This window comes from Physcomitrium patens, chromosome 20 (genome assembly GCF_059467195.1).
Source record: "Physcomitrium patens ecotype Gransden chromosome 20, ASM5946719v1, whole genome shotgun sequence".
In the NCBI taxonomy this organism is placed as follows: domain Eukaryota; kingdom Viridiplantae; phylum Streptophyta; class Bryopsida; order Funariales; family Funariaceae; genus Physcomitrium; species Physcomitrium patens.
Window position 1 is genome coordinate 7,319,481 of NC_143429.1, and position 60,948 is coordinate 7,380,428.

The following is a 60,948-nucleotide window of genomic DNA, read 5'->3' on the forward strand; positions in this document are numbered from 1 at the left end:
ATTTTAGAATAAAAAGCTTTCTAGCTTTATTGCTTTGACATACATAAAAGTGTCCACTCTTCGAATTTGATTATGTTTTTATTGTCTCATAGGATAGTTTTCATCTGAGTATTTTATTTGTTTTATTAATAAGTCATTATAATTCTTAGTTCATGTCTACTTTAGGTGGTATTTTGGTCTTTCAAGTATTGCTAAATTAAGCCTACTTAGTCTCTTTCTATTGATTGAGACCATATTTGTAACTAACTGAGGTTTTGGTAGAGATGTCGCATAAGAAGAATTGACGAAAGATGCACAAAAATTCATATGATTGAATAAAGAATAAAAATCTTGTCATCATGAGTGTCATGGACATATTTAGTTATGCTAGTAAATACCTATATGTTTAAGTAGGAATAGATAAAAATAGATAAAAGTAGGTTAATTTCATAAGATCTTTTAAAGAAGCTTCTTAGAAGCTTCATAGATACTATTTGACTTTACATGTATTTGTAGTTGATTGATAGATTAAAAACTTGGTTAATAAGCTAACTACGTATTAGTAGCTTGCAAAACAAGCTAACTATGTAGTGCACATATAGAAAACTTGCCTTGCAAGTTAAGATACATGTCTTGCAAATTCAATATGTTTTGGAGGTTCTACAGGACATCGCCACATAGCTCCTAGTTAAGAGTATATATAGAAACAAGAGATAAGCCTTCTTCACTCTTGTCAATGCCTTTCTAATCCTTAGTCTTATTTCAAGACTTTTTAATCTTCTTTTTTTGGCAAAAGCCATTCTAATTTAATATTACATCACTTTTTGAGTGACTTTCTAGTTCTCTTTAGTAACACAAGAGTATATTAAGGATTTTCTTTCTTTGAGATTCATATCCTTGACAGTTTGTCAAAAGTGCTAACATATTATTTTTGTCTTCTTTTAGAAGTGAGTAAATTATCCTACTTTTATTATTATATTTTGAAGGTTGTGGACTATCCACCTTTAAACAAAAAATCTTGTTTTCTAACATTGATCTTTTTCATAAAGAGAGTGGATTATCCCTCTTTATGAAATTTTTTAATAGAGGTTACTGATTACCTTCTTTTAATTTAATTTTTTGGATTTTTTTGAGTTCTCTATAGAAGGAAAGATTATGGATGTTATTCCTAGCAGAAGTGAAAATAGATTTATAACTATTGCAAATCTTCATGAGCTTACCAACACTCTAAGAATAAAAATCTCATGTATTTTTAATGTAAATTATGGAAGTACTATACCTATGCCTATGGAAGAAGTTCAAAGTCTATGGCAAGAAGTTGTGCAATTGAAGAAAGTAAGTAGATTGACCTCACAACCAAATCCAATGATCTTTTTTACAAGTATGATGGAGACAAGGATTAGTATGTTTGAGAAGTTTGATGGAACAAGATCAAAATTTTAAAGATTTTTGCAACAAGTCAAGGTCTATCTAAGGTTGCATTCTTTCCAATATCCTAATGCATTTATTCAAGTCGGATTCATAGATGCACTTTTATATGGAAGCAATCTTTTTTGATTTGTATCTTTAATAAAAAAAGATTTGTGATTCTTTTATAATTTGAATTCATTCCTAGAAGTGTTTATGGCCATATTCGGAGAAAGTGATCAAGAAAGAGTAGCAAAGACCAAGCTCTTATCTTTACAGTAAGGATTATGGTCAGCCACTATATATACTCTTGAATTCCAAAACCTCTCTTGCAATGTGGACTAGAATGACAAAGCCTTTATCAATCAATTTTGATATGGATTGAAGGATAATATCAAAGACTTATTACTAATAATACCAAAGATAAAATCTTTCGAAGAGTTTATTGCTCAGGCCATTGCATGTGACAATCAATTACTTGAAAGATGAAAAGAACAAAGATATAGTTGGAGAGGAATAAATCAAATAATGATGGCAGCTCCTAAGTTTTTAGAAACTTATTTATCAAAGCCAGAACTAATGCAATTTAATACTATACATTTTAAATCTCTTAGAGAGTAAGAAAAGAGTCAATGGCGTCAAGAAGGCTTATACTTATATTCTTGAGAAGCTAAAAATAGTCCTCAATAATATCCAAAAAAAAAATGCAATTACAAAATGAGAAGCACAATTGCCAAAGAAGACAATGTGTTGAAAAACGAGTTACTCCAGCTATAATAGGAACCATGTGGCTGAAATCATGTGCAAGATCTAGCAAAGGTCCTATTTTCTTGTTTGACGCTTCACCTTGTTTTACAATAGAAGTCTATTTAAGACCAAAAAACCACAAAGTCTTAGGCTTGTTGGATTTAGGTGCCTCAACTTGTTTTATAGATGAAGACTTTGTCAAAAAATAAGATATATTCTTAATTAAGAAAATCAAATCTCTGTATATAGAAGTAATAGATGGACGTTCATTATCTTCTAGAGATGTTATACATGAAACTATTCTTATAGAATTAGTAATTAGTGCTCATAATAGTTTAGAAATATTTAATGTAATTAAGTCTCCTTCTAATACAATTATTTTGGGATTATTATGGTTAGAAAGATATAACCCTCAAATAGATTAGATTTCTTGCAATCTCAATTTTTCCTATAGTTTAGTCCAAGGTTTTATTACGCAAGTAGAAATCTATAAGTCTAGTATATCTAAATCTTTATTAGTAGGTGCAAAAGCCTTTTTGCATGGTGCAAATGAAGGGCCATCTTTTGCTATATATGCCATGCCCATTATTGATGGTGAAAAATTATCAAGAAATATTCCTAGCAAATATCAAGATTTCTAGAATGTTTTTGAAAAGAAGAATGCAGATATTCTTCTAGAGCATCATCCTTATGATTGTACCATCAATCTTCAAGAAGAAACTCAACCACTATTTGGACCAATCTAAAACCTATAACAAAATGAGTTGACTGCACTCAAAAAGTACATTAATGATAATTTGGCTAAGAACTTTATATGCCATTTTAAATCTCCAACTTAGGCTCCTATCTAATTTGTGAAGAAAAAAGACGGATTTTTGTAGATATGTGTGGATTATTGAAAACTTAATCAGTTTACCATCAAGAATAGGTATTTGTCATAGACATATATTTACTGTAGTTATTATCTAGGTGATATGAATAGGCAAAAGTAGATAAAAATAGATTAATTTCATAACATCTTATAGAGAAGCTTCCTAAAAGCTTTATAGATGCTACTTTGATTTTATATGTATTTATACTAGATTAGTAGGTTAGAAACTTGGTCAACAAGTTAACCAAATGTCACATATGTTGGTAGCTTACAGAACAAGCTAGCTATGTCGCACCTACATACAAAACTTGCCTTGTAAGTTAAGATACGTATTGTGTAAAGTCTATACATTTTTGAAGGTCCTATAGAACATCGCCACGTAGCTCTTAGTTAGATAGTATATATAGAGGCAAGAATGAAGCCTTCTTCACTCTTATCAACTCCTTTCTTGCTTCCAATCTAGTTTCAAGGGTCTCTAGTTTTCTTGTCTTTTGAGCAATAGCCATTCTAATTTCTTTCTTAATATACATATTTAGTTATTTCTATTTTGTCATCCTTCTTTGAGAAAAGTCTCACTTATTTATTTATTTTTATCAAGTTCTTGTCCTTGACAGATTGATAAGAGTGCACTTACAATATCAGAGCTTTGTCTAATCTTGATTAAGAGTGGATTATGCCTTTCTCTTGATAAGACATGAGCATATTAGAAGTTGCAGATTACCCTCTTCTAAACTAATATTGTCTTTAGTATTTTTTTGTTTTCAAGTCCTCTCTTCTATTTGTCTTGAGCAATATTAGATATCTTCTCTTTTTTAAGTGTTATCATGGCAGAACTTACTGAAATGAAGAGTGCAATGGTACAAATGTAAGAGCAATTGAAAGAGTTAGTACTTACAGTGCATCAACTCAATTTACCACTACAAAGAGCAACAAGATTGGCAAGAAGTGAAAATATAGAAATCATTGGAGCTGCTTCAACATCTACACCAAATCATGTCCCTTCTCCTATGGTAGAATATCCTTCCAATATTAGAGAACCAAGAATTTCCCTACCTGAAAAGTTTGATGGTACTAGATCAAAGTTTAGAGGATTTATCAATCAAGTACAACTTGTAATTGAACTCCAATTCCAAACCTATCAAATTCCAAGATCACAAGTTAGATTTATTAATACGCTTCTTTCAAGTTCAACATTATCATCGTTTTCATCTTTTTTTGAACAATGAGATCCAATATTTGATAATCTAAGGACTTTTTTGGTAGAATTTTGATCTATGTATGGAAAATATGATGCAATTCGTGTTGCAACCAACAAGATCTATATTTTGCAACAGGGCAATCGATCAGTAATGTTGTATGCTTCATAGTTTTGACAACTTGCAACTGATATCAAATGGAATGATCTTATATTTATTAGCCAATTTTTCTACGGATTACAACATGAGGTAAAAAAATTAATGCTCAACTTACTTGATCTTCAAATATTGACTCAAGCAATTGACTTTGCTATAAAGTGCGACAATCATCTTTTTGAATTTTGATCAAAGAATCATATAAGTGGACTTCAACGTTACTATAATTCAATGGCAATATCAATACCTCTTCAATACATACATTCGGAGGTAGAGGATATGTAAATTGATGTGATATGTTTCAAACCTCTTGCTGAGCAAGAAAAGATTCGTTGTCATCAGGAAAGATTGTGCTTATATTATGGAGAACCTAAGCACACTACTCAACATTATCCAAAGAAACAACACAACTATAAAATGAGGAGTGTGGCGATCAAAGAAGATAGCATGTTGGAAAACAAATTTGTCTAGCTACAATAAGGACTATGCGGCTGGAACCATGTACAACACCTAATGAAGGTCCTATTCTCTCCTCAAAACCCTCTCTTTGTTTTATAATAAATGTTATTCTAGGACCTAAACATCACAAAGCCTCTGCCTTGTTATATTCAAGAGCCTCAACATGTTTCTTAGATGAAGAATTTGCTAAAACACATAGCATACTTTTAGTAAAGAAAACTAAACCTGTTCATGTAGAAGTCATAGATGGTCGTCCGTTGTCTTTAGGAGATGTTATTCATGAAACCCTTCTTATAGAAATAGAAACTAATGATCATAATAGCTTTATAATATTTAATATCATTAGATCTCCCTCTAATCCAATCATTTTAGGTTTATCATGGCTAAAAAAATATAATCCTAAAATAGATTGAACTTCTCGTAGTCTTAACTTTTCTGAAAGTATAACTAAGAGCATAGTTAATCAAGTAGAAAGTCATAAGTTTAGTACAATTAAACTTGTATTTGTAGGTGTAAGAGATTTCTTACATGCTGCAAAAGAAAGATCACCTTGTGTCATTTATGCCACACTTATTTATTAGCATAAAACATGAACTTCATGTTTGTCGTGTGTTACAAAAACTAAGAAATGTGGGATTCTATGCTAAGATAGAAAAGTGTGTATTTCATACTATTCAAGTCAACTTCTTAAGATACATCATTTCAAATGATGGACTTATGATGGATTTTAAGAAAGTTTAAGCTATTACGGATTGGAAGATTTCAAAAACGATAAGAGATGTTTAATGCTTTTTGAGATTTGTGAACTACTATTGGATCTTCATCAAAGACTTCTCTCAAGTTGCAGCTCTACTTACACGTTTGAGTTGTAAAGACAAATTTCAATGGAATCAAGAAGCAAAAGTAGCATATAAAGCTTTAAAGACAGCCTTTATTTCTGCACCAATCTTGTATCAGATTAATTTTTCTAAGCCATTTTTCATAGAAATAGACACATCAGACTTTGCTTTGGATGCCATATTGTCACAAATGGGAAGAAATGATAAACTTCACCTAGTAGTTTTTCATTTCTGAAAATTTTTAGCAATCGAGATCAACTACAAGATCGACAACAAAGAACTTCTTACAATCATAAATTTGTTTCAAAAATGGCGCCATTATCTAGAAGGTGCTTCTAGTCTAATCATCATGTATACAGATGACAAGAACCTTAAATATTTTATGTTAGCATGTCTTTTGAATCGTCGCCAAGCTCGTTGGAGTATATCTTTGTCAAGATTCAAATTTAAAATCACTTATTGATTGAGAAAATAACAAGGTTTGTTAGATGCACTCTCTAGATAATCTTATTTTGTACTAAAGAAAAGAGTTGCTACTTTTGATCGACAACAAATAATTCTCTTGAAGCTAGAGCATCTTCATCTTCGAACAAGGAAATCAACACTAATTATTGATTCAACTTTCATTAAGCAAGTTCAGTCAAGTATGTCTTCTAATCTTTTTATTCGTGATATTAAAGAAAATCCTTCAAAGTCTCATGATACTTTGAAGTTTAAATTCAAGAAAAATTTACTATATTTCGAGAGACGCCTATATGTTCCAGAAGGTGAAGCTCAATTACATGTTCTTCAAGCTCATCATGACTTTCCAGCAGCAAGACATTTTGGGTACAATAAAACTTTGGAATTAATATCTAAGAACTTTTGGTGGCCTCAAATATGGAAGGCAATCAAAGATTTTGTACAATCTTGTGATGTTTGTACAAAATCAAAAACTCCTCATCATCAACCTTATGGACTTTTTCAGCTACTACCCATTCTAGAACAACCATGGTCTTCTGTTTCTATGGATTTCATCAGGGATCTTCCAATCTCAAGTTCTTATGACTCTATATTCATGATAGTAGATTGTTTTACCAAAATGGCACATTTTGTACCATATACAAAATCTATCACAAGTGAAGAAACAACTAAGCTCTTTCTTCATAATATCTATCACTATCATGGATTACCTAAGGATATCAGATAGGAGAACTCAGTTTGTATCAAGCTTTTGGCACACTCTTTTCAAGATTCTAAAAGTGGATATAAAACTATCTTTGGCATTCCATCCTCAAACTGATCGACAAACAGAGGATATTAATCAAGTTTTGGAGTAGTATTTAAGATGTACCATTGACTACCAACAAGATGATTGGACAAATCTTTTGCCATTGGCAGAGTTTGCTTACAATAACATGGTACATTCTTCTACAAAATAAATACCTTTCTTTGCCAATTATGGTTATCATCCATGACTTGATACTTTTGACTTTTCAAAAACTCATAATCTTGTGGCGAAAGATTTGGCAAATCATTTGTCAAAGCTACATGCAACAATGAAGGTGCAGTTAAAAGAAGCTCAAGAACAACAAAAGGTCAATGCAGATGTCTATCAAAAGGAAAAACTACCATTCCACATGGCTGACAAGATATGATTACTTCATCACAATATCAAGACCACTCGTCCTTGTAATAAGTTGGACTATTGAAGGCTTGGATCATTTTCTATTTCTACACAAATCAATCTTGTTGCATATCATTTACACCTACCAAAGTCAATGAAAATCCATCCAGTATTCCACGTATTTTTTTTTGAACCATACAAGACAATGGACATATCAAGATGAAGACAAGCCCCACCTCCTCCTAAAGAAGTGGACAATAATGAAGAGTTCGAAGTGGAAGAAGTCTTAGATTCAAGGTGGCACCAAAATAAATTAGAATATCTTGTCTATTGGCGTGGATATGATATTAGTGAATGCACATGGAGGCCAGTAAAGAATCTTGTAAATGCAACAAACATGGTGGAGGCTTTTCATCGACGACATCTATCAAAATCAAGATGAAAAACTTTCTTATAAAAGAAACAAGATCTAAGGAAGATAACATTCTACTTTCAATCCTTGTTTGTAGCTTCTTTATAGTTGTGACAGTGAGGAGATGGAGAACCAACAACCAGTGGATTTGACTCAAGAGCCTTCATTTGCTGACCTGTCAGACGAGACATTACGATTGTCACAACCTTCAAGACAATGCAATCGAGATGAAGATTTTCAAGAATGACATATTCTTCCTCGAATAGATGGCAAAATATAACACTGTCATAATATGTGAAGTCTTGCTTGAGAATGCTCCGGGTACTTGGCTGTGGAAGGAAGAATGAAAATTACAATAACAAAATCTTAATTCTAATAGAATACTAACAATGCTCTAATTAGATCATAATAATGCTAAACAAGTTTAATCAAATTCAAAAAAACCTCAAAGAAATTTCAAACAAACAATAAGAATTCTTAAAAAAATATTAAAAGAATCACAAATATCACTCAAATACATCTCAATTCAATCTTAATTTAATTCTAGTTAAAATCCTATTGAACTTCATTCAAACTTTAGGCCAAAACTAATTGAATCTTAAATCTTAATAAAATCCTAAATCCTGAATCAAATCCTAAACAAACCTTAAACCAAATCCCAACCAAATCCTAAAGCAAATCCTAACCAAAATCTAAACCAAACCCTAAATCCTAAATCAAATCCTAATCAAATCCTAATCCAAATCCTAAATCCTAAATCAAACCCTAATCCAAACTTTAAATCCTAAATCAAACCCTAAATAAATCCTAATCCAAATCTTAAACCCTAAATCAAACCCTAATCAAATCCTAAATCCTAAACCAAATCCTAACTAAATCCTAAATCCTAAATCAAATCCTAACCAAATCCTAATCCAAACCCTAAATCCTAAGCCAAATCTTAACCAAACCCTAACCAAACCCTAAATCGTAAATAAACCCCAACCAAATCCTAGTAATTCCTATAACAGATTTAAACCTCAAAAACTAATGAATAAACCGTTGATCTTAATTCAATTTTTTCACACTTCTAAAAAAATAAGTTAAAAACAAGCAAAAAAAAATTGAAAAGGATCGGAGTTACCAAATTGATGATAACTTCAAAAATGTGCTCGGATATTGGCCGGTCTTCTTTTCCAATCTTAATGTCAATCTTCCAAAGCCAATATCTCTCTTTTGCACCGTTCGATTGATCTTAAAATTCTCATGCACATAGGAAAATAAGTCTAATATCTTCTCACACATGTTTCACTCCAATCTAAGTAGTAGATTGCAAGAAATCTTAAAAACCCTCACTAGACCTAAAATTCTACTTTCTAAGACCTTGACTCACTTAAACCTCAATATCCTTTAATTCAACCGTTAGATCGAGCTCAAATTTACAACACATATTGAACACAACTATAACCATAAACCTACAAAATTTCACCCATAGATTTGCTACAAAACTCTCAAAATCACTCAAAAATGTAAACTCTATTTTATTTCATAAAACCCAAGTCATCCGAAACAAACCTTAACTTTGCAAAGCTCTTACAAAGTCATAACAACTCCAAATCACCCAAAATTAATACCTGTAGAAATTTTATTCAATTTGCTATCAAACCCCAATCTTCGATCTGCCAAAGAGTCTTGGAATCGTCGTGGAGACTCAGTTTTGTACCTCAGGGTCTGATTTCGACCCTGGTTCATAACTGGCCCTCTCCGGGTATTAACATTTAGTTTTTTTTAAGTAATTTTTGCTAGAATTTACTCTTAACTTCTTCCTAAAGATGTCTATATCATTTATTTTTCCAATATACTTTATGTTGCCTTATTTTTGGCCCTACAAGTAAGTAGAAGCTATTTTTTCTAAAATGGCAGCATTAATACTAAAAGTTTTACTACCCTCCTATCTTTTATCCATATTTTTCTACCTTTTCTTTTAACTTGGATCTTCTATAATAAGATCCATATTATCATCTTTCACCATATAGTCATGTTACAACACGACAACCCGTTTGATATCACGATCTTAGAAAGGACTCCAGATGTTTGGTGATTTTACTAGAGGTAGGAACAATTCTTGATGATGTTCCAGATGTTTTATTTGAAGGAAGTTATGAAGGCCACAACAACAATCAAATAACTGGATGGTCTTTTTGCCCTGGTATGGGACACTATCAAAGGTTGAGAGGCCCTATCAATTATCTTCAAAGAGAACAAAGATCAGAGTATGTGGCAAATATAATTGGTCGCATCATAGATTTCTTCAACATATGATGACCGCTCTTCATGGAATTCATCCCTAGAAGGGTGTAATATCATGGACATATGCATGTAAGCTAGTAATTACATGTATAAATAGGTAGAAGTAAATAAAAGTACGTAAAAGTAAGTTAATTCTATAATATTTGCTATGAAAGCTTCTTAGAAGCTATATAGATACTACTTTGATTTTATAGATGTCTCTAATTAACTTTTTGGATTAGAAACGTGGTCAAAAAGTTGGCCATATACCACATATGTTGTTAGCTTAAAAAAAAATAAAAACTAACTACGTGGCCCTCATGTAAAAAAACTTGCCTTGTAAGTCAAGGCATGTGTCCTATAAAGTCAACACATATTTGAGGTCTTATAGAACATCGCAACATAACCTTAGTTAGATAGTATATATAGAGACAAGAGTAAAGCCCTCTTCACTCTTATCAACTCTTTTTTTGCTTCTAGCCTAATTTCAAGGGTCTCTAGTTTTTTTGTCTTTCGGCAATAGCCATTCCAATTTCTTTCTTAATATAGATATTGAGATATTTCTATTTTTTCATCTTTCTTTGAGAAAAGTCTTACTTGTTTATTTATTTTTATCAATTTCTTATTCTTGATACTAGCCATTTGATAAAAATATGCTTTTATACCTACTTAATACTATACTACACTATCATGTATATCAAATTTATAGAACTCTTCTTTCTCATAAGAAACAACCAACAACTAATTCTTGATCCAAAAAGTAGATTTCTTTGAGTAAATTTTATATTTTATACATCAATTTTTGTATTATACTAAATATGCTTGATTTACTATTATCTAATAGCTGAGACATAAGACATCAAAAACACTTCAACTTTCGACTATGTAATGACCTATTATCTTTTAAAGAAGAACAAATATATTTTTGCATGATGGCTTGGCAATGTATCAAGGAAGGATGCTTAAAGCAAGACTTGGCATTGTTTACTAAGTCATATCAATTCAAAAGTATTAAGCTTTTTCAAAACTATTAGAATTCTTATTCCATTAAATCAAGATTAAAGGACTTCTAATAAGATAAATTCCTCATTTGCCATATCTTCAATTCTTAAATCTAAAAAAAAAATTGTATCAAAAATTCTTATAAGAACATTGATGAAACCTTATTCTATAACAATCAAACTATCTAGCATCAATGTCATTTAAATTAGACCATCCAATACCAATGTCATCTAAATTACTGGCACAACTAGTTGCCACTACCAACAATTCATTCTTTGACCTTTGCAAATAGATAGTATCTATAAATCCATAATAATTGGTAGAGTTTTTATTCAAGAATTGAGTATTTTATACATTATGACCTGTCCTTATAGAAATCAATAGTTTGATTCCTTCCAAAGCTCCCTCAATAGCTCCATTCATACCATAGACTGCATCTTCTATAGTAATACATCTACAATATATTTTTAAAGCTCAAAAAAACTTAGCAAATTACATGTCTTTCATTTAGCTATTTTTTTTTAGTGATGATTATCTTCTATTCATTTGGAACTTCATCATGGTTGCTAATATATACAAAGCTTCAAATTCATATTGAATATCTTACTATTATACATCATTAATTGATAATATATATAACTTATTTTAGTCATGCCTTAATCACATTATGCTACCAACTTATATGTAAGTACAATAGTTAGGCAAGATCTAGTTTATTTTCATAGACTAATAAAATCTTACTTGGGATTATTTCAATAATATCAAATATTACCATAGAAAAAACTTAGATTTATCTTTCTTTTTATTTATGCAATACGCCAAGTTGGCTACTAGTAATGAAAGAAAGTTCATTCAAAGAGTGGCATCTTAATACTTCATTTGAACTTTCTCTTTAAATCTAATGCACAAGGTTGACATTAATGTATTTTTATCTAATGAGACCATGTTATATTACTTAAACATATATCTATAGTATTCAAGCTTCGTACCTCTATGATAACAAAAAAACAAGCATGTCATTATTTTTTTAGCCACTATAGTAACACTTCTTGGTCAAATAATCAATATGTATATAATTATGAAGCCAAAGATTACATTACTATTTTGAAAAATCTCTCCAAGTAGCTAGCATTGCTACATAATGATACTTGTTATAACAAACTTGATACTTTCAAAGACACCTTTAATACAAGATTCAAACAAAAGACATTTTTATGCAACATTTGTAACATATTAGAATACCATGCAATGATATGTTTACTTAGATCATTTATATTCAAGCAATTAAGAGATATGAAAAAAGATCTAGAAGCACAAAAGGTCCATTTAAATAAGATGCCACATTTTTTAATAGCAACGATATAAAGGCCTTTATAAGACCACTCATTTTCATGTCGATTGCTTTTTTTTAATTCAATTGCTCTTTAGCTTCTAAATCTAATATTTTAATACAATCCTAAATTGTATTGGAACTAATCTAAAGAAACAATTTATCTTTGACAATTAATATGGAATATAATGTAATTGCACTTGAATTCACAATCATAAAACTTCTTAATCTACAAATCACACCTCTCAATATTCATATAACTATTGTAAATAGTAGCACTTATTGTCTTTTTGAAATAGTCTTAATCATTATACACATTTTAGGCATCAAGACTATTATTAATATCATCCTTAGCTTCAAAGATAAGGTACTTTGTGGCCATTATTGGATAATTTAAACCTCCTATCTACCAAATGTGGTTGATCAATATATGACACTCAACCTATTCAACATAACACTCTAAGTAATATCACTATTAGTAGTGATTATGGTACTAAGAATTAGCAATACAATTCTTGAATCTCCCATTCTTGTAGCCAACTACAAATACTACAACTCCTTGGTTTTCAACAACTTTTGAGTATTCAATGATTGTCTCTATATTTAGATGTTTTTTAATTACAAGCAAAGAATACAACTTCTAATATCAGCATCACAACAATCTATATTTATTTGGATTGTACAAACTTTCACCATTCTCTTCTTTTCATAGTATGTTCACTGTACAAAATTCGCTCTACTTTGTCCAACCAAATATTACATGGACATTCAATCATAGTAATGGCTTATAGAGTATTATTGTACTATCATTTGTACATAGAATTTAAGACTGCTATTACCAAGGAAAGATCACCACATTGATTGTCAATCTCTTGGTCTTTTTTATACATATTCAAGTTAATCAAATCTTGATCCCACTTGTAATAATTCCTACTAAAGATATTATTTGGTTCTCCTTAACTAGTGACACTAATATCAGCTTCAATGACACATTACAATCCAACTTGATTAGAATATCAATGATAAGAATATACAATCCTATATGCATTTTGCTACCAAATCAATAATAATTCATCACTACTATGTGAAATATCCATCTTAACATTATTTAACAATCAATCAATGACATCACATAACTAGACTAATATATAAGAACCTGAGTGTTTTGAGTATATGATTAATAAGCCTTGAAAAAACTATTCTATTGGAATATAATATGGTCACTAGTGTTATACCTGTTAGCAAGTTGGATACAAAGAAATCAACAAAAGGCATGATATAATCAATGAAGAAATAAAAAAGTAAATTGATGCAACTATGGCCAATCCATCTCTTTTTTTGTAGGCATCAGTAGTAGTTTTATTCAAGAAAAAGGATAATAGCATGTAATTTTATATTGATTATCAATAATTGAATGACATTACTAAAAAAAGATACATATCTACTATTGCAAATTGATGACACTTTAGATCAACTTCAAGGTGTTACTATATCTTCTTTCATTGACCTTACTAAAAGCTTCTAGCAAGTATTGTTATCTCAAACTGTTAAAGAGAAGACAACCTTTATCTGTTAATATAGATTATTTTAGTTCAATATAATGCTGATTGAACTTTGTAATATATCACATACATTCTAATATTTGATAGACATAATACTAAAAAAATTGCAATAGAAATGCAACTTAGTATATATAGACGACATCAACATATGTTCACAAGATTTGAATTCTCACCTCATAGATCTCATACATATCTTTGCTTATATGAGAATTATTAGGCTAAAATTCAAAGCAAAAAAGAATATGTAATTAAACTCCCAAAGCTCACTTATTTCAATTATGTTGTTTTTGTTGTTGACCTATGACCAAATTCCACCAAAATCTAGGCTATTTTACAATTTCCAACTTCCATCAATTTGGAGTGCACACAATCTTTTATTGGATTAGTTCATCATTATCAACGATTGGTGAAGAATTTTGCAATCACTATTGTACCTCTCTATATCCTCATGAAGAGAAATGTAGCTTTTATCTAGAAATTAGTAGAATAATCTGTCTTTGAGAAATTCAAAGTTGACCTATGTTTTGTTCTCTTGTTGATATACCTTCACTTCCACTTACTATTTATACAATAAACTAATACTCGTTGCAATGCTACTAGAGCCATTTTGAGCCAAAAATTCAAAGAAGTCAAGCATATGGTGGTCTTTGCATCTAGACACCTTTCAAAAGTTGAAAAAAATTAAAGGATCAATGATATTGATATTTGAAGTCAAGTATTTTTGTTTATATGTGTATGGCTCAAAATTTGTGATTGAAATAAATCATACAAATCTCTAAGCACTTGTGAAATTATAAGATCTTATAAGGCAATTGGTATAATAGGCACTACTTCTCTAAACTTACAACTGCACAATCATCTATAAATCCAATAAGTTATATGCCAATATAGATGCCCTAACTTGCACTAAATTCCAATCACTTCAATCCTACTCCACTTTTTAGGATGTAGATTCCATATAGCACCTATGCTATTTTTTGAACATCCAAAAGTCTAATGGATCCTAGAGCCTCACCATATTATTGTGACATCACTTCTTCACAACAAAATAAGATGGACATCTAACTATGTTTTGATAAAAGTATGACAATATAGCATGTCCTAGTTTTATCATTATTTTTGCCACGTTAGATGATTATATACATGATCATGACATATCTTGGTTTTTCTATGAAGATACTTGAAGCATATGTATGTCACTTCTTTCATATCAATAATATGCTCCTTTGCAAGGAATTACTTCACATGTAAGAATTTTTTAATAAATATGTTTAAACCATGACAAGCTCTATTATTGTGATGGCTTTATTTGAGCATTTAGAAGAAGAACTCATAGAGACAAGCACTCTTGACCTAGCCCACAAATAAGACAAACTACTTGGCATATAATGTGAGTATATATAATAGAAGTTATATTATTTGATGCTTTAATAGAAGCCTACCAAATTGGTTCAATTGCTATTGATTTAGATAAAACTTTAGTCAGAAGAGTGAGATACCATCTCTTTTAATACCTCACACAAGATGGTACTATCTTTTACAAAAAGTTTACTCCAAAAGATATTTGCATACTATAGGTGCTCAAGGTTTCTAAACTTCGTTAAATTCTAGAGTTATTCTATGTAGGACACATCTTGACAATGCAACACACACTCAAACAACTATAAGAGATATACTATTAGATCCAAATGGTTGACAAAGTGACAAGCTTTATTTATAAATGCTCCATATATCAAGAAAAATATATTCATGGCAAAAATACCACACTCCGCATATTGACTTTCATTTCTATCTTTAAATCTTTTGTACAAATTGAGATGAATCTAATAAATCTATTAATGATAAAAATGGGTAGTCACAAATATGTGATTGTTTCTACTTATTAACTCCTAAAGTAGATAGAATTACAAGCATTAAAAAATAAAGAGAGCAAGTAGATTATATTAAAAAAAAAAAAAAAAAAAAAAATGACTCTATCATGATATAGCATAGAGTCCTATTGAAATCTTTACTAATAATAGAAGTGAGTTCTATAATACACTAATGGATATATTGGTAATCCATCTTTGTACCAAATATATCACCACTTCACCTTACTACTTGCAATGCCATTGACTCATTGAACAATTCAATTGAATGTTATGTTCATTAAGAAAAATAGTGAGTAAGATAAATACTAGTACACAATGTTGTCAACAATCATTTTTGTATATCACACTAGTGTTCATTCAAGTACAAGTTTTTTACTCTTTGAAATGTTATATAGCTATAAATTATGACTTCTCATCATTCCAATAGATACAACCTCAACCATCATCAAGCTCACCGAATTGCATGGCTGTCTAGATGGATTATTACAACATCATGCCTATTTTAGCATACAAGTATATGACAACATCAACAAAGCACAATGCCTCCAAAAAAAGAGCATGATAAAAAAAATTATGTATACATGTGAATTTGTCACCAAAGCCAGAACACCTATGTGCACACCAATTCTATAGACCAAACCTGGTTTACCACCATGACTCAACTGCTCTGCAAAGAGCTGTTCGCCATCCTTCAAGCTGAATCTAGCAATTTTCAGTTTCGGGGTTCCAGGCAACGATGAGTCGAAGTTGCCTCATTTCAAACAAGGCCTTGCAATGCAATCTTGAAACTCCATGTTGTGAACGTAAAGCAGAGGTAAAATTGTACACGGGAAGGGATCACCTCGACATAAAAGAATCTGGACCCAGTTGGCAGTGTTTCAAGGACTTCCTAGAAAGGATCGAGTATGGCAAACCTTCCAAGATGGTTCTTTTTTCTGCGTTCAAAAGATTATATTGGATTAGAGTAGGAAATTCAAACATTTAGGTGGACAACAAGATCTTTGCTTCTTATCAAAAACTTATACTTGCATGACTATACAGTACTCTTGCTGCACTTACAAATTAGTGTGGAATAATTAATTATTGGAAGGTGAAAAATAAGCAGTTCACACATACACATTTGAAGACACTGGTGTGCTCCGTATTTGTGCAGAAATTCCATATTGGCTTTTTCTTTGTACAGTCGATTGTTTCTAGTTAGATTGTTTTGTCGAATAGAAAGATGGCAACAATAACTTCCTAACATGTAACTAAGCCATCATATAGAAAGCATGCCTGATTTCAAAGATAGTACGAATGAACCAGCACGTGAAGCATAAAATTTACAGTCTTACATTGACTGTGAACAAGTAGCATGTGATGATGTGACAATCACGTTCTGTACGTAAAACAAATATAAAACGAATGTCGGCTGGACGTCAACACTGGAAGGATATTTTCACTTAAAACAAAGACTGCAAAGTAGCACATGGCGAAAGAAGTATGGGGACATCTTGCCTGCTACTGCTCTGGAGAAGTTTCATCTGATTTCCAGAAATGCTGTAATTGGTAGATTAGGATTGGTAATCACCAGAACTTCCTGTTGAATTGTTGTGTGGAGCAGCATAACTGTTTCCAATAAAAGTAGGTCTGCCCCATTTCTCGCCAACAGTGAGACTGAAATAGGCAATTCATTCCTTCCCACTGGAATTACCACCTGCGCATACAGACCAAAATTTACAGTATGAGAAAAAGCAGGTGCAGCATGAATATTGACAAGATCAACAGTTAGCGGTGTAGACAACTCGAGAAACTTTTCCTAATTTAAAACAACATACCTCGGTCTCCCTTACAGCTTTGAATACAATTCTTGATGCCATTACCTGACAGCACCTCGACAAAGAAGAAAGGCTCATAAGAGCTTGTGTTTTATACTCAAAAGTTTCTAATTCATTAGATACTGCAGCCGATTTTGGTGGTAAAGAAGGTAATGCAGGAACCACCAGAATTGCATCGTTCTGCAATGTGTCGAAAGAGAGATCAATCTTAGTGGATAGTCAGCCGAGGTTCACATTAAGTGATTTTCTTTCTTTCTACAACCTAGTAACCAAATCGCAGATTCATTTGTAGACATTACAACAAGAAAATTAATAGTTTCTGAAGCATTTCTAGAGCGAACTGATATCAAGCAAAAGGGAGAAAATAATAAAATAAAATAAAATAAAATAAAATTTTAAAAAAAGGTGAGGGGGGGGGGATGACCATCATGCCTTGAGAAGGTTGTTCATTAAGGAACTTATCTCCTCCCGCACCTGTATTGCAATGACCCTAAGCGCTTCAGAATCGGGCAACAACACGGCTTTGTGAACTCGTGATTCAACTGTTCTCGTTAGATATGGCTTCGCCTTAGCAATCCATTCTCCATGATTGCCTTTGAACTCGTGCCTGTACATCGATCAGAAATATTACGTACCTGATTTACAGTCGTGATCATGAGGACACGTTGAAATAAACATAAATTTGAAGAACTGATTCATTATCAGCTTCCTTCTTTTGATCCGACAAATCGATTTAACAATATTTACTCTCCACTTTAGAGACTTTTATATTATGTTCCCCGGTCTTAGCAGCTAAAGTGGTAGCCATCCATATGCTCACATAAGGCATTCAATATAATAGTTTCTACCATTTAGGTGGTTGGACGTTGCAGAAACAAACTCTAATCTAGATAAGCAAGTTACCATATTAATATGTTCAACCCACCTCTGGAACAAAAGCATACTCTCTCGAAGCACATCAAGAGCTGTGTACTGGGAAGAATCGAGACCCATGCGCTCTAGTTCTTTCTTAAAAGTTTGAATTGCAGGAGCGTGGTCCTCTAGGTACTCGATGAAGTTGAGGTTACATAATGTATGACCTGTAGTCATGACACAAGTCGATAAGTATGACCGGCTCGACTCTCAATCGTCACAGAATATTCAGTGGACCACTCTGTGGATGATGATGATGGACAAATTTTACAATCCTATCTCAAGCCATAAGTGCAATCATGTCAACTGTTCACTGTTCTCAATGTTAAAAACCGCAGCTCAAGCAATGTCTGGTGAATTACGTCCAACAGTTCGTTGGACTGATCTGGCCAACACATCTGCAGTTCGTAAATGAGATACGGCTGACAGTTTGAACACATCATGCGCCATGTAAAATCGCTTAGGGCCCTTGCCATCCATCACTACATGAGGACATAATTGTCGGCCAACTAGGCGTAGCAAACCGGCATTTCTCGCGAACCAACCTGCAACATTTAACAACTTTCTTAGAACAAGAGTTGCTCAAAAGCACTACGGAGTTCACACGACTATAGGTAGAGACTCACTGCTATTGTAACCCATGCCAAATGTGCCAGAGTCAGCTTATCTAGCACATAGTTTTCCTCCAGTTTGGAAAGGATGACTTCAATCGTATCTTCAGTAATGTTAAGTGACTCTCGCAAAGTAGTCCAAAACAAGCTTATGTTTTCTCCTTGTGCCTTAATTAAAGCAAACTGGAGTGTAAGACAGCAAAATGTCTATAACAGTTCAATCACGATAAGGTGCTTCGAAGTAAAGAAAATTTCTCGCAGTAGCTCACCTACGGCATCGAAACTGGAGGCCACTGGAATTGTACCCTCCAACGAAATGGCTCCGTGTGAAGAACGGAATCCCAAAACTCCACAACATGCAGCGGGTACTCTTACATCACCCACTGTGTCGATTCCTGAGGCACCAATTTTTAACTGAAAAGTGTTAAGCACATCTGCTACAACCTACCAGATGATACTTCAGATGATTAGCATAATGGTAATAAACAGTTTGTAGAAATGATACGAACATTTGACCATGCTCTTCCAGGGCAAAACTCACTAAACCCGGGCTAATAATTAGCCAACAGGAAGTAGTGAGTGTATTAGCCACTAAGATAACAGGAATTCTTACCAATAGCAAAATCAACAACCTTGCTACCCACTGAAACAGCTGCACCACTGGAAGAGCCTCCACAAATTCGAGAAGTGGAAAAAGGATTTTCCGGTGTTCCTAACCATCTGTTTGCCCCTAAAAGGCTGGGCACCCATTCCTATATAAGTGAATAAAATTTTACGAATGCAGGTCATAAAGTCTAAACGTCAAATGAAAAGCCCGAAAACATTTAGTTGAAAACAGATGACCTATAATTTGCAAAGTAATCAGTGACGAGAACAATCGTACATGCGAAATGTGAAGCGTCCACTGGCGTACACGACTAAAAAATACAGAAACGAACATGAGAATTCTTATATGAAAGCGCATGTCATGGAAGACAATCCTACCTCTGGTATTCCTACAGTATTTCTGAAAGCAACAAAAGTCATCCATGATATGTTGTGCTGCATTCAAAGTTGCTTTTTGAGACCAAAGTTCATAATAAGTGATGCTTCGTGAAGCTTAGCTCCAGTGCCTTCTCCCACCGCTTTGAGAAATTAAAATACCAGCAGTCATGGAAATTATAGTAGAAGAGAATCCATGCATAACGACTTTTGTTGTCTCAACTCGAGTGAGAACATGTTGCGTCAGCAAGGGTTAAATTGGACTTTGATTTAGTTCAACCAGCTTTAGAACTAATCAAGCAATACATGCCACATCTCACCAAAGTATGATGATTAGCATCGATACCAGAAACCCATTTCGTCCATGATTGTCTTGCCAATGCAGGTTGCGCCAGCCTTCCTCAATTTTACCAAGACAGGTGCCGTTTTGATAGCTGGTTCATGCGAATTTTCCCAATCTGGACTACCAAAACCTGTAATCTTCTTTTCCACATCGAATCTGAATGCCCTCAAGCAAATTTAAAAGTACACTTGATTAATTGTTTCATTCGATCAACGTTACCAGCGTAAAGCATTCTATCTTGCATGCCCCTCCCACCCTTAATCGAGAATTTTCAAGGTGCATTGCAGGAAACTACAAAGGGCAGCTCATAATGTGCATTTCTTAACATGAAGCAATGGGAAAAATCTCTCCGAGGTCATACAGGGGTTGGGAGTAATAAAATCGGGGAATGACTTACGAATCCTGAGCACAAAACTTTCGTTTATAAAGAGCATCTTCAAAGTGATAGACATCAGGTTTCAATTGGACGTAGTGACATATTGAAGGATGACGATTTTTTCGCAGTCTATTTCCACCTTTTGCAAAAAGGTTGGTTATCCTGGAGCCGATATTGAGAACCTTTCTATGACCCTTGACATTTCCAATATTCCCATTGGTGACGATTATGCCGGCCACGCCCAACCCCATGAGAAACCATGCTTTCTTTGGAATCCGTCTCAACAATGCAGCCAAGCTTGACTTAAAACCTCCTTCATTATCGACATGAATGAAGTCGCTGACAGTTTCCATCGCATTTTGAACCTCGCCGTCGATAGCATTTTCCACAGCATCTATGCTACTACTCGCATCATGTTTAGCCATGCTCATTCACAATCTCGCAATATTTGCCAAACCGCTATCATCTTTCTGTATCCAGTTTACACACCACATGAGCACTGCAAAGAATATCAACGCCACCTTCGCTCCTGTTCGCTTTACCATCTTGACCTCCACGCCATTCTGCTCCATCAATTCTTTCTCATCTTCTTCTTCTTCTTCTTCTTCCAATTCTTAATGACCACCTCTCTCACCTTCCATGTACTCCATCGACGTACATATGAAACTCTTGACGTTTCTACATACCAGTATTCGCATTGCACAACATTTCCAAGCCTCCAAATCCATCAACACAGGGAACCTCTCCATTCTTACATCAATCACCAAACACTCGCACCATTATGCTGTAAAATTGCAAAACATTATATCCCATGCCTAAAAACCCTCTGCGTTATCGCCCATGCCAGTTAATCAACCTCCTGCGCGGCTCTAACGATAAGTTGCCTTCCACACAGACGGAATTGGTACAAGTCCTACGGTCGAATTCTAAGATCTGGACCAAAATGAATGCCATCCGACGAAAAGGGGCAAGGAAATGAAGAGAAAGCGAGAAGCGCCGAATGTTGCTTGCTTTCTCTTCCATGAGGCATGCATGGCCTTTGTGGAAAGCAAGCATCCACACATCCCGCTCCCGCGCGTCGTCGACTGCCCACGGCCATTCGCGGCCGTTTGCGTCTGTCTGTCGGCTACGAGAGTGCTATCAATGGCTCTCTCTCTCTCGATTGGTGATGGAGAAGGCAAATGGAGTTACGGTGCCTGCCCCATATTGTTGTGCATGAGTGGGTGATGAGTGCGGTTTGATATGAAGTGGGCTTTGGGTGTCTATCGAAACACTCTTTTAAAACGTACATACATCAGCGATACATGAAGGTGGAACATCTCCTCTCTACCAGAGTGTGCGATTATTCCCAGAATTTGATGGTGGTGAGGGTGACTGCGCATCTTCATTGAGAAAACGATAACGCCACGGGAGCGGAAGGTTCAGGCAGATGTGATGATGGCGAGAGAGCTGGATTCGTGGAAAACTACCCCGCCTTTTCGTCAAGTTACAAACCAACGCAGCTGGAATCTCAGGGACGGTATCCTATTCTTCTCCGTCGTCCATAGTCCTCTTCCGTACTGCCACCGAAGTCATTTGGTCGATTGGACCCAGTTGCAGTTACACTAAAGGGAAAATACAATGAAAAACATTGATCAGCAGGTGCCCCCAGTGAGGATCGAACTCACGACCTTTCCCTTACGAAGGGAACGCTCTACCACTAAGCCATGGAGGCTTTCTACCTCATCTTCCTGGCGAAACCGGACAAATATCAATATTTATTTAATTTTTCTAATTTAACCTCCTCTTCATTCCTTAAGACTGGGTTTGACTGGTCAACCTGAAACATAAGCACCAAATATGAAGGTATACTTTGACGACCACTGGAAAGACCATTTAACATTGGCATGCATAGTAGATAGTAGTCTAAGTGTACACAGCATGACAAAGTAAGTCTGGCAGGTTGAAGTTGCAAGGGGGAGAGGAAATTGACATAAGTTGGGTGGGGTAGGGTGGGATGAAGGAGGTCTATAACTCCCACTCTATTCATGCCTGGTTTTTATTATTATTTGCTTTGCTTTGCTTTGCTTTTGCCACACTGAGGATCCCACACCAGGCATTGGGTTATTGCAGTTTTACTAGTGCTGGCCCAGGGTGAGTGAGTCCCCTCTCACATCACTTCCCTTACCCATGCATGGCCTTCACTCACACTCAAGCTTTCTCTGTTTTTTACTCCACATGATGTTCACAAAGTACATTGCACCTTCCACACCACTACATTTCAGAAATTTACTCCTTTTAGTGGCCATTCACCAACAAAATTCTCTAAAACAACAAGAAGCTTTCATACTTGGAAGAAAAAACGGCCATCATCTATGTTGCATCCATCACAATCACCATTCATCCATCAAAACAATTTTATCCAATACCAAGTTGTTGAATGATTCTATCTACCAAATTTTTCTTATTTACTTATGGTGCTATTATATGGAGACAGATTATTAATATATGCTATGTAAGCTACAATTTCATACTTATACTGTATGAAGCACTGAATCTATGTTCATGACTCACACAACCCACAACAAAAAGCTTAACTTACAAGCTCTAAATCAAACAGAAGTTAGCAATAACCCAATTGTTCAGGCTGTTTCTTTATTACTTTTTACATAATGGGAATATTTATCAGTGAACAAAAACATATCTTAAAGCAACAGCAATGTCAAAGGACTTAAAATAGAGGTCAATATTCAAAACTTGTGGGCAACCAGTACATGTACTTGAAAATTCTAGAAGAGAAACAAGCATTTCTACTATAAATAAATAAATATAATAATAATAATAATAATAATAATATATGAAATAAAACCAAGCAATAAAACAAACCCTCAATGGTCAACACTGCTTGAAAAAAAACTGTTTGCCATTGATTCAATTCAACAAAAGAGCACACAACCCTGGAGCACAAGTTTGACTTCAATTTTAGATCTTTTCACCAAGAATAATGGGATACATCAAATAATGAGTTCCATGGTAGTGTTATAGGTAGGTAATGCATATATATATATATATATATATAGATATATATATATTATTTAGTATATTGAATTGGATAATACTTGCCACTTGGATCATGAATTTGTAGTTCTCACTTACGTACTTGGAAGCAACCATGCTTGTGTGGCTGTAGGCAAAGCTGCATTGAATCACACTGCAAAGTGGAGTGCTATTTTTAAAAGGAGAGTTGGCTCTATTTGGTAAGGAGTAGGTCCACCAATTATGTTCAACCCCCTCTCCAAGACAAATTGTTGAATTTGTGTTTTTTTGTCCTTTTTCCTTTTTTTTCTCCTTGTTAAATGGTATGATTGCATGAGTTTGGACGGGGAAAATAAGTGCTGCTGTAAATTTATGCAACTAGTCATGTTTGTGATGTCATAATTTTTTTTTTTTTTTTTCCAATCTAGTCTAAAATTAATTGTAGAGTGAAATAAATTAAAATAATATGTTTGACTGAAGTTTGTTGGAAGCATACTCTTTGTTATGAAAGACAAGGAGATAGAATTAAATGATGTTATTTTACCTTTGTTCTACTTGTTTCATATTCATGATCTTCAGGTTATTTGGTTATCTATTTGTGTAAATGGGAAATAAACTATTATATATATATATATATATATATATATATATATTTATTTATTTATTTGTGCATGTATGTAGATGAAACCAAAGTTCATAGTTGGATGTAAATAATTGATGGGCATTTGTTGTCTGATGGTCCACAAGGAAACAAAGCTGGCCATACTCTCTGATTTTATTTTATTTTTTTGAAAAGTAGTGAACATATTTCTAACTTTAATATATTAGAGAATGTTTCCTTGTGATCAAATGTGTATCTCACTCCTCCACTTGTTTGTGTCATATACCACAGAAGAAGAAGCTTCTTTTTGAGCTTTAGTGGTGGCCCAAATACATCAACTAAGACACATCTATCAATAATTGGTAAAGTTGAGATTTGAATACACAAGTGAGTAAATGCAAAAATCATGAAGAATGTAATTTGTGTGTCTCTTTCAAAAAAAACAATAAAAGTAAGAATAAACAAGAGATAAATGAATCTAGCTCTTCCTTTTTTGAATGTTTTTTTTTTATTATTTGTTCAATTATGGAAAATATGTATGTGGATGGATTGAAGCTTCCCTTTCGTATCAAATCAACATATTTTTACAGAGTTTATAATGGCATGATTGTATTTGTGATTGTAGCCAATCATTTCAAATTTTGTATAAGGAGTTACAAGTTTGAAGTAACAATTGACTTTCATGCACAACTTATTTAAAAAATGAGGAACATTGAATGAAAAATTTGCTATGTTGGATTGAATTATATTCATATAAAAAAGAACTAAAAGGAACGTCAATGAATTACATTTTAAATGCATTTCGTTTCAATAATTTCCAAATTAAAATATAATTAATATTTTAATTTATCTATATGATCTTTAGTCTCTTATTTAATTGGCAATTGAGATCTTTTTTAGATTGTGAGAATATTTTTACATGCCTTTTTCCTGTTAACTTATAGACTTTCCAGAGGTGGTAAATGGACTTAGAAAATAAGATCACAACATTATGAGCACCTAAACAAAAGCATTCAAATCGTCGTCGGGATCCATTCCCGAGGCCCTTCAAACTTTCGAGGAAGACGAGGCCGTGGGAAGCATCGGCGGGGGGGGGGGACCTTCTTCATGCGCACGAGCATGAAGAATTGTCCTCCTCTTCGGGATGCTCCGTCGGCGAATTGTTTGATTGCCTCGTCTCTCCCTTCGTCTCGACATGAGACTCTCTTCGAATTCGTCACGTGATTCTGCTCGAGACGACGAGCGTGGGATCGACCTGTGGAGCGATTCGCCGTCGCTGCCCACAGACGCACTCGTCTACGCCCTCTGTTGATCCCGCTTGGGGGTCGAAATTTTGTTCATGAATTGGGTGTGAAGAGGTCAACGAGGGTGCGAGCCTTGTCCGATTCTGTCGCGAGTTTGCTGCGGCGATTCTCCTGGGGTCGAGCTTGATGTGGGAGTTGTGAGAGTTTGTTGGGAGGATTGTCCTCTGAGGTGGACAAGGTTCATGACTAGGGGACTACCGGAACGTCCTTCGACGTGACTGTGTCACTCACTATTCGCGCGACTCGTTTTTCGGGGTGACCTTTGAATTTGGGAGTGACGTGCGCGTTTCTTGACGGGTTTGAGGTTCCACGGCTTCAGTTCAACTCAATTCTCTTGTGTGACCTCTTCTATGTATGAGCTCCGCCTCGTTCCCCCCTCCCCTCCCCCTTTGTTTTTATTTAATTATGTTTTTTCTCTTCCATTTGTAGTTCACAGAATTTTTATTTTATTTTTTTCATTCTTCGCTGCTTAAATTTGTCAACTTCTTTTCTTCCCATTCGTTCGTCGTTGCGCTGCGAAGCTTAGACCGAAATTGTTGAATGAGAGCGAGAGCATTTGTTGGTTTCTTCAGTTTCTCTTTTGAAGTCAATACAAGTCTTGGTTTTGTGTTTTGTGTTTTGTGTTTTTTCTTTTTAAATTCCTGAGAAAATCTTAGGTAACTCGTAAGCGCAATGACTTGAGAGAATTGCTGGAGCTTGAAGGTTTGTTTTCTTCTCCCTGAGAATTGTGACCCCTCCTGGAGCTATCATCAGATCACGGAAGGGTCCACAGCTTCGGAAGCTCGCGTTTGTGCGGAAATGGGAGGGTGTTTGGATTTTAGTGTAGTAGAGTTTAAGCTGAGTCGGCTTCGCAGACATTATAAAGCATGTGGTCTAAAATCTGAGATGATAGACATCGACAACGAAACCAGAATGCATTGCTGGACTCCGACGCCGCCAATCGCCGAAGCAGGAGTGTGGTCCGTTCCGACCACAAAGCCTTCTCTCCTTCTCCTTCAAGGATTTGCGCCGGAAGGCATGCTCTGCTGGGAGAATCAGATTGCAGCTTTCGCGAGGGATTACAATGTCTATGTCCCCGATCTGCTGTTTCTCGGGAAGTCGGTTACGGAAAGTAAGCAGAGGTCGGAGACGTTTCAAGCAGAATGCATCGCGAAGATGTTGCAGATGTTAGGAGTGCAGAACGAGGTGCATGTAGTGGGAACCAGCTACGGCGGTATGGTCGCCTTCCGGATGGCGGAGAAGTATCCCGAATTTGTGAACAAATTGGTGCTATCGAGTTCGGGGATTTGTATGGCACCCGATAACGACAAACCATTGCTGAAAAAGCACGGATTTTCTCATATCTCACAGATCTTGATTCCATCGGAGGTGGTGGAGGTAAAGGCGGCGATCGCAGCTGCGACCGTTAAACCTCCGTGGCTGCCTAACTTTGTTTACAGAGACATTCTCAAGGTGAGTTTCATGACTTTGAACGAAGTTTCAGTTTTCCCATGTTTTAAGATTCTGTCATGCTGAGCGCATCTGCTGCATCGGATCTGAACGCTTGTGTGTTGGTCACGACCCTGTAATCGAAGGTTCTGCACGAGGAGCAACGGGTCGAGAGAAAACAACTATTGGATGCACTTGTCATTGGCACGGAGAAAGCGTTTCCTCTTCCTAAGCTGACACAGCCCAAGGTGCTGATTCTATGGGGCGAGCACGACCAAATCTTCAACAAGGAATTGGCTTACAAACTCCAGGAGTAAGTTCTCCCATCCCCGTCATAGATCTACCCACAATCACAGAAGCACAAAATCACCACAATCCGTCTGTGATACCGCGTCTACGCATTAATCGCAAACGTGGACACGGAGGAAAGAGTCCACAGTTTACTTGATTATTCGTTTCAAAGATCAGACGACCATGACAGGAGTCGATCCGGTTTCGCAAGGTTCCTTCTCCTCCACTTGCAATCCCGATCCCTCAACCTGTCAGATCTACAGACAAGACAACGTCATCGCCGCAACAGCCAGATCTCTCTGCCAAAGCATTGTCAGGCTTTACACGTTTTGCTCCAACATTGACCTCCTCGTCGCAACCATTGCACAGTAAAGCTGGCATAGTTCAGCCGCTATTTCCAGGACAGCAGTGACGGTTACGAAGCACACACTTCTTCCACATCGATGCCACTGAGCCTGATATGATTCCAGCGGGGGACGTGTTCTAACAGTGCAGTTGTTGGGGTGTGTGTTGTGTCGTGTTGACGCAGGCATCTGGGGAACAGGTCGGAAGTGGTGATGATGACCAACTGTGGGCATGTCCCGCAGCTTGAGAATTCGCGAGAGTACAACCGCATCGTGCTGGATTTCCTGCGGGACCGCCAAGTCACTGCCGCTCCCAGAGCTGGTCAAGTCGCGCAAGCCAAGTCGTCCTCGTCGTCGTGATCATCGTCGCCGCCTCACTCAGTCCCTCGCTCGGTCTCGCCCTTACGCCGTGCCACTACTCCGTCAACGCTGCTAGCCCACTTCCGTCGTCGTTCACCTTCGTCTCCCACATTCGTCGACGCTGCGTTTTCCGTCCAACTCTCCGTCGCGGCGCAATTTTTTCTTCGTTTGTGGGTATGCATGTATGGTGCACGATAGTAGCAGGGTTTTTAACTAGGTGGGTTAGCTACGGAGTGGTTTAGGGTTGTACCTGATACTTCACTTTTAGGGTTTCGGTAGTTGTGGTTACTTTTGGTTATATGACTTTCAAGGGTGCAATATTATGTAGGATTTTGCTCTTGAGTGACTGCTTTTTGGTTGTAGAGGAAAAATAAATAGGTTGTTTTCTACTTTCATGTGTTTTGTTTTGTTTGCATTTGTATTTTTTGGATGTAATTTTTTGGTAAATTTTTTTTTTTTTAAATTTTAAATAAAATGCTTAAGAATTGATGTCAATTCTTAAACATTTTTTAAATAGATGTTTTGAGAGACTTTCGTAAATTGGTAAAAATTAATACAATTGTATTTTTTTAAAAAATAAAATTAACTAAAGTTCAAAGACAGTAAAAAAATCATTAGTTTAGAGTGGTATAATGCTTTTAGAATATATATGTATGACTAAAATTATATATGATATTTAATGAAATATTATATGATTTTATAAATATATTATTATTTTAAATTAAAAATGAATAAAAATAAAATAACTGTATATTAAATAAAAAGAAATAAATTTTGTTTAAAAATTAAAAATTAAGAATTTTAGATGTTTGATAATTATATATATATATATGTATGTATGTATGTATGTATGTATGTATGTATGTATGTGATATATCTTTTATATTCAAGTAAAAGTGTGTGTATTTCTTTGTAATACAACATTTTTATTTATTTAAATTGTTTTTTTGTCCATTAAATGTGAAAGAATTGGTAAAAATAAATACTTATATAAAGTAGATTACTTTAAGCACCTACAATCTCCAATATTTAAATCTTTAAATTAGAATAAGACATCAACTTTGATAAAGTAAATGACTTATTTTTAATAATAATGATTATTTATTTATTTATTTATTTATTTATTTATTTTTGTTGTAAGAGAGCTTGATATTATATTAAGCTTTGGCTTTGACTATTTGCTTGTGGTGTCATCTAACTTACTACTCTTATTATTTTTAGCATGTACTAGTGGCATACCTTTGGTTGTATTTAATTTATTAACAAAATCATGTGAAGGTATATTACTACATTGTCTATTTTATAAGCCACCCAATCATCTATGTCTACTTTTATGTGTAGTTCACTTTTCTAATCTTTGTTTACAAAATTAAGAGCTTTCTTTGTATCCAACAGATTGGGATTTTATTAGGGTTACACAAAATTTAATATATTATTTTTATTATTATTAATTTTTTTATTGAATTTTTTATTGATGATAATAAATTATTCACTTAAATTTTGAATTTTTTTTAAAATCTTACTAAAGAGGGGAAAAGAAAAAAAGAATCCTCTAAGATGCATAATTTATCATAAAAAAGAGAGTATGAGTTTAAAATTAAATTAGTGTGTTCACTAATGTAATTTTCTAGTTGTGACTTTTAAAAAAAATTATTTAAAAACATATTATTCATAAAATTATAAATTAAAAATAAAGACAAAAGGTATTAATAAAAAAGTATCTGTAACATATAATCAATTATATCTTTTTAAATGTTATATATTCAGAACTTTACAGTATAAATACTATAAATTATGAACAATGATAAAAATTTATATTTCAATAAATAATTTTCTGCATAAAGAATATTGATGCTTGATAGGTAATTTTATATATGATTTATTGTGTAATACATATTCCATCTATACAGAAAAGAAGAACTATGTATTTAGCATATATATATATATATATATATATATATATTATGGTAATTATAAACTAAATATCAATCTTTTAATTATTTTATGCATTACATGCGCATAATTGAACCATAATGATGCAATAAAATAATATCCTGTCTTTTATTGATAATAATCATAAAAAAATTTAAAAAATTACATAACTAACACTTTCAAGAGATATAAAGTTTTCTATATCACACCATCAACTACATAACCAAGTATATTGTGCTTACAGTTTACATTTATTTATATGCACACAATACGAATTTAATTAATTTTTTGAAGGAAGTAATTGTTCATGTAAAGTATGTTAGCATCATTAACTACAATTACAAGATTTTAACAATTCAAGCAATAAGCTACTTCATAGATTTATTGGACATTGCTTTTAACTTTATGAATTGCCATTAACTCTACCTACATATCCTTGCATAGTAAATTTCAATAAATAGAATTTGAAAAGGAGTAAAGTCGAAGTTCAAAAAATTATCAAACATGCAATCAAAAAAATCACACCAAAGTTAACTAGACATTATATTTTTAGGGATCTATATTTTGCCAGTTAATCATATTTAAGAACCAGTCCAAACCATTATCTATTCTTTTATTAATAGGTATATCATAAATACTAATGTTTAACATTTCAAAGGACTGTTCACTAGTGATATTGTGTTCCTATCCACATCTAATTTCTCTCTGTGCAAGGAAACAGTAAAAGTTAAAATATAAAATAGTTAGTATAAAATAAAATCTATAAATACCAGTATAATTTTCTCCTTGTTTATTAAAATTCCAAATAAAACTATTATAACCACTACTTCATGCATTTTTTCTCAACAACAAAAAAAAAAAACACATGCTCATTAATTGTGTGTAATGTTTAAACTGTTGAGAGGTCTGCAGGGGTTTTATTTATTTATTTTTTTTTTAAACTGATAGGCTGAATATTTTTAACCAACTTGTCCTACATACTTGCAATGATGTAAATGAAATTATTTCAATATTTAATTGTAATATTTTACACTTTATTTATTAAAAAGCATTAAATTTATCTTTATATGCTTTACTATGAATTACTTTAAATGCTAATTTCTTGTATAATTTTAAACCAGATATACAAAGATGTAAATGATAGGATAATACATATACTTAGTACCATTAGTTTAAAATTTTATTATTCTAAAAATATAATCACATAAAATGAAATAAAATAGACATGTTTTTTAAGGCAATATTCTATAACCAATATAATTTATTATTAATAATTATATGAGATTAGTGAATGAAATATATTTTTTCTTAATATATTAAAAATAATCATATCATTTATGTCTCTTCAAGTCACATATGTAAAGGAGAATGATAAAGCAATCCAAATTTTTACTAAAGCAACCCATCCATCATTACAATTTTGTACATAGATAGTATAAATTTTCTTCATCATTCAGATCATAATTTGTATTTGGATAAAGAATCATCATTTTGGATATAGTTCCCAATGGTTCTAAATAATTTCTAATGGCTAGTAATGACAACTTTTTATTACTCTTTTCCTACTTGTCCTATAAATATGTATGTACTGAATTTACTTCTTCATCTTATTCTAGTAGATACTCTTTTCTAGATAACATGTAATAGATATAGGAGAGAAAATTATATATTCTACAATTTTTTGCATTTTGCAATGGAAATTGAGAGATATATGTGTGCAACACCAAAGGGATATTTTGAAAATATAGAGGAAATAAAATGTAGTATTGATGAATTTACACACTAGCAAGGCTATATTATATGCAAATGGCACTTTAACAAAGATCACATTGATTACAATTGTGAAAGAGGAGAGGTTTATTGTCATCAAAATCACCATATTTACAAATAAAATACTGCAAGTCATTTAACAAGATGTCCATTTCCATTGCATGCTTGTTATTTGCATAATACTAATCAATGGCATTTGATTGTTCGAAATGCTCTTTATAACCATGGAGCTACATCTCTCTTTTTTAGGCCATTCATTTTTTCACCATTTGCAACTAAGCAAAAAAGAACTAGCTTTACAATTTCTAACTACAAGCATCCTACTAAAAAATATAATTGTTGTCTTACAAGAGAGAAATATTAATAGCAAAGTTATTTCTTAAATTATTTATAATGATCAATAAAAATTACATTGTATTGTACTTACTAGACAATCACCTATTATATGTCTTTTGGAAACTTTACAAAGAATTAATTAGTATTTTACTTATTGTTGTAATAAGAAGGATAAAGTTATTTCTTTATTTTTTTACACATTTTGACTATATTCAACTTGCAAAAAGATACCATTTTTCTATTGACATGGATTACACATGTAAGATGAATAGATTTAGAGTGCCAATGTTACATGTTGTAGGGATGACAAGTTTCAATACTTCATTTACTATTGATGTTGTTTTTTTTCTAAGAAGAGATAAAATCTTTCTTTTGTTGGACATTAATCCAACTTCAAGAAGTGTATGGAAAAATTTGATCCATTTGCATAGGTGTTGATAGAAATTTAGCATTAATAAATGCCATTAAATTAATATTTTTTACTTTAAAGTATTACTTTGTATTTAACATATACAAAAAAATATGTTAGCAAATTATAAAAATATTTTTCAAATGAAATAGAGTTAGGATGGTCTTTATTTCTTGTAGATTAAATCACTATGATTAGTGCATATTTTGTAGAGTTTTTTGATTTAGAGTGGACTAATCTTTGCAATAAATATATTCCTTATATTACTTATGCAACTATTGAATACTTAAAGAACACTTGGATATCACACAAGAAGATATTTGTTAAAGCTTGGACAAATAATCTACTTCATCTTGCAAGTATTACTACATCACAAGTAGAGAATCAACATTAAACATTAAAATCTTACTTAAAAGTTTCCGTTAAAGACTTTAGAGAAGTTCAAATTTCTCTCTCTCACTTTTTTGAGAATACAAAAAGAGAATTGAAGGCTCAAAAAAGTTCAAAGCAAATCCATATTATTCATCAATACAATATTGGTTTCTTTACTAATATTATCAAACATGTATCTTTACATGCTTTTAATCTTGTCTTTAAGCAATATAAACAAGAAAGAGTAAAAATTGATGAATACAATTTTTCCTACATAAGAATAATGACAAATATATTAGATCTATCATATAAGCATTAAGTAAGAATTTTATTAAAAATAGGAGATGTTTTGTCAATTAGTAACTTTTTTATCTTCAATGCTACTTAGTAAATGCTTCTAATTAGTTTATTCCAATAGCACCTACAATTCCACTTTCTTTTAATAGCTTACATCCACTTTATGTTGATATTATTCAAACTTTTGATATTTTACCTCTTCACCAATTAAAGAATCTATTTGAAAGATTGGTTGAGCTTTCAATAATAACTGTGTAATTGAAAAACCCACAAGTGAGTTGACTAAAGAGAAGACTACAAGAAAAAAGAAATAGAATCAAAAGTAACATGCATAGAGAAACATCAGCACAATATCAAGGACAAGAACTCGATGAAAAAACAATTCAAACAAGTGAGCCTTCACTCAAAGAAAGGTAACAAAATATAAATAAACAAGTATGTATATTGAAAGAGAAACTGGAATGGCTATTGCCAAAAGACAAAGAAACTAGAGACCCTTGAAACTAGACTGGAAGCAAGAAAGGAGTTGACAAGAGTGAAGAAGCCTTCACTCTTGTCTCTATATATACTATCTAACTAGGGGCTATGTGGCGACGTTCTATAGGACCTCCAATATGTGTTGATTTTGTAGAATACATGCCTTGATTTACAAGGTAAGTTTTTCTACTTGTGGGCCAGATAGTTAGCTTGATCTTCAAGCTAACAACAATTGTGGGACATGGCCAACTTGTTGACCACGTTTCTAATCCAAAAAGTTAATTAAAGACACCTATGAAGTCAAAGCAGCGTCCATGAAGCTTCTAAAAAGCTTTCATATTAAATACTATAAAATAAACTTACTTTTACCTACTTTTACTTACTTCTACCTATTTGTATATGTAATTACTAGCTTACATGATTATGTCCGTGATATTACCCCCATTCTAGGGACGAGTTCCACGAGGAGTGGTCATCATATGTTGAGGAAATCTATGATGCGACAAATTGTATTTGCGACATACTCTGATCTTTGTTCTCTTTGAAGATGATTGATAGGGCCTCTCAACCATCGATAGTGTCCCATATCAGGGCGGGAAGACCACCTAATTATTTGATCATTGTTGAAGCCTTCGTAACTTCCTTCGAATAGAATATTTGGAATACCATCAGGAGTTGATCCTACCTCTAGCACAATCACCAAACATCGGGAGTCCCTTCCTAAATCGTGATATCAAACGCATTGTATCTTGCCATCTATTCGAGGAAGAACATGTCGTTCTTGAAGATCTTCATCTCAATTGCGTCGTCTTGAAGGTTGTGACAATCGTAATGTCTCATCTGGCAGATCAGCAAATGAAGGCTCTTGAGTCGAATCCGCTGGTTGTTGATTCTCCATCTATTGAGCGTCACTACTACAAAGAAGCTACAAACAAGAATTGAAAGTAGAATGTTATCTTGCCTAGATGTTGTTTCTTTTATAAAAAAAGTTTTCATCTTGATTTTGATGGATGTCATCCATGAAAAGCCTCCACTGCCTTTGCTGTATTTGTAAGATTCTTTACTGGCTCCCATGTGTGTTCACTAATACCCTATCCACACCAATGGACAAGATATTCTAATTTATTTTGGTGCCGCCTTGAATCTAAGACTTCTTCTACTTCAAACTCTTCATTATTGTCCACTTCTATAGGAGGAGGTGGAGCTTGTCGTCTTCTTGGTATGTCCACTATCTTGTATGGTTCAAGAAGAGACACGTGGAATACTGGATGGATTTTCATTGACTCTGGTAGATGTAAACGATATGCAATTGGATTGATTTGTACAGAAATAGAAAATGGTCCTAGCCTTCGATAGTCCAACTTGACACAAGAACAAGAGGTCTTGATATTGCGATGAAGTAGCCATACCTTATCACCCAAGACGAATGATGGTTGTTCCTTTCGATAGACATCCACATTAAACTTTTGTTGTTCTTGAGCCTCTTTTAACTGCGCCTTCATCGTTGCATATAGCTCTGATAAATGAAGTGCTAAATCTTTCACAACAGGATTATCAACTTTTGAAAAGTCAAAAGTATCAAGTCGTGGATGATAACCATAATTAGCAAAGAAATGTGTTTGTTTTGTAGAAGAATGTACCGTGTTATTGTAAGCAAACTTTGCCAATGGCAAAAGAGTTGTCTAATCATCTTGTTGATAATTAATGGTACATCTTAAATATTGCTCCAAAACTTGATTAACACGCTCTGTTTGTCCATCAGTTTGAGGATGGAATACCAAAGATAGTTTTATATCCACTTTAAGAATCTTGAAAAGAGTCTGCCAAAATCTTGATACAAATTGAGTTCCCCTATCTGATATAATATCTTTGGCTAATCCATGATAGCGATAGATATTGTCAAGAAAGAGCTTAGCTGTTTCTTCACATATGATAGATTTTGTACATGGTATAAAATGTGCCATCTTGATAAAACGATCTACTATCACGAATATAGAATCATAAGAACTTGAGATTGGAAGATCCGTGATGAAGTCCATAGAAACAGAAGACCATGGTTGTTCTGGAATGGATAATGGCTGAAGAGGTCCAAAAGGTCGATGACGAGGAGTTTTTGATCTTGAGCAAACATCACATGATTGTACAAAATCTTTGACTGCCTTCCACATTTGAGGCCACCAAAAATCCCTAGATATCAGCTCCAAAGTCTTATTATATCCAAAATGTCCTGCTGTTGGGAAGTCATGACGAGCTTGAAGAACACATAAACGTGCTTCTCTTTCTAGAACATATAGGCGTAAAGACATACTTAACTGGACTTACTTAAGAAAAGCTAAATCAATAGTCAATATTGATTTTATTGCTCGAAGATGAAATTACTCCGGCTTCAAGAGAACCGTTCTTTGTTGCTCAAAAGCTGCATCTCCTTCTTTTGGTACAAGATAAGAACGACTAGACACGACATCGGACAAACCTTATTGTTTTTCTAGCTGATAAGTGATGATAAACTCGAATCTTGATAAAGACATGCTCCAACGAGCTTCGAGATGATTAAATATGCGTGCTGACATAAAATATTTGAGGTTCTTGTGATTCGTATACATGGTGACAGGACTGGAAGCACCTTCTAGATAATGATGCTATTCTTGAAAAGAATCCAAAATTACAAGAAGTTCTTTGTCATGGATCTCATAATTGATTTCTGCTGCTGAGAATTTTCTTGAATGAAAGGCTACTGGATGAAGTTTGTCATCTGTTCCCATTTGTGATAAAACCGCACCCAGAGCAAAGTCTGATGCATCTGTTTCCATAAAGAATGCTTTGGAAAAATCAACATGATACAAGATTGGTACAGAAACAAACGTTGTCTTCAAAGATTCAAAAGTAACTTCCGCTTTTTGATTCCATTGGAGTTTGTCTTTACAAGTCAAATGTGTAAGTGGAGCTACAACTCGAGAGAAGTCTTTGATGAAGATCTGATAGTAGTTGGCAAATCCCAAAAAACATTGGACATCTCTTACCGTTTTTGGAATCTTCCAATCTATAATAGTTTGAACTTTCTTAGGATCTATCATAAGTCCATCATTTGAAATGATGTAACCTAAGAAATTGACTTGAATAGTGTGGAATACATACTTTTCTATCTTAGCATAGAATCCTGCATCTCTTAATTTTTGTAACACATGACGAACATGAAGTTCATGTTCTTCTGGATTCTTAGAATAGATCAAGATGTCGTCTAGATTACAAACTATAAAATCGTCCAAAAATTCTTGAAAAACATCATTTATTAGGTGTTGAAAAGCTGCTGGTGCATTTGTAAGTCCAAAAGGCATGACGTTGTATTCAAAATGTCTATACCTAGTTCGAAACGCAGTCTTCCATTCATATCCTTCTTTGATGCGTACTAGATTGTATGCTCCCCGAAGATCTATTTTTGTATAGATCTTAGCTTGATTCAGCTTATCAAGAAGTCCAAATATTAAAAATAGTGGATACCTGTTCTTGATGGTAATCTTGTTGAGTCCTCGATAATCAACACACATCCGCAATGATCCATCTTTTTTCTTCACAAATAGAATTGGAGCTCCTGCAGGAGATTTAGAATGGCGTATGAAATTCTTGGCTAGATTTTCTTCAATATACTCCTTGAGTTCAGACAACTTATTTTGTGATAAACTTTAGATTGGTCCGAATGGCGGTTGTGCTCTTTCTTGAAGGTTAATTGAGCAATCATAGGGACGATGTTCCGAGAGTGTATTCGCATTCTTTTTTTCAAATACATCTTGAAATTCTTGATATTGGCTTGGAATGCCACTTGAAGTCTTTTCACCAATAGAAACGGGCGTGGCATAAATAATATATGGTGATTCTTTCATAGCAGCATGCAAGAAAGCTTTTGTACCTATAAATACGGGTTTAATTGAATTGGACTTATGACTCTCTACTTGATTAACTACACTATTAGTTATACTTTTAGAAAAAGTAAGAATTTGAGAAATCCAATCTATTTGAGGGTTGTATTTTTCTAACCACGATAAACCTAAAATAATTGGATTAGAGGAAGATCTAATGATATTAAATACTACAAAACTATTATGACCATTGATTATTACTTCTATAGGAAGGATTTCATGAGTAATATCTTCAGAAGACAATAGACGACCATCTATGACTTCTACATGAACAGGTTTAGTTTTCTTTACTAAAGATATGCTATGTCTTTTAGTAAATTCTTCATCTAAAAAATACGCTGAGGGTCCTGAATCTAACAAGGCATAGACTCTGTAATGTTTAGGTCCTAAAATAACATTTAATGTAAAACAAAGAGAGGGCTCTGAGGAGAGAATAGGACCTTTACTAGATGTTGTGCAAGGTTCCAGCCACACGGTCCCTATTGTAGTTGAACAAATTCGTTTCTCGACATATTGTCTTCTTTCACAGCCATACTCCTCATTTTGTGATTGTGTCGTTTCTTTGGACAATGTTGAGCAGTGTGCTTTGGTTCTCCACAATATAAACATAATCCTTCTTGACGACGACGAGTCTTTTTTTGCCTAGTAAGAGGTTTGAAACATACTGCATCAATTTGCATATCCTCTACTTCCGAATGTATGTGTTGAAGAGGTGTTGGTGTTGCCATTGAATTATAGTAATGTTGAGGTCCACTTGTACGGTTCTTAGATCGAAATTTAAAAAGGCGATTGTCGCACATCACAGCAAAGTTAATTGCTTGACTTAATGTTTGAGGATCAGGTAAGTTGAGCATTAATTTTTTTACCTCATATTGTAATCTATAGAGAAATTGACTAATAAGTTGCAGCATCATCCCACTTTATATTAGTTACAAGTTGTCAAAATTGTGAAGCGTATAACGTTACTGATCGATTATCTTGTCGTAAAATATGGATCTTATTGGTTGCAACACGAATTGCATCATGTTCTCTATACATGGATCGAAACTCCACCAAAAAAGCCTCTAGATTATCCAATATTAGATCTCGTCATTCAAGAAAAGATGAAAACTATGATAGTGCTGAACCTAAAAGAAGCGTACCAATGAATCTAACTTGCGATCCTGGAGTTGGATAGCTTTGGGTTTGAAGTTCAATCACAAGTTGCACTTGATTGATAAATCCTCGAAACTTAGATCTGGTACCATCAAACTTCTCGGATAGGGAAATTCTTGATTCTCTAACATTTGAAGGGCGTTCCACCATAAGAGAAGGACATGGTTTGGTGCAGATGTTGAAGCAGGTCCAACCATTTTTATATCTTCACTTCTTGCCAATCTTGTTGCTCCTTGTGGTGGTAAATTGAGTTGATGCATCGTATGTATTAACTCCCTCAATTGCTCTTGCATTAGTGCCATTGTACTCTTCATTTTGAGAAGTTCTGCCATGATGACACTTAGAAGAGAGAAGATATTTAATATCGCTCAAGACAAATAGAAGAGAGGACTTGAGAACAAAGAAAATACTAAGGACAATATCAGTTTAGAAGAAGGTAATCCGTAACTTCTAATATGCTTATATCTTATCAAGAAAAAGGGGTAATCTACTCTTAATCAAGATTAGACAAAGCTCTGATATTGTAAGTGTACTCTTGTCAATCTTTCAAGGACAAGAATTCAATGAAAAAATAATTCAGATAAGTGAGCCTTCACTCAAAGAAAGGTAATAAAATGTAAATAAACAAGTATGTATATTGAAAGAGAAACTGGAATAGTTATTGCCAAAAGACAAAGAAACTAGAGACCCTTGAAACTAGACTAGAAGCAAGAAAGGAGTTGATAAGAGTGAAGAAGCCTTCACTCTTGTCTCTATATATACTATCTAACTAGGGGCTACGTGGTGACGTTCTATAGGACCTCCAATATGTATTGACTTTGTAGGACACATGCCTTGACTTACAAGGCAAGTTTTTCTACATGTGGGCCACATAGTTAGCTTGATCTTCAAGCTAACAACATGTGTGGGACATGGCCAACTTGTTGACCACGTTTTTAATCCAAAAAATTAATTAAGGACACCTATAAAGTCAAAGCAGTGTCTATGAAGCTTCTAGGAAGCTTTCATATTAAATACTATAGAATTAACTTATTTTTACCTACTTTTACTTACTTCTATCTATTTGTATATGTAATTACTAGCTTACATGATTATGTCCGTGACACACAATGATATTGTATTATATGTATTCTTCTTTGAGAATACACTGGAGACCTAGTTGTAGAAGGTAAGTAGAATTGCAGCAACAATCTTGCTAAGTCTAATAGAATCTCAAATAAACTTTAAGTAAATCTTAATAATCTTAATAAAACTTTGATTAATCCAATGTAAATTTAAAAGAAGTCATAAAAGAAATACAAAATAGTCTTAAACTAATCTCAAAGAAAAATAACAAGAAATCTTAAAAAAAATATAAAAATAAACCTTTAAAAAAATAACAATAACTTAAAGAAATATTAGAAATAAAAACTTATAAAAAAATAATAAAAAAATTCTAAAGAAATATTAAAAATAAAAAATCCAAATAAATCCAAATAAAACCTAATTTAATCTTAATTGAAATTCTAATGAATTTTAAATCCTAGATAAATCCTAAACCAAATCCTAATCAAACTCTATATCATAAAAAAATTCTTAATAAATCCAATATCAAATTGAAATTTCAACAACTAATAAACAAACTATTAATATGAACTCAAAAATTGCATACTTCTTAATATTTTAGTTAAAAACAAGCACAAGAAAGATGAAATTGATTGCACTTACTAATTAAGAGAAATACAAGTTAATTCAATCAAGTATTAGACAACCTCCTATTCCAATCTAAATGCTTAACTTCCAATGCTAATATCTCTTTTTTGAACTATTTATTTGCTTTCAAATTTCACCTAAATCTTAAAAATTGAATCTAATATCCATACAAAAATAATTCTTTTTAATCCAATTGATAAATTACTGAAGATCTTAGAAACACTCACTAACCCTTAAATTCTAATTTCTGAGATCTCAATCCATAAAATCCCTCATATACTTTAATCTAACTATTCAATTGACTTCAAAATTTGTATATACATTCAAAACTAGTATATCAACACATTACTCAAATTTCATCTATATACACACTACAAAACTCAAGAAACTCTCAAATTTGTAAACATATTTTTATTTCTCAAACCCTCATCCTATCAAAAACATTACTAACTTTAAAAATCCCTCAAAATTTTAATATTGATTCAAATGACAAGAAATCAATGCTTAAAATCTTTCTTTTAGTTTGTTTTCAAACCTTACTCTTTTATCTATAAAAGAACCTTAGAGTCATCATATGAGCATGGTTTTGTGCTTTGGAATTTGATTTCAACCTTGGTTGACAACCGATCTTCTTTGGATATCAATTTTTAGTAATTTGAAGTAATTTTTGCTTTAACCTATTATTAATTTTTTCTTAAATATGCTTATATTAATTTCTTATCTAATTTGTTTTGATTTGGCTCATTTATACCTCTACAAAGTAAATAGAAGTCCCTTCTATAAAATGTAGTATTAAGACTAAATCTTTTACTATCTTTCTATCATTTATCCTTATTTTTCTATTACATCTTTCTACTATGCTCTTCTATAATAACATCCATATTTTTATTTTTTACTATATAATGGTGTTATGACACAGCAACGATTTGCATCACAATTCAAGTCTATAGAAGCAAGATCAAAAAAATAATTTTGCAACAATTGCCAGTCAATGGGACATAATATTTGCAAATGTCCTACAAAGACAAATTTTTCCTTGCAATCGTTTATAAATAATGTACAAATAAAGTAGAATTCAATAATATGCTTATAAAATTGTTTTAAAAAATTATTATATATAGTTATTTAAAATATTTTAGATGGTTATTACTTCAAGTGATATTAATTATCAATTAATTTCATATTATAGAAGTTAACTGCAAAAATGGATTGCTCAAAATCTTCAATGCCAAAGACATTAATGTTGTAGATTCTTAATCTGTTGAATCAAAGAGCACTCTCAATTGTTGCTTCATAATGTGAGAAATTTAGAAACAACATCTATCAAGTTACATGCTACAAAGACAATCTTAGAAGAAGGATTTTTGAAAGCCACTAGATCATAAAATATAATAATAAATTAAAAAATCAGGTGTGATTGATTCAAAACATCTTTCATGGAGAAGTTGCAAAATAGACAAGAAAATCAAGACAACCAACAATAAAAAAAATTATAGAATTGGCACGAATTATTTTTGAATAAGTGAATAGGTACTCTACCTACCAAACATGTTGCAAAATATTGATGAGAAAAGCCCTTTTACACATTTGTGTGAATAAAAGCTCATAAAAAGCAGCAAAAAAAATAAAAATAAATAAAAATAAAATGCAACCTCTTACTGTCCTTTGGTTATATTGCCATCCAAAAAGATCTCTTATAGTCATGGCTCAAATACTATAAACAATGACATCACCTTCCTAATCTTCTACAAAAAACCAACTTCAATTCTTACAATAATAGCTTCAATTTTTATTTTTTATTTTTTTTTTGTCTTTATTATCAAATTAGTCCAAATAAACAAGCTTACAAAAGTGAATTAAAAATCCACCTTCAGAACCTTCTTAAACACTCAAAAGACTTGATTTTAGATTGTAACGATGAAAATAATATTTCAACAAGCGACTTCATTATGAATTTGAAGGATTGTAGTAGTAAAGTTGGTGATACTTTAAAACGAAGGGTCTGTCCATTGATCCTATGCATGATTTCATTCAGGGATGCAAGTGCAATTAAAGATATTTTTTTTCAATATGATTGAGTCACCATTACAAGTAACAATTTTTATAAAGCAAGTTGGTTAGAGGAATTAAATTTAGATGGAATATTCTAAATTGACAAAGGTAATAAGTTCATATTTTTATTAGCTTTCTTTAACAAAGTAAGAATCAAGAAACAGCAACAACAAACTTTGTCCAAGATACTAGCCAGATTTGCAGAAGTAAACAATAATAATCATATCATGATCGGACATGGTTTGGGCTTTCATAGTTGATACATCCATCAAAGTCATAAGCTACAATTCTTGAGTGACAACTATATTCTTTTACAAGAATCTAACAACTAACAAAACAAAGACTTTAATGGAAGTTTGTGACATTTTAGATACAAAGATTGTTGTTTGATAAGTTCTAAACTTATGTCTAATAAGTCAATGTTAGTATAATTTAGACAAAAGATCTAGCAACAACAATGTGCAAAGTCCACACAATGACACACCAATATTCTCTAGTTTATGTGACAACCAATTAGGTTTGAAAACTGTCTCTTAGTAGGATTAACAACATTGAAAGCAAAAATCAAGTGGAGAGTAGCAGTTTTAAGGCGTTGGTTCTATCTCAACATTTGTTTTGGGAGGTGATTATTTGACTGAGATCATTCTTTGGTATGACATCCAAATGAAAAGATAGTATTTTTTCTTCTATTCACCTCAAGGAATAAATACAATTATTAAAGAAACAGATTTGCAGCAATTTGATGCGACAAATTCACTACAAAACTCAGACATCTAGATATTGTTTTCATACCTTGTAGCATACAACAAAGGCTACAGTTCAATAGATACAATGTAGAAAAAAGCTAAGCATGTAATCAAGATACAATATCAAGGTTCCTCTTTATTATTGTCATAGAAAGCATTACTCCATATCTAAATTCTTCCTCTCAAGTTGCTTATTTGTAATCAACACGTATAGCATCAAGTTTTTTTATATTCCATATATCTCACTTCTATGAATAAATGGCGTGCTTGTGTAATAATATGAATGCCATTCACAAGGTCTCCAATTTTGAAAACTTTAACTTCTCTAATGTCATTACCATTTCCTTACTTTTTCTATGTCAAAGTACTAGATACATCCAGTCATCACATACTGTACCTTAATGAGAGAGCGTACAATTGCTGCGACATTGATTCCATGTTGTCAATCCACACTCACAAAATTTTCAATTTTAGGAGAAGAAAAGATGTTGATCACAGTTGCAACAACCACTACTCAGTCAATCTCTAAAAAAAAATTACTATTTCAGACTTGGGAGGGAAGCTCAGTAATCAATACTATGTTGTAAAACAATAGCTACTACTGATCTATGAAGCATAGCATCAATCGTACATTAAATCTTCAAATTGGTTTCGATAGCAATTGGCAAGCTTCAAGCTTTCATTGACCCCGTACAAACAGCAGGAGGCTTCTAAAAGCTGGTCTTTGCAACAATCATTGCAAAAGTTTTTGCAACATAGTTTCGAGATCTTATATTGAAATATGAAGGTGGCAAGGAAGCCATACAGAGAGAGTAGGGTGGCAGTGAAGCCATGCAAAGAGAAAAAAGTGGCAGGGAAGCAAGAAAAGAAAGGCCAATTCAGCCCTCATTCCAACAGGGCACGAAGCAATGAGATAAACTTGTTGTAGGTCCCTCCTTCTTTTAAACAAATAATTAGGATTCTATAATTAAAGACTATTGCAGCTAATAATTGTGGACGGCAGCAATGAAGATTAGATTATCATGATTGAAGATGAATGTGCTTTCTTTTCATTGATTGTAGATCTAATAGTAGAAAAATGAATCTTGAGGTAATTATTTTTTCATGATTGTGATGATAGGTGGATTGCTTTAGTAAAAAATTGGGTTGCTTTATTATTCCCCTATATATATTTATATAAATCCAAAATAACAAAAAATTGTGCCATTAATCTCTAAAATAGATCATACAACTTCACTCAATCTTTTGATTACCAGACATTTCTTGAGAATTCCATGTGTACTCTACTTAAGACCTTCTTTACAATGCACCTCCAATAAAATCCTAATTAACATTCCAATTGCTTAACACAAAACACAAATTGACCAATTAGAATCTTTACTTACATCTTTCACTTAACTCCTCATTCCTAATACAAAAAATGTTCTTTATTCCATAAAAATATCAAACAAAGTACTTTACGTCAGTTTCCAGGAATCCCCAATAAAATCGAATCAAATAAAAAGCTGCCAATTCAACTATATTGATCATATTGAATACAAACAAAAAAACACGAAAGCCAGCATCAATCCCAGAACACCTAGTCATGCCCTATTGATATCCGCGAAGTCTCTATACCCGTCTCGCGACGCGGCAGATGATAACCGCGGAAATACCTCGGCGCAACCCAGCATCGCCACCGTGTCGGATCTGTATGCACATCATCGTAAGTATTCGTAGTAGTCGTAGTTGTATTGGAAGCGTACTACGAACGTACTCGGAGGCGACGAAGACAATGAAGCACTACTTACTAGTTACTAGTAACTGACGGCGTTGCCTCGTTTCGCCTTGACGACGGGGCTACTGGCTATGGCCGGTTCCCTCCGAAAGCATTGCTACTACGACGACGACGACTTCTATTGCCCCGCTTCTGATTGAGCACGTTCAATGTCGCAACCCAATTTCGCTGTTGTTGTGATTGTGCGTGCGACTTCGAAAGAAGGGGGCAGAATGATGAGATGGCCAACGGACCACGACGTGTTATAAACAGACTTACATTTCACTGTTCCTGGCTTGCGATTTTTAATGAATATTGTGAAGTGAGACGAGTTGTACGGCAAATTTGAGCTCTTCGTGGCGTTGTTGGAGGCGGAATGCGAGTGACAAGCGCTCAGTTGTTGAGTTCCTAGCTGTCTGATTAGGTGCAAAACTTGATGCTATTGGTTTCCGGAGAATTTCTTTCAGTCTCATTTATGGTGGTGTAAGACCTCTCGAAAATGGAAGCTGTGGCTGTTGGCGTACCTTGAGCGGGTTAGAGTTCGGCATTGTGGCGGAGCGTGTAGATAGGGGATGGACAGGATGTGTGATGAAAGAGTTGCCCTGGTATTAACGCGGTTGAGAGGTTTGTGAGAGGAGCCTAATGGGGAGATTAATGTAGAGGAGCCAGGGTTTTGTGGCTTTGTGTGGTTAGGAATTTGATCATGTGAGTGTCATCGCTGCCCATGAGGTTTGCCTTCGTGGAGACCTATTCCACTGTTTTGTGGCTTCAGAAAACATGCCGGGTTGATGCCTCCGGGATCGTCAGGGACTTCTTGTGGAGTTTTGGAGTAGTAACCCTAAGTATGGAGAGAGAGGAGGGTTTTAAGATTGGGTAGTGGAGTTGCGCTGCATGGTAGTAGGAACGAATTTTTAGTGCGAGAGATGCCAGTGAGTGATATAGTGCAATGGTGAATTTAACTATACGCCTCGGCAAGACCGGGGCTGGAGCCGGAGCCATACCAGGCGGGAAGCAGGAGCAAGCCGGCGGTACAATCCCCAAGGGTCCATCTGTTCCGCCTCATTTGATGGGCACAGACTTACCGCATTTGAAAGGGGTGGGAACCGTCTTTTCGGAGCCTTGCGCAATGAACTTCGTGGGAGTGAAAGCTCTTCGCAAACCTGGGGACAAAGTTCACATTTGTGTGCGGTGCGATTTCCCGATTGCTGTTTACGGCCGGCTGGTATGACTTCATGCTTCGAATGACTTTTATTTTCCTTCATCCTGTAACTGGATTTTTGCGAGTCCATCTTGCTTTCTCTAACGTTAACTGACTTTAGCAACGCCTTTACGGAGTAGGTTATGAAGCTCTTTTCTAAGTCTGCTGTCTCTTGTCGTTTTATGTGGATGGCATTGGACAACATCAGACTTATTTTCTGAGAATTAGAATTTTTGGATGCTTATGTTAATACCTACTTGTTTTCTTGCTGATTTTCTTTTCGTCATTTGAACTCCCATTCAAATGGGACTAGAATGATGCGAACTGAAGCACATTTTGCTGTGAATGGCTACAGATACCGTGCGAACATGCGTTCTGCTTGACGTGCGCCAAACTTTATCCAACTTGCTTCCTGTGAGTTTGGTGCTTTTTAGTAGTACTTGTTGATTCTAATTTCAACGGGGTAAATGCTAACACTTATTTCAAGAACGTGATGGACATGATTATAATTTGGTCATTATGTTGTTTACACACTGGTAACTTTAGTCCGTTAGATAATCCGCGTATTTTGGGTCTGGATATCTCACTTCGAATTTGCGTGTTGTAAGTTGTGTTGACAAACATGATAACCACTCTCAAATGCGAACTTGGCCTTGGTTTTGCTTGCAGGTGTGAAGAAAGGGTTACACGTATTCAAAAGATGGACGTCCTAGAAGGTATCTATATCTGTGGTGCCCCAGGTTGTCTGCGCTCTTTCCTTGCAAGACCCGATTTTGACTTGCACATCTCTGATGCCCATTCCCAGCTCTTGCAACTGGAGCAGGGAAGATTATCACCAGAAAGAAATCCCTCTGCTGCAAACTCATTATCTGAAACTCAGGTAACCGTGCGTTCGATGTTTCCATTTAACTGAGTCTTCCCAATTTTCGTTCGTGCAACAGATTAGTTATTTGTCACGAGTACTTCCTTTGGATTGTTACCGTGGACAGTATTTATTTTCAGAACAGTGTATTTGAATGACAGTCTTTTGATAGAAGTCTGGGTTTCAGCAATACTCTTTCTTGCACAGGTTGCTAAGAATGTTATTTGTACATGCAGGTTCAGTCACAACATGCTGATGTTGCCCCCCCTGTACGGCAACCCTCTGGCACCCTGCAGGTGCTTCTCCCACGAAAAGAACCCCAGCGTAAGCCACCGAAAAGTGTTCGGCAAGACCCTCTGGGTCTACTCGCGCGGCCAGTCCCTGAGCTTCGGCTGCCGGAGGAGTTCCCACACCACCGCGCCGGCGACCAGCGCACGAACTCATCTAAAGACGGTAAAACCCAGGGGAACGATCAAAAGCTGCTGCCCAGATACAGGGAGTGGGAGATGCATGCTCCTCAAGGGCAAGGCGAGAATGAGAGAAACACCCATGAAGGGGAGTCACTCAGAGAGAGACGGTTAGATGGAGGCTCCTCGAATCATTCAGGACGAAGGAAGGAAAGAGAGGGCGACAAGGGCGGCCCCCCTCCTCATCCTCCTCCTCCTCCCCCCTCCCTTCCACCCCCGAAGAAATCACACAAGCAGGAGCAGCAGCAACCGATCCAGCAACTGCCTCCTCCACCTCCTTACCCTCCCCCAAGCTTTCCTCCGGCTTATCTTCCCCAGCAAGAGGGAAACAGCTTTCCTTCTCGGTTTGAGGCTCCAAGGAGTTTCCACTCTGGCATGCTGTATGAGAATGGTCATCAGTTGAGGCACCCTAATGGTTCTATTAGACCTCCTGAGGGTTATGGACAGGGAGGTCACAGGTCCATGAATGGGAATAGCCAAGAACAATTCGGTCAAAATAGACCACTTCGACCACATTTCCATTCAGATTATAGCCCACCCATGGGCCACCTTCCTCCTCCAGGACCTCCAGGACCTCCAGGCCCTCATCACAAGCGGCCCAAGTTGAATGAGCAGGGGATGGATTACAGCACCTGGGGGCCTGGGACTCCTGGCCGCTTTGCAGGGCCGCCTCCTGGCTATGGTTACCCGAATTGGATGCCCCCTGCAAACTCTTGAATGAATGATGTAAAGATTAGGCCAGATGCATGGGTATCTGGACTTTCTGATGAAATATTTGAGTGCAGTGAAGTGCTGAGGAAAGCTTCGGCCTTAGGGTAAAGCTTGGTCTTCCTCGATGATCCGCATTCAGGTTTTATTCTCACAGTAGCTTCAAGGTCACGCAGGCACAGCTACTCAATGGGCTTCTTGTACATTTCTTTCTTGAGAAACATTTTTTCTTATTAATTATATATATATATATATATATATATATATATGGCTGATATAGCTTGTCAAGAGCCAGAAGTGAGCCTGTAGAATTAAACTCACCATGCCACTACTAAACCAATTTGCCGAGTTTTGTACATACCAAACTGGTCCTGAATGAGTGCAAAGCAACCAATCTGGATCTACACCAGAGTTGAATGAATTGCCCACCCCCCAAATCGGCATGGGCTTGTTCTTTGAGAGAAACAAGAGGCTCCGCCATGAAGATGAAAGCTCCTAGCCACACATTTTGACCCACTGTATAATCATTCATCAACCTTTCACATGCTTGAAACACCTATCGATAGACATGAAAACTATAACCGAAACTGTAAAAGCTACAACTGGATAACACATCTGATTGATTGATGTACATGCATAACGATAACTTCTACTGGAGATATGCGGTTTCAAGTGTCTTTAGTTTCAGCAAGAATTTAAGCATACATACCCTTAGATGACTGGTCGCCCTTGGGAGGGAAAAAAAAAAAAAAAAAAAAAAAAAAAAAAATGAAGAAAAAAATAATAAAGAAAGAAAGAAAGGAAGAATCCAAATCCTTGTTAAATCTATCGCCTGGCTCTCATTTTCGGACGACAATGGATCACCCTCCTCCCCTGTGACTCGGGTGGCGACCGATCTGTTGGAATCCCACCAGATTCGTCATCATCATGGCCGTTATCGTTTTCATCATCAGAACTCTCCAGTTTTGCTTTTGAACGCTTCTGGCTGGGTCTTCTCAGTCTGGAAGAAATTCCAGATGTAGGCGCTGGAACTGCGAATTCATCCTCTCCATCCTCTTCCTCCCCATGGATACCCTCCTCGGAGTTATTCGGCTCGTCGTCATCACTTGTGGGCATTCTCCAAGCGGTGCTACAACCAGGACACATCCTAGGAACCTGGAAATAAAACGCTGATGAGTTGAGAAGAACTTTGATCCAACTGAGGATATCAACATCTCAAAGTTCGGAGAACACACACTGCCCTTGTTTCATCAAAACACATTTAGAATGTAAAAAACGTCTCATAAGGGGCTCGAAGAATGTGTTTGAAGAAGTTTTGTCTTTAACACGGAATATAAAAGAAGGTAGACTAAAAGCATTACAAAATTAATCCAGAACACTTCTTTTTATCACAGTCAAAACATGAAGTGAAAGAAATTAACTTATTGTCAACGCACCTGACGCCGACTGAACTTTCTTGGTGCACAATACGAGTGCATGCGAACATTACAATCTAGATTTTGGCAAGGCTGCGCCTGAAAGAGGTAAAGCACACACAACCACTTCAGACTTAGTACCAAGTGGAACCAAGGATTACATCATTTAGCGACCAATAGAACAACCTATCCACTAAGAAGGTAAGGCAAAGGTCCAGGAAGGGAAAATAGACGAAAACCTTAATAGCAGCCTCATTGCACACATCACAAAAGGGCACATCAAAATTCTTGAACAGGCTTCGAAGCTCAAGGAAGGACTTTATGCCCAAACAAACCCTTCCATCCTCTGTCCGACTCAACCACTTGTCTGATACCAAAGTCGCAAGAGTTTCTTCCTTAGCCGCTAAAGTGAGCTTCAGAGGAGCTGCTTGACTGGTGCTAGCTTCAGCTTGTGTCTGTTCTTCATTCTGTTTTGCAAAATGCGCGAGATAAACACGGTTTAATGTGAAGAGAGATAAGTTGTAACCAACAAGATAAATAATAGATCCCTTTTGAGCTTCAACCCTAAGTCGAGGATCTCAAAGTACGGTTTAAAGTTTCAATAAAAATAAATAAAAGACCATCTAAGAAACAGATATGCTCGAAGAAAGGGCCAATCCGAATACCTGAGTGTCAAGGCGGAGGTTGAGAGCTTGCATGCTGGATATGGAACCACTTGCAGATGGATCGCTCAGTATAGTCTCCAACTGCATCCCATGGTTAAGATTTAGCCCGTATCTCTTGAGAATGAACTGAAAATACATGCGAAAAATCACGACAAAAGCAGAGCCAATGAGACATTTGGAAGCAGCTATACAATGTGGTAGACGGTACAGCTTAGCCATCCCGCTTGCTAATGTGAGCACTTACGATGGCTTTAAAGAAGGCGAGCTGTGCGTGTACAAGCCGAGTACCAAGTTTCGCTTCCTCACTGGCCAATTTGTTCACAATACCATAGTACACAATTCCGTCGTGCTGATTTGCACTCCCTCTCACCTCCATCTGGACATAGTCCAACTCCTTGTTCACCGTATTCAGGAAATCGAAGAACTGGTCTGCAAGTTGACAACAACCAGCGTCAACTTCGAACACAGAAAAATTAGCCATGCCAGAGAAAACCATGAACTAGATGTTACAAGTGCTGCCACAAGTGCTCATGGCTAAAATGCCAGAAATCAAAGTCAAGGACGCTACGGGATGATTTTTCTCCCAACTTTTTCCTATGGCGAGGTGTTTATCTCTTCTAAGAACAGACCAGGGAACTTAGCCTACACATCATACCAAAAATTATAACTGCTCTTTCAAATATAAGTTGTCACCAAAAACCCCGAGCATTCTACAAGTATCAATGTGATCATATTTTCTTTCTCCGGAATTGCTCCCGACTACCGTCTCAGGTTCCGCGCGATCTTTCTCAGCCTTGTCCTCACACTCAACAAGCACTCGCTTCCATTTTTTTTCCAAAAACAATAATCAATAGAACGAACCGTCCGAACAGCCGAACAGCTCCATGAACATGCCCTTCGATTCTTCTTCAGGCAGGGGCCCTCGCCTCATGAGCGCCTGCAGAAACGTGTGATGCCTTTCATCGAGTGCCACCATCTCTCCCAGATTTCACCACTCGCTCAAAACCTCGACAACGCTTCTCCTCGGCTCTTGCCCTTCAAGAAACCATCACTACTAACCACGTCAACAGCATGTAACCTAGCCGGAGCTCCCATAACCGCCAACAAAATAATTCAAGCGCCCTTGCGATTCATGGACCTCGTGAACCTTGCAAACCACATAAACCCCACACTCCGTAAGAAAAAAACCAAGACCTCTCGCTCATCTCCGCACCATTCCTGGAGCTGCGGGGCTCGTTGAGTAGGAAATCCACGAGACTTCCCGCAGGTAGATGGGAAAGCTCGGATTCCCTTCAAGCGTGCGCACGTTTGATGCATTTCTCGGCGCTACGACTCCGACGCGACGCGACGCGAGAGCCCAGTTACAACAAGAGCCCTTCTTCGCCTTCGGGTTACCGCCATGGCTTCCCGTTTCGATGGATGGATGATTTCAGGGCACTCCATTGAAAACAACGCTCCGAACTCTTGGATGAAACGTGTGGAACGTTCATTCATTGTCTGCGTGTAAAGTGAGTGGGGCCCGTTTTCAACACCTAGATTGATTGATGTACATTAATTTGGCATGGGACTTTTCAATGGTGTCTTCAATTGGATTTTTCTATTAGCTAATTAAATTTTACCATGTATGTGTGTATATTAAATCTTTCTTCCTTTTTTCTTTCTTTTCTAATGAACTTGAAGATTCAACAAAATTTATGGAAAAAAGTTCTTCTTAAATCCTAAAATAGTTAATATTAAAACTAAAACTAGAATTTAACACTTGTTTGAAAATAGACCGCTTCTTTTTTAACAAAATTCAAGTCTCAGTTCTCTTTTAATTCTAGAGTGTTCTTTTTCTTTGTTAGTTCTTTACTTGGGTTTGTACTTATCTTTTTAATTAAATTGTATAGAAGTGGAGTGTCAACAACAAAATTGTATTTAAGTTTACATGCATATAATTTCATGCATCTCATGATTTTATAATCGTCACTTTTTTTATTGAAAAACCTTTATTTAAATGTAGAAAATTTTGTAGCATGTTTGTAATCTATTTGATTGTTGTAACATTTTAAAATAAATTAAAAACACAATACAATCATACAAACCTTTGTAAAACAAAATTTTGGAAAGTTATTTGATTTGTCAATGTTCTAACTACATACAAAATAAAATAATTCAAAGTATGCCCAAATCATTGACCTTCTTTATTGATAAAAAAAAACAAAAAAAAACAAAAATCAAAAATCAAATAATCTAAAAATCACAGGATATTTTTTATTTAAATAAAAAAATTAATTAATTAAGGGTTGAGACAGTCACAAAATATAACGCCTCTTTAACACAATATTTTGTATCAAATCACGAGCTATAGAAATGCTCAATTGTTTCAAATTCAATATGTTGATGTTTTAACATATAAAATATCATTTCAAAGTGAGATGTATTCATTGCATAGAAAAAAATACTAATATATTTATAATAATAAATTCCACATTATATTGCAATTCCAAAAATATATACCATGATGTTAAAACAACAGATTTTTAAAAGAGGCCATTTAAAACTTAAAGGTTTTAATGCAAGTTGGGATTTGTTTTAGATACATTTATTTTAAATAACTGAGCTTAGTTTATTTCTTTCTTACTTCCTTTCTTTCATAGATTAAAGAAGTGATTAGTGTATCTCTCTCTCTTGATATATATATATATATATATATATATCTATAGAGAGAGAGAGAGAGAAAGAGAGAGAGATTAAAAATATTCTATTTAGTGGTGAAAAAATACATGTTTTCTTCAATCATAAAAAGTAAAGTTACTTATTTTAATAAAACTATTTGATTAATGTTGTACATTAATTTTATTCAAGATCTATGTGTCTTAAGTTATTAAAAATTATACATATACACACATGATTTTTAAAGCAAAAAATAAAGAAAATAATTGTCATCTGGATTTTTATTTTTTTAGTAATATAGTTTTAATTATTTTTATGTCAAGAAAATTTGATCTCTATAAGCCTTTAATATTTCTTTCAAAGTTCATCCTACAATTATTGAAGGTATTTAGATCCAGTTTTAATATTGAAATTTTGCAGGCATTGAAAATATATGTTTATAAGATAGAAAGATACTTAAAAAATCATATAATCCACATATATTAAATTAAAGTTAAAAAAAATTGTTTGTTTTTTAAAATTCAAAACATGATATCAAAATTTAAAAATTATAATGTCAACTACATCCAACTTATGATTTGAAGGCCTTATTTTCTTCAAAATATGAGTCATGTTTTCTATATGTCGCATATTTTACATGCACACAATGTCCTCATATAATAAATGGAATTTTATTTGTGTAAAATTTCTTATTTCTTCTTCTCATTTTTTACTCTCTAAGTACTTGTATTGTACTATGGATTGAAATAAACAAATTGTAAATGATGTTTACCAAAGTAAGTCATTGATTAATTCAAACCTCAATTGAGAGCATACAATTCATTCATAATGAATATATATATATATATATATATATATATTGTGTTTATTGAATACAAATAGTTTAATAAAGGTACTATTCTGATGATCTTTACATTATTGTCATAATCATGAAAATTAACTTTTTTTTACTGTTATATTTGAATACACAATTATTTATTTTCATTAAAAATTTCAACGTTTTTCTAATTTCAATTTCATTATAAAAACATTGGTACATTTTAAGATTTTGGGTTGTATTTTGTATAGATTTTTGTGAATATCAATTAGCACTCACTAAAATCAATGGATTGTATATAAATAAAAGTAAATTTATTTTTAGAGAAATATTAAAGTGACCTACCCTTTTACTGAATTGACCCACTCTGTTGTAACCATCGTTATAAAAATGCATCATTCCCAAAAACCATCGTTAGAATCATGGCCCTCATCCAACCCCTTTGTTCCCAGCCAGCGTTCCCTCCGTTCCCAACCTTCATCCTGACCCCCGTTCATTGTGACCCCCCGTCCTCTTAGGATCCGTTTTTAGTCTTGATTTACAAAGCGACAGTAAGATGGTTTCTTGCGACGCCCCTCGCTTCTGTTTAAGTGGCGCTTCCGCTTCGTTGATACGAGCGAGGAACAGTTGCTTGGTTTGATCCTCATCTACAACGCAGTATCCATCAAACAAAGGAAGCCACGACTTTGTCTTTGCAGCGGACTTGCCACCAGGTGCGGTTATGATAAGTGCTCCCTGGAACTTTTTGTTCGGAAGGCTCCCTTTCTCACATATGCTCAACCATGTTTGAGTGCAATCGGAAGAAGAGCACTGTGTCCCGTATGTGCTCTATTCATGGAAATACTTGCACTGCTATTAAAACATTTCCATGGCTAGAAGTACCAGTGTCATCCAATACACTAGTAACAATCGATGCTCTCTGTCCATGCCCCTGCGGAACCATCACCACACTCACATTGCAGTTCTTCTTGTGGCAATCACACATAGACTCAATCAGTCGGCAGACCAAACCGCTAGAATTCTCAATTTCTATACATCATCTCATTTGACGTCATCTCACCCTAAGGCATTTGCTGCCAACCAACATGCTGATTCTTAAACATAAAACCACACGCAAATCCTAAGAAGCAAAACTCCGTAATCCTCAAGGAACCTACGTCTTCAACCTATGCCAAAAACAAAACAGCGACGGACTCAATCCACTGCAAACTGAAAAACAAACTGCAAATCATGCAAGAGAGCATCGTCGACAGTAGAAAAGACTAGGCGCAATCGGTGTTTGGACAAAGAAGAAAAGCAAGAAGCAGGGGGGGCTGGAACCTAAAGAATGTTTGACTAGAACAACAACACTTCCAGGAGCAAAAATGTGCAGGATCACGCCTGCACTCTTGATGTCGGATTCGGGTCCATACTTCCTTCTCAAAACCTCTGGTACAACGTAGAATGCACTTCCTACCACATCTTTGCACACTTCACCGGGTTCGAAAAACGTCAACAACCCAAAGTCTGTTGCCTTCAGAGATGAATCCTCCTGCTCGTTCAGCAAAAAGAAATTCTTAGGCTTCAAATCGTGATGTCTGACACCCAAAATGTGGCAAGTTTCTATCACGATAAAGATGGTTCTAGGTGGTTCTAGTCACATAACTGTAATGCCCCACACTATAATGCCTCACACTAGTCACAGAACTGTAATGCCCCACACTATAATGCCTCTTCTCAGTAATTCCCCGCTACAACTGCCTCACATTGTAATGCCCCTCCTCAATGATGCGAACTGTAATGCCCCCCCACACTATAATGCCCCTTCTAAGTAATTCTCCACTGCAGCTGCCTCACACTATAATGCCCCTTCTCAGTGATGCGAACTGTAATGCTCCACACTATAATGCCTCTTTTAAGTAATTCTCCACTGCAGCTGCCTCACACTGTAATGCCCCTTCTCAATGATGCGAACTGTAATGCTCCACACTATAATGCCCCTTCTAAGTAATTTCCCACTGCAGCTGCCTCACATTGTAATGCCCCTTCTCAGTGATGTGAACTGTAATGTCCCACACTGTAATGCCCCTTCTCAGTAATTCCCTGTTGCAGCTACCTCACACTGTAATGCCTCTTCTCAGTAATTCCCCAGTGCAGCTGCCTCACATTGTAATGTCCATTCTCAGTGATGCGAACTGTAATGCCTTACATTGTAATGCCCCTTCTCAGTAATTCCCCGCTACAGTTGCCTCACATTCTAATGCCCCTTCTCAATGATGCAAACTGTAATGCCCCACACTGTAATGCCCCTTCTCAATAATTCCTCGCTGCAGCTGCCTCACACTGTAATGTCCCTTCTTAGTAATTCTCCACTATAGCTGCCTCATATTGCAATGCTCTTTCTCAGTGATGCGAACTGTAATGCCCCACATTGTAATGCCTCTTCTTAGTAATTCCATGCTACAGCTGCCTCACATTGTAATACCCCTTCTTAGTAATTCTCTGTTGTAGCTGCCTCACACTGTAATGCCCCTTCTTAGTAATGTAAACTGTAATACCCCACACTATAATGCCCCTTCTTAATAATTCCCCGCTGCAGTTGCTTCACACTGTAATGCCCCTTCTTGGTGATGTGAACTATAATACCCCACACTGTAATGTCCCTTCTCAATAATTCCCTGCTACAGTTGCCTCACACTGTAATGCCCCTTTCTTAGTAATTTCGTGCTGCAACTGCCTCATACTGTAATGCCCCTTCTCAGTAATTCCCTGCTTCAGCTGCCTCACACTGTAATGCCCCTTCTCAGTGATGTGAGTGAAGGGTTCGCTACCAGTGCACAACTCCATAACAAAGTACATAGATGCCTCATCTTCAAATGAACTTTTGATAGCAACAATGTTTGGATGAGCAATGCTCGCAATGCAATAGCAACAATGTTTAATGTCAAAAAGTTGATTGATCATCAATCATGATTCGAATTGTCGCTATAATGTGATTAAAATATAATGTGCTTGTTAGATGAAATCAACATTATTTACTGAATGAGGTCATAAGTTCTGTTCACTAGTTAAATGATACATGATTAAGAGCTCTTTCGGAACACATGCAACATCGTTCTTTGACTTAAGCTTCTTCTTTGAAATGGTCTTGCAAGCATAATCAGCGCATGTGCTGTTTTTGGTGCATAAACAGGTGATGCCGAAATTTCAAACACCAACTTCTTCCTTAGATTGTAAACATACCTCATGCCCTGAGTGACTTGTTGTAATACAAATAGTTAGCTTCTCCTTCCTTTTGGTTCCGAACTTGGAACTGGGGGTCAGGATGAGGGCTAGGACAGTGGTTGAGAACAAAGGGGGTTTGGATGCAACGATGTCGTATTACATGCTTTCCTGCTCGAGAACGCGCCGGGCGTCTGGCTGTAGAAGGTAGTATGGAGATTCGCCAATATTCAAGCAGTTTATCGGTTTTTGACTGTAGGAATACAAACAACTACAAGAATACACCGTAAATCTATACGGATGCCCTTCGACTGCTCGCCGAAGTCCTTTTTGTCCCAATCGGTAGGTCTCTAGACGTTACAGAGAACCCCGAACAACTCAAACTGCTAATCTTCGATACCGCTTTATACTCACGATCTTGTATCCACTGACTGTCTTGTTAGATTAATCCAATAAATTTCATTCACTCCGCATACTCAATCCTATAGACACCCTTTTAACTCTTCATCACAAACGTAACTCGATTTCACAAAACAGTCAAGAGTAATCAAACCCACTTCATTAAAAATCTCGATTCACCATTACAACACTGACTTCAGCAACGATTGCCTTAGTCTTCCCAAAACCCTATGAAGAAAAAAAAACCCAATTCTCTGTCTTTTTTCCCCGCTCCGAAGCATGAAGCTCCTCCCCGATCCTTCAAAAACCCCTCCCCAAAACTATATTCTCTCCCCCTAACTTTATCCTTTGAATTTCTTCAATCTTCAGTCTTGGATCCGGAATTGGCTCCCACCGTCAGAGCTTGGATCCAAAATTGGCTCTCGCCGTCAGAGCTTTCTCCCCCGTTTTTACCTTTAAGAGATCTTTTTACCGAAAATAACGTTCCCTGAAATGGCACAAAGAACAGGACAGCCTGAAACAGAATCGAAACCCCGTAATCGGGACCACATTGAGTCGCCCGACCAATTCAGGTCTCATATTGGCTAAGAGTCCAGTAGTAAGACCCATATGTCTCCGTAATTGGATCAAATTGATCCTTCGCGTCAGATTGGCTGAGGCCCGTAGTAAGACCTGGATTTTTCCGTAATTAGACTACATTGGGTTGCCCGGCCAATTCAGGTCTCATATTGGATAAGAGGACCCAGATTGGATTCTTGAAATTGGATCTAATTGGCTCTTCGAACCAGGCTCATCCGTTGTGTGAATTCGTCCTTTCTCTTCCTGCTGACTCCCATTATTGGAATTGAATGGAGCATTTTAGTATGCCCAGGCTGACTGTAACGGGGTGACTGAATTTGGCCATTTAGTATTTGCACTGGAGTTGGTCGTTGCTCCCAATATTCGAGGTAACTGAACATTAATAAAAGTCCCCTTTCTTTATATTTTCACGGTATACTCGTGTTACAACACGACATCCACCCCCTCTGAACCTGTGCATCTTCCGGTATGCACCAATTTATTCAATTGCTGTTTAGAATATATCCTCTACGTCTTTGTCTAGTTCGTGTTCGTCACCTTCATTATCCAAATCACTTTCATCTTCTTGCTGCGGAATCTCTATACCTTCATTAAGGTCTTCCATATTCATCTCCGCGTGTCTTCGTTTAAATATTTTTACTCGCTTCCCTGTAATTGATATTTTCAATTTTGTACCATCTAACTCCCGTAATGAGTAAGTCGCATTATCATGAACAGTTGTTACTACATATGGTCCAAACCAACATTTTGAAAATTTCCACAAAGTACTATGTTGATTATCCAGACTATTGTCATAAACAAGTACCCAGTCACCTTCTTCGATTGCTTCAGGTCTCAAGCGATGTTGCTTGTCGAATCGTGCCTTGTTTCGTAACCTTGTTCTTTTTAACCTTTCAAATGCTATCTGCACATCTTCCCATCTTTGCTCCAATTGTCGAATCCTAATAGCCAGAAGTTCTTCTCTTGTCAATCCATCTTCCGATGGTAGCATACTCCAAGTAAGTACCTTTTCTTCAATCGGCATAATTGGTTTTCGACGTGTCATAAGTTCTACTAGCATATATCCTGTCACCGAACTATGTGTTGTTCGATCAGCCCATAATGCAAATGACAAAAGTCGTGGCCACTCTTTAACTTTCCCATTACAAGCTTTAACTAATGCTTTCACAATCGGTGGGTGATCGCGTTTACTTTTTGCATTCCCTTCTGGATTATAAGAAGTAGTTAGTGATAGTTTAACTCCACATCTTTCAAAGAACTTACGAGCTTCTTGTGCATTTAATTCTCTACAATCTGCAATGATTTTTTCCACGCATCCGTAGCAGCAAATGACATCTTCAAGCAAAAACCTACAAATCCCCTCTGTAGATTTTGTCCTCAATGCTCTTCCTTCTACTTGATTTGATAAATCTTCACGAGCTAAAACTAAATATCTCATCTGCCATAACCCAATCGGCATAATAACCAAATCAACAACCCATTTAAAATGAATAGCCAGAGGATACATAGGATGAAGACCATCTCGATGTCGGATATTAGAGTACGATTGACAGATTTCACATGACTCTACAAATGAGAGCACATCTCGATACATATTTTTCCACCAATATCGTTCCTTGAGTTTAGCAAAAGTAGCCCAGATTCCTCTATGCCCTGCCCATAAACTATCATAAAACTCCTTTAATAATTTTAGTTTTTCTTTCTTTTTGCCTATCATTTGTCGTGGCATCCCAATTCCTTTCTTCGGTCTCTTCCATAAGAATCCATCTCGAAGTAAAAATCCATATGTTTTTTTTCTTATTTGTTTGAATTTTTCTGTACACCAATTCCCCTGCTTAGTCAAGGTATTCAAGTAATGACCAATATCCAATAATTCTCCTTCATAAGATTCTTCAAGAAATAGCTTGTCTTCTCTATTGAGATTTGATATTGAATAGAATTTCAATCCGACGTCATCAATGTCTTCAACCATTTCGTCCTCCCTCTCATATCTTGCTCGAGATAGCATATCTGCTACTAAATTGTCCTTCCCAATAATATGCTTAAATTCTGGATTTAGTGACTTAATATAAGCAATCCATCTCAACATTGCAATATCTGGCTTTGAACAGTTAGTAATCATTTTAAGCAATGGCAAGCAATCTGTTTCAATTACTACTACTGCCCCAATCAAATAGTCCTTTTCAGCTTTCATAGTTGAAATGACTCCCCAAAGTTCTCTTTTGACTTGCGAATATGCACGCTGATGAATACTTAAAACTTTAGTCCCAAATTGAACTGCAAATCTACTCCCATTTGAATCATCTTGACCCACAACCCATCCAATGGCAATTGGACTGGCGTTCACAGTAAGAATCACTGGTCTATTGTACTTATAATCAACCTTCCTCAATATTGGAGGTGACATCAATAATTTCTTCAATCTTTGCATTGCCTGAATATGCCTTTCTTCCCATTTAAATTGGTAACCCTTGCATAACAGTTCATATAATGAATTCGCTATGTGAGCAAAATGAGAGATCCAGATTCTATAAAATACACATGCACCCAAAAACCTGTGAACCTCTGTTAAAGAATCACAATCCTCTTTCATCCTTCCAATTGCATCAACTTTAGTCGGATCTAGTTTTCTTCCATAAGATCCACATAAATGTCCAACAATTACAACCTCTCGTACTCCAAATACGGACTTCATACTCGATAATGTAAGATGAACTTCTCCAAGCCGAGTTAAAATCTTTTCACAATCTTGTATACGATCAACAACATATTTGCGACACCCCCTCGTATCTAAAGTTTCATCCTTGTCTCCTTCTCTGCACCCTTTTATAGGAACATCATCTAGAAAAGGCATAGTCTTTTCCGGAATAAAATCTCTCAATATCTTATTCATCCCATTCATCATATGCGCAACTGAGTTGGTCGCGCCTTGAAGAAGAGTGCACATTCTAACCAATCCAAGTGGTGTCCTCATTGTTGTCATATC

The 60,948-nt window shown here is 35.2% G+C and overlaps 4 protein-coding genes, 1 long non-coding RNA gene and 1 other non-coding gene across 17 annotated transcripts; 2 read left to right on the top strand and 4 right to left on the bottom strand.

Annotated features, from left to right (window-relative positions):
• Positions 1-16,245: 16,245 nt before the first annotated feature.
• On the bottom strand, positions 16,246-22,074 carry LOC112273122 (amidase 1). 10 transcript variants are annotated; one of them, XM_073529206.2, is made up of 11 exons: positions 20,767-22,074; positions 20,373-20,525; positions 19,659-19,783; positions 19,315-19,440; positions 18,797-18,979; positions 18,448-18,601; positions 17,997-18,129; positions 17,523-17,702; positions 17,276-17,401; positions 16,822-16,878; positions 16,246-16,640 (listed from the first exon to the last, which is right to left on the bottom strand). In XM_073529206.2, the coding sequence occupies exons 1-11, from the start codon at positions 21,174-21,176 to the stop codon at positions 16,584-16,586; spliced, it is 1,704 nt and encodes a 567-aa protein (XP_073385307.1). In that variant the 5' UTR covers positions 21,177-22,074; the 3' UTR covers positions 16,246-16,583. The 10 variants fall into 10 exon arrangements, with proteins under 10 accessions (XP_073385307.1, XP_090101414.1, XP_073385306.1 ...); XM_090245288.1 differs by having other exon boundaries at positions 17,523-17,567; positions 20,767-22,066; XM_073529205.2 differs by having other exon boundaries at positions 16,765-16,878; positions 17,955-18,129; positions 20,767-22,064.
• Positions 22,075-22,387: 313 nt separating this feature from the next.
• TRNAT-CGU (transfer RNA threonine (anticodon CGU)) lies at positions 22,388-22,459 on the bottom strand. Its single transcript has one exon. It is a non-coding gene; the product is annotated as a tRNA-Thr (tRNA).
• Positions 22,460-25,524: 3,065 nt separating this feature from the next.
• On the top strand, positions 25,525-28,477 carry LOC112272922 (uncharacterized). The gene is made up of 4 exons (XM_073529609.1): positions 25,525-26,017; positions 26,419-27,117; positions 27,240-27,406; positions 27,914-28,477. The coding sequence occupies exons 2-4, from the start codon at positions 26,464-26,466 to the stop codon at positions 28,086-28,088; spliced, it is 996 nt and encodes a 331-aa protein (XP_073385710.1). The 5' UTR covers positions 25,525-26,017; positions 26,419-26,463; the 3' UTR covers positions 28,089-28,477.
• Positions 28,478-45,150: 16,673 nt separating this feature from the next.
• On the top strand, positions 45,151-48,506 carry LOC112273492 (uncharacterized). Its single transcript, XM_024502377.3, has 4 exons — positions 45,151-46,218; positions 46,550-46,608; positions 46,864-47,074; positions 47,293-48,506. The coding sequence occupies exons 1-4, from the start codon at positions 45,943-45,945 to the stop codon at positions 48,238-48,240; spliced, it is 1,494 nt and encodes a 497-aa protein (XP_024358145.1). The 5' UTR covers positions 45,151-45,942; the 3' UTR covers positions 48,241-48,506.
• LOC112273493 (uncharacterized) lies at positions 47,158-51,665 on the bottom strand. Of its 3 annotated transcripts, none has more exons than XM_024502378.3 (7): positions 51,525-51,665; positions 51,173-51,346; positions 50,556-50,740; positions 50,312-50,392; positions 49,886-50,113; positions 49,668-49,745; positions 47,158-49,386 (listed from the first exon to the last, which is right to left on the bottom strand). In XM_024502378.3, the coding sequence occupies exons 2-7, from the start codon at positions 51,285-51,287 to the stop codon at positions 49,057-49,059; spliced, it is 1,017 nt and encodes a 338-aa protein (XP_024358146.1). In that variant the 5' UTR covers positions 51,288-51,346; positions 51,525-51,665; the 3' UTR covers positions 47,158-49,056. The 3 variants fall into 3 exon arrangements, with proteins under 3 accessions (XP_024358146.1, XP_024358147.1, XP_024358148.1); XM_024502379.3 differs by having other exon boundaries at positions 51,506-51,640; XM_024502380.3 differs by lacking the exons at positions 51,173-51,346; positions 51,525-51,665 and adding an exon at positions 50,967-51,088.
• Positions 51,666-54,183: 2,518 nt separating this feature from the next.
• On the bottom strand, positions 54,184-55,314 carry LOC149987279 (uncharacterized). Its single transcript, XR_016498932.1, has 2 exons — positions 55,104-55,314; positions 54,184-54,714 (listed from the first exon to the last, which is right to left on the bottom strand). It is a non-coding gene; the product is annotated as an uncharacterized LOC149987279 (long non-coding RNA).
• Between the last annotated feature and the right edge of the window lie 5,634 nt (positions 55,315-60,948).

What these genes read in the sequence shown, in the direction of transcription:
- LOC112273493 (XM_024502378.3), bottom strand. Translation starts at nt 51,287, where the DNA reads ATGGTGGCACTCGATGAAAGGCATCACACGTTTCTGCAGGCGCTCATG. An exon ending in GCTGTTCGGCTGTTCGGACG is followed by an intron (nt 50,741 to 51,172) that starts GTTCGTTCTATT and finishes GTCAACTTGCAG; the next exon opens with ACCAGTTCTTCGATTTCCTG. An exon ending in TCGCCTTCTTTAAAGCCATC is followed by an intron (nt 50,393 to 50,555) that starts GTAAGTGCTCAC and finishes CATGGGATGCAG; the next exon opens with TTGGAGACTATACTGAGCGA.
- LOC112272922 (XM_073529609.1), top strand. Translation starts at nt 26,464, where the DNA reads ATGGGAGGGTGTTTGGATTTTAGTGTAGTAGAGTTTAAGCTGAGTCGG. An exon ending in TTTACAGAGACATTCTCAAG is followed by an intron (nt 27,118 to 27,239) that starts GTGAGTTTCATG and finishes CTGTAATCGAAG; the next exon opens with GTTCTGCACGAGGAGCAACG. An exon ending in TTGGCTTACAAACTCCAGGA is followed by an intron (nt 27,407 to 27,913) that starts GTAAGTTCTCCC and finishes GTGTTGACGCAG; the next exon opens with GCATCTGGGGAACAGGTCGG.
- LOC112273122 (XM_073529203.2), bottom strand. Translation starts at nt 21,176, where the DNA reads ATGAGCATGGCTAAACATGATGCGAGTAGTAGCATAGATGCTGTGGAA. An exon ending in TAATGAACAACCTTCTCAAG is followed by an intron (nt 17,703 to 17,954) that starts GCATGATGGTCA and finishes GACACATTGCAG; the next exon opens with AACGATGCAATTCTGGTGGT. An exon ending in AAGCTGTAAGGGAGACCGAG is followed by an intron (nt 17,402 to 17,522) that starts GTATGTTGTTTT and finishes CTGTATGCGCAG; the next exon opens with GTGGTAATTCCAGTGGGAAG.
- LOC112273492 (XM_024502377.3), top strand. Translation starts at nt 45,943, where the DNA reads ATGGTGAATTTAACTATACGCCTCGGCAAGACCGGGGCTGGAGCCGGA. An exon ending in CTTTATCCAACTTGCTTCCT is followed by an intron (nt 46,609 to 46,863) that starts GTGAGTTTGGTG and finishes TTTTGCTTGCAG; the next exon opens with GTGTGAAGAAAGGGTTACAC. An exon ending in ACTCATTATCTGAAACTCAG is followed by an intron (nt 47,075 to 47,292) that starts GTAACCGTGCGT and finishes TTGTACATGCAG; the next exon opens with GTTCAGTCACAACATGCTGA.